Source organism: Schistocerca nitens, chromosome 7, assembly GCF_023898315.1.
Source record: "Schistocerca nitens isolate TAMUIC-IGC-003100 chromosome 7, iqSchNite1.1, whole genome shotgun sequence".
NCBI classification, from domain to species: Eukaryota; Metazoa; Arthropoda; class Insecta; order Orthoptera; family Acrididae; genus Schistocerca; species Schistocerca nitens.
In genome coordinates, this window is record NC_064620.1 from 483278808 (window position 1) to 483350896 (window position 72089).

The following is a 72089-nucleotide window of genomic DNA, read 5'->3' on the forward strand; positions in this document are numbered from 1 at the left end:
ATTCAATGATGGATTCGTTGCAAGGTAATGACGTAAATCCTGGTTCGTACGGATAATTGTTATTGTGGGAAGGGAAGGCCCGATGTAAAATATCCCCCGGTTACGATTACAGCACTTGTGTGAAACACAGCAGCTTCAAACAGTTTCATGTGCACAAATTATAGATCAGCAGCTGTGCGAGTCACAACTGGCCAATCACTACTGCCAGTCGGAAACACATCCGTCCATCAATATCGCAGATTTGAAGTAATGGTGTAAGACTGGCGAACGGCATCCAGTGTCGACGAATTCATTTTAGATGTAGTTCGAAGTGTGGAATGTTGGGGAATGAAACCGTTTGACTCATTTAAAACGCAAGTATGCCGATAACCGTTGTATGTGATCTATGTAAACACGGAGAACCGCAATTAGATTGGCCGACGTGAATTTAACTGAGCACATACTGATATCGCGTAGTGCGCCTTAAGCAACTCGACCCATCACCTGGTTAAAGTTTCTTGTGGAAATACCCTCTTTGTTCAGCTTGTCTCTTACAGCGACATGAAATATCGCCTATTTATCAGACTGGAGAGCTGAACTGCTCCATTGGTTGGCTCAGCAAAGGAAGAGCTTAAGTACCTCTAGCTCCAATTTGATTACGTTTTTAGCTATTTGCTAGCAAGGAAAGAGAAAGTTAGCTACACGGTAACTATAAATCGTAGTGTCATACGGTCGCCCAGCCAGTCCTAAACTGAGCGCAAATACTGGCGCCAGGAGCTATCATATCAAAGAGAAAACCGCCATGTACGTAAAGATATAGGTATAAGTGGTATTAGCCCAGACTGTTAACGGAACTGAACACTACGGTAGTATACACTCGTACGAAACCACAAGCTGCACTCATGAGACAGTAGGGAACTAGTAAAGTACTCGGGATCAATTACATCAATTCGGCCATTTATGCCTGCAAGAAAGTGATGACTCATCTCCCGTACATGGTAGAAGCGAAGTGACTACCTTAACATAGCAGAAAACTTGGTAAGAATTAATGGAAGTTAAGACTTCGGATACATTCCAACTGTATTAATGAAATCCTCAGTGACTGACACAAATGGCATACCGAGAACAACTTAAGTTTCTTAAAACAGACCTGACCCATGAAGAGCATCAGTGCAGTCCTTTCTGGTTTATTATAATTCCATCAACAACTGTTCACGTGATGAGATAAGCGTGAGTTTCCAACTACTTAACTCAGCCAGACTATTTGTGTGAAATAGTAGTAATAACAGTCGGTAGATCACACACGCTACCAATGACACAACTCGCAAAAATGTGTTACTGCCTCCCACTGGAGGGAATCAGAGATGGACCAGGAGCCTTGGTGCAGTTTCTGATAGGATTACTCCGAAGATGAAACCAGATGTCATCCCATCTGTACGTCCACTTCATCTGCGATCAGCATAATAACTGAAGTTTTAGCACGTAAAGATACTAATTAAAAGCATGGACAGTGTACTTCAGATATAAAGCGCTCTAATATGACAGGTGTGAACTAATAAAATTGTGCGGTCTTAATAACGTTACAGCTGATATAGGGACTCTGATGCTATACAGGAACAGCGCAAAATAACGAGTAACGTTTTATCAGGCCAACTGACATACAGGCAATTAATAGCTCCACGTGATTCACTTTTAATTCAAAGTATCACTTTTCTTTGGCACAAGATTCTGAATAATAATGTAAATATAAATTACGTTTTCGTTAGGAAGCTGCCTTTGTGAGGTTACGACGAAGCCATCCACATACCTATGTGGAAGTCAGAAGTATCTATACCGGGTGACCTTACCGATTAACAAATCGCTTCCTATAGGTTCACAGGAGTTTAGTTAAAGGTATTTATTTAACAAATTGTGGTCCTAGTGGCGTTGTAAGCATATAAATAGGGGGTATATGATACTACTGAGTGAAACAGTGGTCACTATAGGGCTGCATATATTATACTTCGCTACAGACGTCATGTTTAACTTAACATAAGCGCACACGAACAGAAAACTATTATGTTCATTAAGTATTAACTTACTTTATACTGTAACTAAAGTACCCATACCTTGGCAAAGATTGGTTGATTAGTTTGGGGAAACAACCATGTTCGCAAAAGTTGCACAGTGCTTCCCGAATATTAATCATATATGAAAGAAGTACAGAAATACCCCTGCCTGTACTCATTGCCTTGACTCAGTACATGTTGTGTTCGACATTGCCAGTAAACTCAACTGTACGGTGGAAGTCGTAATGTCAGTCGGAAATCTTTACGTACACCCTGCAACTCTGTTAGTTGACGCCGCTGTCGCTCACCGTACTTAGCGTTACCTGTTGCCGCGGGCGGCTGCCGTTGTGGCTGCAGCACTCTGTCGTCTGACCTGTACTGAAGACTGCTCTCCCTGAGAGCCGAAACTTTATGTGCCTCTCTCAACTGATGTGTCCGCTGGCGAGTCTCTGATGGAAGTTTGCTCTACGGAGCGCTCCCAATAAGGATCAGAAATTTTATTTACTTTCCGGAGTGTGCGGAGTTTCGGATAATCAATGAATGTTAGCCTCTTGAGTACCAGCCAGCAGATCCCTTGTAACAGTGCAAAAATCTCCCTTCCCTATTTAGTTTAACATAATAAACCAGTCATAGGTTCATTGTGCTGGAGCTGAGAAGCAGGCAACATTTGACTCCCACCATCAGTTCTGTATCACGTTCAGCCAATCTGGCCTTGTACATGCAGACAAATGCGAGATCTATCCTTCCACTCCAAAATTTATTTGTATTATCTTATGTCAGTGCTCGCATGTTTTTTAGCAGAGTCAAAAAATGTTCAGTTAGCTTCTCAGCAGCCTGTCATCTCAGGGAACCGCGCTGTTAAGCACATAAGATCCAGATGGTCTCCAATCTTACCTTTTCACCGTTGTGGTACTAGGAGTTCCGAGAACATGGGAACATGACCTGTAGCTGCTAACTCGCGACGTGCCGCCTCTGCGCCAGTGGACACGCCAAGTTAAAACTTACAAATCAGCTTTCCATCGTTTAGGATACAGACACGGACAGTGCCTCTGCCGTGGAGCTCACTCCACATGCTCTATACTGTGGCCTGACACCGACAGACGCTCCCTTCTTCTGGTGGCCAGTGTTCTACATGCAGTCAGTATGATTTCCCGCTACTCATTTAAACAATCGCCTAGATTCCGGAAATAATATGGAAATCTAGCGGTAGATACAAAAATCACTGACGTCAGTTTCAACAAAAACTATTATTTCTTGCTGGGAATTGATTTTGATTCGTTAGGTTAGTGGAGTTAACGGAGGTAGACTATGGGACCAGACAGGGTTTACGAAAACGTTTGCACAACACCCTGGATTGAGATACATGCTTACTTTGCTGTGTATTTGGCATACATAAGTTTCTGTTGTACTGTGGTAAGTAGTAAAGAAAAATCCTTCACGAGCGTTACCTACAAAACAGGCCACGAAAAATGTCTCATGTGGTTAGATCTATCACTTAACAGGCTGGTTTCATTCTTCTGTGTGAGCTGAACTCATTATGTCGAATGGTTCAAATGGCTCTGAGCACTATGGGACTTATCGTCTGAGGTCATCAGTCCCCTAGAACTTAGAACTACCTAAACCTAACTAACCTAAGGACATCACATCGTCCACGCCCGAGGAAGGATTCGAACCTGTGACCGTAGTGGGTGCACGGTTCCAGACTGAAGCGCCTACAACCGCTCGTCCACGGCGGCTGGCTCTTTATCTCTTCTTGCACATTATGCACTGTTCTGTAGTAAACTGTTTCTTATATTCCAATCTAGGGACATCGTCTCAGCTTTTCCTATCAAGTGCCTGCGCAACTATTCATGGATGAGATAGAAATATTCATGTCAACCTCCCACTAATCATCGACCTTTCATTCTTGTATCCCACAGTTCTCTACCTTATTTAATATCTTAGTTTTTACTGACATCTTCTTATAGCCTAAATTTAGGGGCTGCTAATTTAATATATAATCTGTTTAAGAATGCTAAGTGAAGTATCTAAAGCTTTATCTATTATTGATATACGCCATCCTAGCTTCATAAGTAACTATAACATCAAACCACCCACAGGTCCACGTTATTGGGCGCTTCAAAGTAAATACACTCCTGGAAATGGAAAAAAGAACACATTGACACCGGTGTGTCAGACCCACCATACTTGCTCCGGACACTGCGAGAGGGCTGTACAAGCAATGATCACACGCACGGCACAGCGGACACACCAGGAACCGCGGTGTTGGCCGTCGAATGGCGCTAGCTGCGCAGCATTTGTGCACCGCCGCCGTCAGTGTCAGCCAGTTTGCCGTGGCATACGGAGCTCCATCGCATGGGAGAGTAGCATGCCGCGACAGCGTGGACGTGAACCGTATGTGCAGTTGACGGACTTTGAGCGAGGGCGTATAGTGGGCATGTGGGAGGCCGGGTGGACGTACCGCCGAATTGCTCAACACGTGGGGCGTGAGGTCTCCACAGTACATCGATGTTGTCGCCAGTGGTCGGCGGAAGGTGCACGTGCCCGTCGACCTGGGACCGGACCGCAGCGACGCACGGATGCACGCCAAGACCGTAGGATCTTACGCAGTGCCGTAGGGGACCGCACCGCCACTTCCCAGCAAATTAGGGACACTGTTGCTCCTGGGGTATCGGCGAGGACCATTCGCAACCGTCTCCATGAAGCTGGGCTACGGTCCCGCACACCGTTAGGCCGTCTTCCGCTCACGCCCCAACATCGTGCAGCCCGCCTCCAGTGGTGTCACGACAGGCGTGAATGGAGGGACAAATGGAGACGTGTCGTCTTCAGCGATGAGAGTCGCTTCTGCCTTGGTGCCAATGATGGTCGTATGCGTGTTTGGCGCCGTGCAGGTGAGCGCCACAATCAGGACTGCATACGACCGAGGCACACAGGGCCAACACCCGGCATCATGGTGTGGGGAGCGATCTCCTACACTGGCCGTACACCAGTGGTGATCGTCGAGGGGACACTGAATAGTGCACGGTACATCCAAACCGTCATCGAACCCATCGTTCTACCATTCCTAGACCGGCAATGGAACTTGCTGTTCCAACAGGACAATGCACGTCCGCATGTATCCCGTGCCACCCAACGTGCTCTAGAAGGTGTAAGTCAACTACCCTGGCCAGCAAGATCTCCGGATCTGTCCCCCATTGAGCATGTTTGGGACTGGATGAAGCGTCGTCTCACGCGGTCTGCACGTCCAGCACGAACGCTGGTCCAACTGAGGCGCCAGGTGGAAATGGCATGGCAAGCCGTTCCACAGGACTACATCCAGCATCTCTACGATCGTCTCCATGGGAGAATAGCAGCCTGCATTGCTGCGAAAGGTGGATATACACTGTACTAGTGCCGACATTGTGCATGCTCTGTTGCCTGTGTCTATGTGCCTGTGGTTCTGTCAGTGTGATCATGTGATGTATCTGACCCCAGGAATGTGTCAATAAAGTTTCCCCTTCCTGGGACAATGAATTCACGGTGTTCTTATTTCAATTTCCAGGAGTGTAAGGTCTTTGAAGATAATCCACCGTGTAAGGATCAAGAGAGCGACGTAACTTCACAAAGGGAGATTTGTCCCAAGGAAGGAGATATAATACTGGTCGATGCGTCGCAGGAGGGCCCCGCTGAGGTTAGTCAGCATCATTACTGACACTAGAGCAGGTGTGAGGATATGGTCTGACAGTGTGAGAGCGATGAGTAAACAGCTACATCCCTGATTGTACACAATGCGGAATTAGCCACTTAGGCAGATACATCAGTCGAAAAAAATCTCATGAGTTGCACATATCTCCATGACTGTAAAACCCAATTGACCCTCAAGTTAACGTTAAGTATTAACAGACAGATTCACGATATTGGAATCTAATAATGCCAGCAATCGTTGATTCGAAGTCCATAATGTAAATATAAAGCACTACTCAGGGAATGTAAGATTCCATTGTAAAACTGTCACGGGTTCGGAAATATCACCGGTGTTACAGAAGGCAGCCTATAACGATTTCGTATCCACCAGCTGTAGACCATGTCATGACTAGTCTCAGCAGTCGGAGAGACATCCGTTTATCAGTATTGCACGTCCTGGCAACAGTGTAAGATCAGCAGCTGAATTTCAGTATGCGACAAAGTCGTAATTGACCTAGTGCAACTTATTTCATTTTCTGTGTAATACCATTAATGATTGGCTTGTCTCTTACAGAGATGAAAGACTTTGGCAAAATATCCCACTGAATCACAGCTGAAAAATTATACGGTTGCTAGTCAGTGTAAGAACGTCTGGATACAGTGCGATTGCTGCCGTTGTCATTTGCTATCAAGTATAGCGGAAGTTCTTTAGATGCTGCTGTGTAATGCAAATCTCGACAACAGTACCATACACTGGTCTGGTCGGTCACACTTTAAGCAGTCACATTAGCGCAAAGAAATACCACAATAAAAAGCAAAATTTCGTATGTACATATACACAAATAAGTACAATTAGGCAAACCTCTTAGTGGAGCAGAGCACTTCTGCGTGCTACGCATTTGTCAGTGGATGTGAAACCAGCTGCTTGAAATAATTGACGCCAAGAATACCACCAAAGAGCGTGTGAAACTGTTCTCTCTCGCAGGCATTCGTTCAGTCAGGTGCTGGAAGGTTTCTTGGGGAATGGCAGCCCAATCTTAACGGCCTGTTGCACTGAGGAGAGGTATCGATGTCGTTGGGTGAGGGCTGACACGAAGTCGGCGTTCCAAAACATCCCAAAGGTGTCCTATGGGATTCAGGTTAGGACTCTGTGGAGGCTAGTCCATTACAGGGATTTTACTGTCGTGTAACCACACCGCGATAGGCAGTGCATTATGAACAGTTGCTTGATCGTGTTGAAAGATTCAGTCGCCATCCTCGAATTACTCCTCAACAGTGGGAAGCAAAAAGGTGCTTAAGACATCAATCTAGCCCTGTGCTGTGATGGTGCCACGCAAAACAACAAGGAATGCAAGTCCTCTCCCTGAGAAAAACGACCACACGCTAACACCACCGCCTCCGAATTTTACGCTGGCACATGACGTTTACCGAGCATTCGCCAAACCCACAACCTGCCATCAGATGGCCACATTGTGTACCGCGTTTCGTAACTCCACACAACGCTTTTCCACTATTAAATCGCCCAATGTTTACTCTCCTTACACCAAGAGAGGCGTCGTTTGGCATTTACCGGTGTGATCTGTGGCTTATGAGCAGCCGCTCGACCATGAAATCCAAGTTATCACACCTGCCACCTCTCATAGTACTGACATTGGATCCTGATGCAGTTTGGAATTCTTGTGTGGTGGTGAGGATAGTGCCTGCCTGTTACTCATTACGACCCTCTTCAACTGTCGGTGGTCTCTGTCAAACAGACTAGGCCAGCCTGTATCCTTTTGTGCTGTACGTGTCCCTTCACGTTTCCACTTCCTTGTCACACCGGAAACAGTGGACCTATGAATGTTTAGGAGTGTGGAAACGTCTCGTACAGACGAATGACACAAGTGGCACACAATCACCTGACCAAGTTCAAGTCTGTGACTTTTGCGGAGAGCTCCATTCTACTCTCTCACGATGTCTAATGACTACTGAGGTCGCTGACGTGGAGTGCCCGGCACTAGGTGGCAGCACAATGCACCTAATATGGAAAACGTTTTTTGTTGTTTTTGGGGGTGACGTGATACTTTTGATCCCATAGTGTAGCTGCATTTCTCCCCTCACATGTAGCACAGTCTAATTATTCAAACATATACCAGTTTCTGAACATTTAAAGCCTCTTGCCATTAGTTGTTCCGCTTTTTAAATTTATCATGAATTCCTTCTTCTTCTTTGGTCTTTAACTATCAGGTTGGCTATCAGAAGCTTGCCAAGCATTTCTGTCTCCGGTCTTTGAGTGCAGTGAAGGTAGTGGAACTTGTGACGTCCATGATACGATTTATGTATACTAGACTATGTTTGTCTCTTGTGTTCTTCCTTTCTGCTGTCCTTTCAGCAACACCTATAATGAGACCATATGTCTCAGCATATGGCTGACACATGTGGCGTTCAATAAGCTTTAGGAGACATAGCTGCACCAGTTCATTTAATACGTTCTTTCCACAGAAAATCATAAGCCTTCTGCGATAGAACCACATCTCGAAGGCTAACCGTTTTTTTCCCGCCTCCTCGATTGTCCATATTTCACATCTGTACAACGGCACACTCCACACAAAATCCTTATGAGGTCTTTCCTCAGGTATTGGGGTATGAAACAAGATGTGTAAGGTTCCTGCTCTTGTTGAAAGCAGCTGTTGCCTGGTTTATTTGTCTTGCAATATCCTTTCTTAATCCATCTGAGGGTGGTTTTACTCCATAGGAAGCGAAAGGATTCTACGGTCTCCAGTCCCTCATTGTTATGTGAGCACTGGGTAACGGTATTTTGTCTACTCATCAAGATTTTTGTCTTAACTTTATTAATTTGCATGTTAGGAAGAAATGGGTCTGACTTACGTCTGCATCTTGCTTCTGTAGTCCCGCACATTCACTTAACACTGTAGTATCATCAGAAAATCATAACATGTCTGTTATCTTACCTTCAATTTTAATTCCTCCTACAAGTCATAGTGTGTCCCTAAATTTATCTAGAGTTCTCTGAATGTATCCGCTGAATAAGATAGCAGAATGTGAACAGCCCGGTCGTACACCTTATGTAACAGTGGCTTGGTCTTCATGTTATCGGTTTCTTATTGCAGCCATCTTTTCTCTGCAAAGTTACTGCAGTATTCTTCTCTTCTGATACATTGTGCCATTCCCTCTCTCAGCATCTCAAAAATCTGTCGCTAGAGTACACTGTCTAATACTTTCTGTTTGCCGACGTAGGCAATATACAGTGTCCTGGGACGTACGATTAGTATTCAGAGATGCGATAGGAACCATCATTCGAAGCAAAAGAGACTAGTAAACATAAACTCTAAGACACGTAGCTTAAGATCTGCAAGCACTTGTTTTGTGGAAGGGATGTGTTTCACAACAGTGAATCTGCACTAGTGCCCAAAGGTCGGATGGTGAGCACTTTACAGCCCATATTTACAGGAAATTTTTTTCGTGATTTGGGCCATACTTACACCCCTCAAAATATAGAAGACCAAGACGAGATTTTGTTACAGTATCGAAGATGAAGTGCTCATAGCTGCATTTTAGAGCCCATGTTTATTAGACGTTAAAGTTTCGAATGATCTTTCCTATCATACACCGGAATACTGACCATTCCTCCTACGACATTCTGCTGCATTCTTGGCTCTTGCTTAGTCTTGTCTCAGGTATTAGTTGTAACCCGAGTACTGCTTCTCGTGTGCCTACAGCTCCTCTAAAGTCAAATTGATGTTCCGTATTTAGTACACCTATCCATTCTTCAGTCCGCGATAGAATGATAGAGGTCAAGATCTGGGTGGCATGTGTTATCAAATTGAGGGTGCTGTATTCTTCACATTTGATTGCAGATTCTTTCTTTTGTGTTGGCGCTGTAACTATTCTTCAAAGTAAGTTCGGTGTTCCCTGCTTTCGTATGTAATTTGTGTGAAATGGAACAGTTCTTCATGTAGCTGTTGTCTAGCAGCCTTGATGAGTTCTGCTGGCTTATCACCATCTTCAGTGGCTTTCCCATGTTTTAGCTGCTTGACTACCAGATAAAATTGATCACGCGGGGAACAAACTCCCTTCTCTTCCGGATTGCTTGCCTCAGCGTTCTCCAGTTCCTTATCTTCACTATTTCTTGCATACGGCTTTTCAAGGCATTGTTTCCACCATTCTAGTACATCTTTATTAGCACAGAACAAGAACCACATGAGGGCGCAACAGGTAGCTTGAAATACATTCAAGGGTTACGAAAATGTACACCATTTATTGAAACAGATAAACACGTCCACATAGCGGCAGAGTGAAAATATCCCGGATGTTACGCCAGACATAAAACAAAAAATTACAATAGATGTGTTATCAAATAGCATGGCAATAACAGTGAAGAAAAATCAATTACAGAGGATTAGGAAAATGAAAATGTGCTGAATGTTAGTAAGGTAATGAAGTTATAGAATGTGGAGTTATAGGAACTGCTGTTTTATAACTTACGGTGAGTTAGCCACTGCTACCAGAATGCACCACGACAGAATTTTTTTCGCGTGAAGGTATATCCATGGAGTCTAGGCCTCTCTTCTTCAGTGAATAACATCAATACGGCCATTTCTCCTTGGTAAGTAAGGGCCATGCAACTGTTACAAAATCTTCACGTGGTGGTGTTGTTAATGATGCGGTCTCCCGTTTGATGTATGATGAGACGCAGTTTCCCCCGGTAGTCTATCCTGTGAGAGGCTCTTTGCTTCTCCATAAGTACAGCAGCCGACATTCATTTCAATCTGATTAGTGTGTTCAAGTCTTCCTCTACCTGTAAAAATCTTATAGCCCTTCCATCACCTCTCCCCACGTACCCTCCCGTATCACCCTGTGAACAACATAAGATTGTATGATACCGCACGATGCATACTAGAAACTGAGCCCAGCTTTCAGTCGAACTGTGTGATAAAAGACTTTTTCCTCCATTTTCATTCGTTTCCTCCTCGCAAGCTACACGCTGTACCCAGTTTATCTTCAGTGTCCATCTTCAGCGTTCCTCTCATGTAGCCGGCCGAAGTGGCCATGAGGTTCTAGGCGCTGCAACCTGGAACCGCGAGACCGCTACGGTCGCAGGTTCGAATCCTGCCTCGGGCATGGATGTGTGTGATGTCCTTAGGTTAGTTAGGTTTAACTAGTTCTAAGTTCTAGGGGACTAATGACCTCAGAAGTTGAGTCCCATAGTGCTCAGAGCCATTTGAACCATTTGAACCTCTCATGTACATGGCTACACTATAGACAAATACCTCGAGAGAAGACTACCTAGAACTGAAATTTATATTATAGGTTAACTAATTTCTGCTTTTCAGAAACGTCTTTCTTGCTATTGACATCCAGATGTTTACATGTCCTCTACTTTGCTAACAATCTGTTACTTTTGCATAAACAACAAAGCTCAGTTTACTTCTCTCGGTGTCATTTGTTAATATTTTTCCACCTTCAACTCCTACTTCAATTCTACCGCATTTTCTTTTACTAGTATTAATTGATAATTTCTTTTCAAGACATTACTCATTTCGTTCAACTGCTAATCAAAGGAAATTGGTGTATCTTACTGAACTGTAATGTCGTGAACTCAAAGTTTTATTTTTTCTCCCTGAGCTTCACTCCCCATACCTAATTTTTGTCTTTATAACTGCACTTTGTTTTATGCATAAGTATGGGATAACATCACTCCCTGTATTTTATCCCTGTGACCCTCAGAAATTGAATTCCTACCGATTTACTTTTGTCTTGCAGCAGTCTGTCTTCAGAGTCCTGAGGTCGGAAATGACTTACTCGTCCCCATACCTCAGCGCAACCCAAATTCATCTCCACAGAAATTCTCTGCTACCGATGTCTTCATTAATTCGTATTAGAATTTTCGTGACCATTCCGTTAACTTTGAAACTTGTTAGCATTTGGTCTGTCTGGGAATAGGAATATTACATGTTTTAGAAAGTATGAGTGTATTTGGCCTGCTTAGGATGTTTTACATATCACGTGGAACACCTTATTCAGGTTCCCTACCAGTGATCTTAACAATTTTGAAACACTGTAGTGTACGCCATGAGTCTTTCTCCGAACTGGGTCTTTTACTGCAGTGTCAAACATCTACATCTACATCTACATCCATACTTCGCAAGCCACCTGACGGTGTGTGGTGGAGGGTACCCTGAGTACCTCTATCGGTTCTCCATTCTATTCCAGTCTCGTATTGTTCGTGGAAAGAAGGATTGTCGGTATGCTTCTGTGTGGGCTCTAATCTCTCTGATTTTATCCTCATGCTCTCTTCGCGAGATATACGTAGGAGGAAGCAATATACTGCTTGACTCTTCGGTGAAGGTATGTTCTCGAAACTTTAACAAGAGCCCGTACCGAGCTATTGAGCGTCTCTCCTGCAGTCTTCCACTGGAGTTTATCTATCATCTCCGTAACGCTTTCGCGATTAGTAAATGATCCTGTAACGAAGCGCGCTCCTCTCCGTTGGCTCTCCTCTATCTCTTCAAATCAACCCTATCTGGTACGGATCCCACACTGTTGAGCAGCATTCAAGCAGTGGGCGAACAAGTGTACTGTAACCTACTTCCTTTGTTTCCGGATTGCATTTCCTTAGGATTCTTCCAATGAATCTCAGTCTGGCATCTGCTTTACCGTCGATCAACTTTATATGATCATTCCATTTTAAATCACTCCTAATGCTTGCCCCCAGATAATTTATGGAATTAACTGCTTCCAGTTGCTAACCTGCTATTTTGTAGCTAAATGATAAGGGAACTATCTTTCTATATATTCGCAGCACATTACACTTGTCTACATTGAGATTCAATTGCCATTCTCTGCACCATGCGTCAGTTCGCTGCAGATCCTCCTGCATTTCAGTACAATTTTCCATTGTTACAACCTCTCGAGATACACCACAGCATCATCTGCAAAAAGCCTCAGTGAACTTCCGATCTCATCCACAAGGTCATTTATGTATATAGTGAATAGCAACGGTCCTACGACACTCCCCTGCGGCACACCTGAAATCACTCTTACTTCGGAAGACTTCTCTCCATTGAGAATGACATGCTGCGTTCTGTTATCTAAGAACTCTTCAATCCAATCACACAATTGGTCTGATAGTCCATATGCTCTTACTTTGTTCATTAAACGACTGTGGGGAACTGTATCGAACGCCTTGCGGAAGTCAAATGGTTCAAATGGCTCTGAGCACTATGGGACTTAATATCTATGGTCATCAGTCCCCTAGAACTTAGAACTACTTAAACCTAACTAACCTAAGGACATCACACACATCCATGCCCGAGGCGGGATTCGAACCTGCGACCGTAGCAGTCGCGCGGCTCCGGACTGAGCGCCTAGAACCGCTAGACCACCGCGGCCGGCGGAAGTCAAGAAACACGGCGTCTACCTGTAAAACCGTGTCTATGGCCCTCTGAGTCTCGTGGACGAATAGCGCGATCTGGGTTTCACACGACCGTCTTTTTCGAAACTCATGCTGATTCCTACAGAGTAGATTTCTAGTTCAAATGGTTCAAATGGCTCTGAGCACTATGGGACTCAACTGCTGTGGTTATCAGTCCCCTAGAACTTAGAACTACTTAAACCTAACTAACCTAAGGACATCACACACATCCATGCCCGAGGCAGGATGCGAACCTGCGACCGTAGCAGGCGCTCGGTTCCGGACTGCGCGCCTAGAACCGCGAGACCACCGCGGCCAACAGATTTCTAGTCTCCAGAAAAGTCATTATACTCGAACATAATACGTGTTCCAAAATTCTACAACTGATCGACGTTAGAGATATACGTCTATAGTTCTGCACATCTGTTCGACGTCCCTCCTTGAAAACGGGGATGACCTGTGCCCTTTTCCAATCCTTTGGAACGCTACGCTCTTCTAGAGACCTACGCTACACCGCTGCAAGAAGGGGGGAAGTACTCTGTGTAAAATCGAACTGGTATCCCATCAGGTGCAGCGGCCTTTCCTCTTTTTAGTGTACCATATTTCACTCCGAATCTTCATCCACTTCCTTTCTTAAGTTGGTTTACGTTGTAGGAGCCATTCATACGTTAAATCCATTTTTCAGACCTCCGACCATTAGTTCGTAACTGCTTGACAGGTAAGCGTTTGATATTTATGCATCTGAATCTCTCTCCTCTAACGGTTTCCGTAATTTTCCCATATATGGCATCTAACTTTCCGATTGTTACACAAGCTTCAATTGTTTCGCATTTCTTCTCCATCCATCCTTGTTTCCCGTTTTCAGCTTACTGCAAAACTTATTTTTACGTGTGTATATCCACGTTTGAAACTTCACTTCCTATTTTTCTTTTTTAATTTTCTTCTTTAAATAGTTGAAAGCAGCATGTGGTGAATTAGACAAGAATTCAATTGGAAATAATACTTTTGCCCATTTCATTCTTAACTACCGTCTTTGTTTCATGTGTTCAAGTTTTCCATTCGTCTTCTAATGCAATGATTCCCCTTTGTCACTTGGCTTTAGACTTACCTCGGACCATTTTTCCAGATTTCAATCTTTCTGCAGCACTTCAGTTTCAATTAGGCCGCTATATCCAATAAAGTATGGCTATAGTCCAAACTGCTACTGGAAAGGACAACGTGTTTAAAATCTGCTTTCAAAATCTCTGTCTTGTTAATACACAATTCCAGCGGCTTTGAAACCATAGGGAATAAGAGCCAATGGGGAATTATGCGTCATTTGCGAATCCCCAAACCGCATAACGCTTGTAACTGACACAGTTCTTCGTCGGTTGGTAGCATCACTTTCCGAGTCTATACTAGCACTACACAAGGCGAAAAGAGCGACATACGTAAAATTTATATCCCGTACTTCAGTTGACGTATACAGGTCAGCTGAAGAATAGGATACCAATGCTAACGAAAACGAAGAAATCGACGTACGTTAAATTCGTATCCCATACTGCAGTTAACCTACACACGTAGACTGAATTTCGAGATACAACTCATGTATGTCAACTCAGGTATTCTACGCTAGCACTACGTTTATCCTTTTTTTCCATTATTTTTTACTGCAGCACTAGGACTCTAACAAGCGATATCCTTAACATTACGACGAAATATTACTGGACGTTATATATGTCTACCACCTGTTTTTCTCTCCTGCAATCCTTAGTTTACGAACAATTGTCTCAGCTGTGTAGTAAATCATCTCTGGCAAATTCTGACGTCATTGGTCAGAGCCGACGGGTTGTATCCCGTTCTTCAGTAGACCCGAAACATTTAAGTTACAGATATTCTGCTAGTATGAGGATCACAGCGATACATTATTGGTGATAATGGAAGACCCTCTTTTTCATGCCATACACTAAGCCATCAGCTTCTAATGCCTATGCCGTAATAATATTCCAATATCTTACATGCTAAATGTTAAACATTACCACCACTATTGCGATTTTGAATTTAATTTGAATCTGATATAAATCAGTGATGATCTATGTAAACCTCTTGTTCGCCGTAATGTCTGAAAACACTTAACCACTATTATTTCATACTGCAAGCTCTAGTGTATAATGTTGTTCCTAGTTTAACCAAGCACCTAAAACTATGTTGGTATCCTAGGTGGATGATGCCAAGATGGACCAAGAGGAGGAGAGAATAGCTAATTGTCACGTGGATGCTGCCAAGAAGGAACAAGTCCATCAATATTTACAAGAGAAGACAGTTGAGGGTCGCATGGATGCTGCCAAGGTGGGTGAAGCGTGTGGAAAGATTGAGGAAGGGGCAGATGAGAGTCTCAAGGATGATCCTGAGATTGACAAAGCATGTGCGGCTAAGGGTCTCACGAATACTGCCGACAAGGAAGAAGCGAGTCAAGATTTAGAAGAGGAGGCAGCTGAAAGTCTCATGGATGCTGCCACGATGGGCAAAACAAATGGAGAGATTGATGAAGGAGCAGGTGATGGTGTTGTGGATGCTGCTGAGATTAACAAAATATGTGGAGACGAGGATGAAGGGGCAGCTGAGTGTCTCATGAATGCTGCCAGGATGGAACAAGCTCATCAAGATTTACAGGAGAAGATAGTTGAGAGTCGCATGGGTGCTGCCAAAATAGGCGAAACATGTGGAGAGATTGAGGAAGGGGCAGATGAGAGTCTCGAGGATGATGCTGAGATCGACAAAAATGTGGAAATGAGGAGGCAGGTGCAGCTAAGGGTCTCATGAATGCTGCCGACATGGAAGAAGCGAGTCAAGATTTAGGAGAGGAGGCAGCTATGAGTTTCATGGATGCTGCCACGATGGGCGAAACATGTGGAGCGGTTGATGAAGGGGCAGATGATGGTGTTGTGGATGCTGCTGAGATTGACACAGTATGTGGACACTAGGATGAAGGGGCAGTTGAGTGTCACATGAATGCTGCCAGGATGGAACAAGCCCATCAACATTTACAGGAGAAGACAGTTGAGAGTCGCATGGGTGCTACCAAGATGGGCGAAAGATGTGGAGAGATAGAGGAAGGGCAGATAAGAGTCTCGAGGATGATGCTGAGGTTGACAAATATGTGGAAATGAGGAGGAAGGTGCGGCTGAGGTACACGTGAATGCTGCCGAGATGGAAGAATCGAGTCAAGATTTAGAGGAGGAGGCAGCTGAGAGTCTCATGGGTGCTGCCAAGATGGGCGAAACATGTGGAGAAGGAACAAGTCCATCAAGATTTACAGGAGAAGATAGTTGAGAGTCGCATGGATGCTACCAAGTATGTGGAGATGAGGATAAAGGGGCAGCTGAGTGTCTCATGGATGCTGCTGGTATTGAACAACCGCATCAAGATTTACAGGAGAAGACAGTTGAGGGTCGCATGGGTGCTGCGAAGGTGGGTGAAGCGTGTGGAGATATTGAGGAAGGGGCAGGTGAGCGTCTCAAGGATGATGCTGAGATTGACAAAGGATGTGGAAATGAGGAGGAAGGTGCAGCTAAGAGTCTCATGAATGCTGCCGACATGGAAGAAGCGAGTCAAGATTTAGAAGAGGAGGCAGCTGAAAGTCTCATTGATGCTGCCAAGATGGGCGAAACATGTGGAGAGGTTGATGAAGGGGTAGATGATGGTGTTGTGGATGTTGCTGAGATTGACACAGTATGTGGAGATGAGGATGAAGGGGCAGCTGAGTGTCTCATGGATGCTGGTGGGATTGAACGAGACCATCAAGATTAACGGGAGAAGATAGTTGAGAGTCGCATGGGTGCTACCAAGATGGGCGAAACATGTGGAGAGATTGAGGAAGGGGCAGATGAGGGTCTCGAGGATGATGCTGAGATTGACAAAGCATGTGGAAATGAGGAGGAAGGTGCGGCTAAGGGTCTGTTGAATGCTGCCGACATGGAAGAAGCGAGTCAAGATTTAGAAGAGGAGGCAGCTGAAAGTCTCATGGGTGCAGCCACGATGGACGAAACATGCTGAGAGATTGATGAAGTGGCAGATGATGGTGTTGTGGATGCTGCTGAGACTGACACAGTATGTGGACACGAGGATGAAGGGGTAGCTGAGTGTCTCATGAATGCTGCCAGGATGGAACAAGCCCATCAAGATTTACAGGAGAAGATAGTTGAGAGTCGCATGGATGCTACCAAGATGGGCGAAACATGTGGAGAGATTGAGAAAGGGGCAGATGAGAGTCTCGAGAATGATGCTGTGATTGACAAAACATGTGGAAATGACGAGGAAGGTGCGGCTGAGGTTGTCGTGAATGCTGCCGAGATGGAAGAATCGAGTCCAGATTTAGAGAAGGAGGCAGCTAAGAGTCTCATGGGTGCTGCCAAGATGGGCGAAACATGTGGAGAGATTGATGAAGGGGCAGGTGATGGTCTTGTGGATGCTGCTGAGATTGACACAGTATGTGGAGATGAGGATGAAGGGGCAGCTGAGTGTCTCATGGATGCTGCCAGGATGGAACAAGCCCATCAAGATTTACAGGAGAAGACAGTTGAGGGTCGCATGGGTGCTGCGAAGGTGGGTGAAGCGTGTGGAGATATTGAGGAAGGGGCAGGTGAGAGTCTCAAGGATGATGCTGAGATTGACAAAGGATGTGGAAATGAGGAGGAAGGCGCAGCTAAGAGTCTCATGAATGCTGCCGACATGGAAGAAGCGAGTCAAGATTTAGAAGAGGAGGCAGCTGAAATTCTCATGGGTGCTGCCAAGATGGACGAAACATGTGGAGAGATTGATGAAGTGGCAGATGATGGTGTTGTGGATACTGCTGAGATTGACACAGTATGTGGAGATGAGGATGAAGGGGCAGCTGAGTGTCTCATGGATGCTACCAGGATGGAACAAGCCCATCAAGATTTACAGGAGAAGATAGTTGAGAGTCGCATGGGTGCTACCAAGATGGGCGAAACATGTGGAGAGATTGAGGAAGGGGCAGATGAGGGTCTCGAGGATGATGCTGAGATTGACAAAGCATGTGGAAATGAGGAGGAAGGTGCGGCTAAAGGTCTCGTGAATGCTGCCGAGATGGAAAATCTCATCAAGATTCAGAGGAGGACGTAGCCGAGAGTCTGATGGGTGCTGCCAAGATGGAGGAAGTTCGTGTAGATGTTGAGGAGGGAGCTGCTAAGAGTCTTTGTAGCCAACCCTCGGGTGCCGCTTGCACCCACTGAAAAAATGTTCGTTTGGTCCTAAAGTTCTTCTTTGTGTTCAGATTTCTTTCTATGTGTTTTTCGTTTCGTTTTTGTTCCACGTTTCGTTTTTTGCTGCGTTCATTTAATGTTGTTTGTGTTTAATCATTTTTCAATTTTTATTTACAATCCTTGGTTTATTTAAAGTAAAAAATAAATTTTACGTATTTCACCAGCTGTTCTCTTATTTTTTTAGTGTACATCTGCAACAATGATAGTTGCCGAACTGAATATGTTTCATTTTCAGTTTATTCTATAGTTGACTCTCTCCCTGTCGTTAGAATTGAATCAAAAATATACTAAACCCGGGGCTCAGTCTAAGGCATTTATGAAGCACATTTCAGTATCACTGAAAGGTATGTGATATATACACGATAATAGTCACCAGTAAGTGCTAGACTCACTTCTGTATTGCAAACATCACATAATGCCGATTTACATAGTATGATTTTATAGTTGTTAGAGGGGGTTATGTAACCAGCCGCAGTATCGTGGGCCCCATGTCTCTAATGATTCTGGGTAAGGTCATGGCCTACACAACTGTCCGCACTTATGGCCTATCTGTGTGAGTGTATTTCATGGCTGCAACACGTGTGGGAGTGCGTTGGATGAAAGATGACGAAAGAATATTGCAGACATTACTGTAATCTGTTCTCCCCTATGCAGCTAACTTCTTTGTAGTAGAAGCGTACATCCTTAAATCTGAGAGTTGACAGATTTGGGATATTTTATTTGTGATCCTCCTTGCTTCTCCACTGAGTTTCTTTGTAGCTTGTTTAAAAATACTGTCATGGCGTGCTTAATATACCAACTGTAGTCAAGCTACCGTAGTCTCATTATTTTCTGGTATGATTGTGCGCTAATCATACATGCGGAATAAACTGGGTTGTTTCAGTTTTCCTCTCGTTTTGACTCGGGAAACTCCGTTGAGAGGAGAAATAGAGTAGGAGTGGTGCTGTGGGGAGAAGTCAAATTCGAGCAAGTATCCTTCTCTGACCAGCTTCTCATCTACGTAGCACGGTGCTATGATACACTCTAACGTGAAAGAAATGTATCGTATGCCACTCTGCTTAATTATGTCACTCATTCCTATCCTCTATGAGTATTCTTGCACTATGTGTTCATCAGTAGTATGTAAAAGGACCCAGTTATTTACGGTTAATGGGTTACGAAAGTACGTGCGTGAGCAACAGAGATTCTTTCCGTATGCTACAACAAGGTGCATTATTTGAAAGCAAGTGTGTGGTGGGAAAACAAAGCATACAACTTTGTAAGTACATAAAGTAGGTGTAGGGCGTCATGTACCATCTCAGTATGCTAAATGGTCTCATTATTATTTAAGTTAGTGCAATGGATATGGAAGGTAAGTGTCCTCAGTAACTAATTGGTCGGGTTTATAGCTGGGCCGTAATACAGTCACTTAAAAGTCTAAAGAAATCAACTATGGCACCATACGGCTACCAGAAGTTGTGGGCAATCAGAACGGAGACTGAATACTTACAAACGGTACACAGAGAGTGCACACCTACCCACTGATTGTAGAAGTTAAACAAGTAGCCGTAATAACAAAAAGAAGATGGGCTCATCGGTGTATCAGCGTAACAGAATGCACAACATCGCACAGGCCAAGAAAGAAGAAACCTCATCGTCTATGTAGTTGTGACCACGTGTGAGCGTAGTAGACATCGTCCACGCATCGACTACAACGCACACAAAAGATTTATATCAAATTCACATTAACACTCGAACACTGCCTGATCTGATTGCTATGCACAAGGAGCGGATGCACATTGTCTGTACAGTCATGCGCACATGGCTTTTTTAAAACGATGGTACACACATTACGCACCATTTAATAGATCTTGATTCCGATAGAATTCACACTAATATCTTTTCTCATTGTATGTTTGCACACGCATTGTGCCTTAAAAGAGAGCTATTGATGAACGATGAGAGCTCATTTTCTGTGTAACCATGGCCACGTGCTACTTTGAGAACAGTGGCATACAGTTTACTGACCGCGAGATCGTTCTTCATTGTAAGAACGTTCACACGATAATATTTTTATACAGTACACACGAAAACACGCAACGTATTCTGTATGAAATGTGCGAGTTAAAGTGTAAGCTCATTGTCTGTGCGGCAACAACGATAGCCCATGGAAGGCAATGGCTGGTACCTTTCTCACAAAGAAATCCGCTGTTGATCCTATACAGATTGCTTGAAAAATATGAAAGGAACATCGGTAATTAAATAATGAAAACATCAGCAGTCCCAAAGCTAAAGGCTAAATGCTGATGATTCAATGATTGCACGATGGAAATTCCATCAGACTTTGCTCTTCCTATTGACTTTACCGGAAACATAAAAATTAATGTGTATTATAACACTTCGCTACTATTAACAGACTTACAAGGAAAGTGATTAATCAGTTACATTTGTACGTTAGACAGCAACCTGAAGGTGACGTTATGACAGAGGGACCGTTCACTTTAAAGACTTAGATACGATGCCCATCGTGACCTAGAGATGAGGCAGCATCGACTTTCTGTTCCACGGTAGAATAAAATGAATCATTTCTGTGATGAATCAGGGCACAAAAATTTTCAGACTATTGTATATCTCCGTCATACCTATTTTGACTGCATTTTTTCCCAGAAACATAGGTAGTTAACAACTTGACGTTACACATGCATTTATGGATGCATCAGCAAACATTAATGCTCTTGACTCACTCCACGCTATCTACATGGTAATAAAATGCGGACACATAATGGAAAAAAGGGGGTATGTGCACTAAACAATAACTAAACCTGTTATCCACAATCTTCCTCAAGAGGGTACTGATACACTGGATAGGTAACGTTGTTAAAAATATAGTAGTACTGATAAATTAAAAATGAAGTAGCACTTGTAGAATGTAAGTAATACCAAAAGCCGCAGTAATTTAACGGTATATATTGTAGCCTGTCAGCATTAACGTAATATTGTAACTATCATATTATACAGACCTGAGATGATTGGGTTAATTAATGTTTTGTTTAAATGAACCTCCTCCTTCCACAATCATACCCCAATGGTGATTTTTATCCACTGTATACAAAGTCACTGTTACCGAGATACAGAATTGAGTCAGAGTTCGATACAGACTGATGTATCGAGATATTATGGTTCTGCTAGATGTTAACTATTCGTTGAGTGTACCAACTGTGCTGATCACACCTTGATAATCGTTTGAAATTAGAGAGAGGTTGCTTGCGTACGCCTAACCTGCACTCTTCACCAGTAGGAATGTTAGGGGTTTTAAGGGTCGAGTGTGCACACCATTCCTTCCTCTGTAGATGCTAGTAGAGACTCCAACTGTGGCAGGTGGAGGTCATGTCCCTGCCTAAGTCGTGCCTATATCTGTCATTTCATAATGTCTCAGTGCTCCAGTTTCAAGCAAGTAATTTACCAGCCATGAAAACTGAGACAGCCAGTCAGACTACAGTATTAAACTTGTTTTTAAAACTAAACTGCCAGTCACTCTGCTAGTTCTCTCTACCTTCCACTGGTCAACAGTTCTCCAAATTAAGTATTGTCTTACCTAAATTGAAGGTATTTTTTAATCGACTGTGTTAAGATATTCATAATATTGGTGGATCTTACAATACTTCAGTGTCTAAAATATATTTATTATCTATCGAAATGCACATTTCACCATAACTGATTAAATAGCAAAATTGGTTATTGTACACATCTCCTAATTGTCTGTGATAATTAACAAATAACGAAAGGATATTGGCATTGCTATTTTAGATCTACCTGAGGTAATGGACTCTCTGTACAAACATCGAATGTTCATCACCTGACATATTGTTAAGCACTTTTGTAGAGGGGGAGAGGATGGAAGGTTTACCCTTAAATGTAATCGATGTAACTGAACGCTAATGCTGTTTGTATTACTTTAGAACTTTAACATACATATGGTAACGTGTTTAACCATCAGTGTTATATGTTTATGGTACTTAAACACACACGCTACAATAGGAATGCTACTTTATGACGAGATATGTAATGCCTTGTATCACTTGCACTACATATTATCTTAAAATACAAAGGAAACTTTAACATGTTCCCAATGCAATATGAAAACACCCATCATATCCAAAGGATAAGATGTGTAACTCCCACCTGAAGCCTAAAACCGAAATGCGTATTCTCAAATTAACTGAAACTGTAATAATACATCTACATCTATAACTGTGATATAACATGTGATGTACTAAAATAACTTGCTAAGCTCGCAGCTCATAGCTTTTGTTAGCTATACAAGAGACTAAGGGCAAAAATCAAGCTGATCAAGCATCATTTTAGGGGAGAAGATTACCGTCTCATGACAAAACCTTTAATGCACTTTATCGCTAAAACTACGTATTTGCATAGTACCAAAGAGTAACTTTGCACTGCACTATTATGAATTGTAAAGAAACGAAATTATGAAAGAAAATGATGATGTAATTTACGGATAAATAAAAATTTATAATTGAACATTTTGATCACTGAAGCACTTTTGCATGGCACAATGGATCCTAAAATTCGATATTTCTACGTGTATTTGTCTGTATTATTCCTCACAGTACTTTTGGATCATATGTTGGCATCAGTGATATAACTAATATGTTTATCAACGATTTCATGCCGAGTTTCGTAGCACTGATTAAAGAAAGCAAAAGTTGTATATATTTTTTATCAAAATACGTAGAACCGTTTCCTAGAAGAACACGAAGCACACATGGCACATAATCTGACTCAGAGCTTAAAGTGCACTTGTCACTGAGAATATGTTGATGTTTCTATGCAAGTAAACATTTTATTTGCACAGCTAAATCGTGTACATTACTTGCTAAAACTTATCAACTAAAAACCAATGTCAAAGTCACCTAAATGTGTTAGCAAGCCCCAAACAAAGGAATCAACTGTATCTCCCAATGGACAATTATAACAAATTGCCTCATGTATTACTACGTTTCAGCAAATCTGTAATAGATTACCCAATGTTACAGCAAAATTGTAAGAAATTGCCCCTTTCATCGCCATATTTACAGCAGAGTTGTCACAAAGGGCTCCAAAAGTTATTTCATTGCAGCAGAATTGTAAGATGTTACCACAAAATCCGCTCTGCCACAGAAAAATTGTAACAAAATTATGCTATATTACAACAAGGCTGTAACAAACTGTCCAATATATAAGAAAATTTCTTATCATTCACCGTGTTATAACAAATCTCAACAAGCTACGCCAAATTGTAACTAACTGTTCTAGAAACACACATACTCCACCTAAGTTATAATAACTTGTGGCATACTTCGATGTGCTACTCGAAAACTATCGTAAAATACCCTACAAATCTCCATGTTGTACCAAATTATCAGAAGCTTTTACTATTTATTGTACCATGAAGTCAACACCATTTACGATAGGTTTCTGTAAAACGAAGTATGCAGTGAGAAATGCCTTGTAGTCTCCACTGTGCGATGGCATATGTCAGCATTATCAGCAAAGGATGGCAAATGTTTTGTACTGCAAGATAATGTTGACTCCCCATCTTGGGGCTCACTACAACGTTTGGATGACCTTCATATGGGGATGAGACAAATAACAGTTTTGACAAAGAGTTTTGATGTGGGAATAACGTTGTTTAGTTTAGTACAAAAATCAAAAAAATCTTGTACACTAGTGCACTCTAACAGTAACTTATATCAGTAGTTGTGTCATGTGCGTTTATGTTGCTGCAGAAAAATGTTCTACATACTTCGGCAAATAATACAAACACTCCTTGACTTCTTCAATACATTGTACAACGATCGAACTAAGATCATTCGTAAACATTTAACTTATATTAGCAGTACCAAATGCAAGTCATGTATATGCCACAGCACCCCCTTCTCAGTACGGCTTCAGACACTGCTGTCCCTCCTACATACGCCCAGTGCTCTGCCAGCCCAGCAGTCAGCAGGTTTACTCCTGGGGACTGTGACAGAGAGTGCCGTGTTTACTCGCGAGACCAGCCTGCCGCCTCTGGTGCGCCGCATTCTGCCTCTGTCTTTGTACCGTGTACTTGTTCACGTTTATTATTTCTAAGAACTGTGAAGTGGCAGACTCATTGGTTTCAATCATGTCTGAAATTATACCATTTATGAAACCTCCAGTATGGTTAGTGATGACTGAAGCTTGGGAGTTCGTTTTGCAGTGGAGGGAGGAATCAAACAGGGAAACTGCATCAGTGTAATGCCTAGGTGTTTAATTGAGGTGACTCTACCACTGCTGTACTCGAAATTTACATGACTGTTTTTTCTATTCGGTATTAAATTATATTTTTTTATCTTTACAGAAAGATATCATTCATCAACTTTGACACCCTCCTGTATACTACAACACCATCAGAAAATAGACACACACAGCTTCTATCCAGGACTACCAGACGATTTACAAGTAAATGTATAGACGATATGAGCGTTTCTATCACACTTGACTGGAGCATTAATGACGATAGCCTTGTAGATGATGAACACTGGCCGTTGTCGAGAACGTGCTGGGTTCCGTACTTACGAAGTCTTCGAGCCACTACTGCGCATACTCATACCTTCATTAACAGTCTGCAGTTGTCACCATTTCAAACATATCCCGAAATACTCTGAATATGGAAACTGCATGTTGCCCTTCACCCACGGAACGTAGGACTTCATGCGAGAAAATGGCAGGTATCGCTTTAGCGACGCTTCCGAAATGTGCTTATTTTTGGGCAGAAGCTTTTCCGTCGCAAGGAAATTTACATTTGAACTCAGAATTTGTTCGAGAATTCTCAAGAAAACCGATATTAAAGATGCTAGTGTGTAACTTTGTGGGTAGGTCCTTCTAGCCCTCTTGCATACAGGAGTCACTTGTCTTTTCTTGTAGGCGTTCGGGGCCCCGCACTGGGCGAGCGATTTGCTATAAAGGAGAGCAAAGTAAGAGACTAATACCACAGAGTACTCTCCGTAAAAATAAATTGGTGTCCGTCTGGAACTGTCCACTTACTTTATTGTATTATTTTCTTTTTACAGTACGCCAAAGATGCCTGTTTCTTGCCAGAGGGAAGTCAGTCCAACGGTCGAACTACAGTATTTTTGTACGATTCTCATTGCTCAATGGTTTCTTAAATGCCTATTTGATTTATTTTTCAAAAGTCCCTAAGAAGAGCGTCGTCGATTACTAGAGGTGTAAATGTAGATACATGAGACTGTGGCTGTAGCGGAGGTGGAAGGGGAATTGTAAGAAGAAGAAGAGTGGAAAACATAAATGAACACGCTGATTAATGAACCAAATCTGATTCCCGTAGTAAACGGCAGAAGAATTTAATGGCTGGAACATGAATCAAGGAAAAGAAAAAAATTGTTGAAGGAAGTACAAGAACGGAAATTTGGAAGTAGACCAAAACAGAGGTGGGTCGATGATCAAAGATGACCTGGACACCATGGCAGCCCAGATGTACATGGCCAGCAAAAGACAGCAGTGCAAGACGCTGAGGACTGAGGCAATGGACTGACTTTGCTCTGTGCTACGAAACGAGTAAAATAAAGAAAAACTTTAAACCTAGTCGTTCTGTCTATGTGCACATTTTATTGTGTTAATCGATGAAGTTCGCTGAATATTTATTTGCACTTCATAATAGATAGTAGCGGGAGAAGTATTCGGAATAATTTTAACCATAAGAAACAATCTAAAATTAGCACTGTGTGTATTTTAACGCAGTACGAATGCCCTGGCACTTTGTTCTGACTTTGATACTATACATGTTGTTAGGGAAGGGTGAAACCTTATGTGAGAGTAATTGGTGATATATCTTTGCTATATGGAGCTTTCGAAAGCTCCGTATGTGGGAGGCAAGCCGGCCGGAGTGGCCGAGCGGTTCTAGGCGCTTCAGACTGGAACCGCGCGACTGCTACGGTCGCTGGTTAGAACCCTGTCTCAGGCATGGATGCGTGTGATGTCCTTAGTTTAGTTAGGTTTAAGGTGTTCTAAGTTCTAGGGGACTGATGACCTCAGATGTTAAGTCTCATAGTGCTCAGAGCCATTTGAACCATTTTTGATTTGAGCGTCAACCTCACCACAGGATGTTCTTACCAAGGAAGCAGTGAAGGCAGAGTAAGTTAAATATAATTCATTTTGTACTTTCAAAGAAGAAAGAGTTATCAGCAGCAAGGAAATAGATTTTAGCTGCAAACTGTGCACTGGAAGACAGTTTGGGAACGAATGGAAGAAAGAAGAAATTTAAAAAAACGACCTTGCGATACGAACCTCAGGGAGAAAAGGACATGGGGTAGACAGCTAAGAGTTGCCACTAAAGAAGGAGAAGGAGAAAACAATATGATGCAACTCTACACTCTCAAACGATGATGGATTCAGAAGCATAACTCATATTGTTTTGTTTATTCCTTCAAGACACATTCGACTAATTTCGTCAAGAACAAACTGCAGTCTCGTTAGGAGTGGCGTTCGGTCTCCCGCCAAGTGCGCACGTTCCCATAGTAACGATAAACGTGAAACTTCCATGAACCACTGTCAGGAGCTTTTAACCGTAGCTGCACAGCAAGCGAAATCTGGCAGATTCCATACAGCCTCCTTATTCCGTCACCAATTTCACGTAATAGTTCTAAGGCCACTGCAAAATCAGATTAGATATCCAATAGGAAAAATTTGGTTGCCTAGTGACCAACACATCTGATTTGGAAGCGGATCTGTGGCCCGATAGATACGCTAATGGTGAGTGTGTTACCATACGGCAGACATGCAGGCATGTTGGGCGAGGATGCTAAACCTGATCTCACAATTAGGTCGGTAATTTTGTCACAGCTAGGGAATCATGAAACTTAAGGTACCTTTGTAATCGAACTAGTGTCAACCAAAAGACATTGCTTTCGTCGTTACAGCAGGTTCCCTGTACAGCACATTGCATTGCAACTGTGTTGCGACAATCATTAACGGAAGGTAAGTTCCTTGAAGAGTGTACGCCGTAGATATTTAAATTAATAACAACTTCAACTTGTATCAATGGTTACATTAAAAATCTGGTTGGCGTTAGTCTCTCATGACAGATTTCCGCAGAGTTACTGGTGTTGACATCATAAAGTCGGGTACAAATGCCGTTGGTGACATTAGTACGACATTTAAAAAACTTACCAAATGTGTCTGTTAGAACGCTGAAACACAGAATCCTTCCACCTCAACTTACCTCTCGACGTTTCAGGATGTTACTCACGTCATTCAAAACAACTGTACATGCGACACATCACATTGATTCAGTGAGATACTACGATATGCATGATTATTGGTCTATTTCAGAAATCTCAAAGACAGAACCACAGGAACTACAAGTATAATTCTCGGTAGAATCCTGATTTCTTAATAATATCATCTACTGCTCCCACGGAAGTATGTTAGTATGGCCGTATTTTATATTTTAGGCAGAGAGCGCAGCTGTTAAACAAAGAACTATTCCGCCCTCAAAGGTAAAATAGAGATTTTGGCAACCATCTTGTTGTGAAATTCTTGTGTCCAAAAACTCGAAATCTCAAGACTATAGCGCAGTAAGAAAGTGATAAACTGCATAGTACTGAAAGCATAGTTTGATGCATTAGGAGATGTGAGTCATGTGCCCTGTGGCATTCTAGAGACAGTGCGAGGAAGTATTTTTTCTTTGTGTCCTACTGTTGGTGATAGTGAGCTGTATGAAACTAAACATCTAAAGTCGTCAATGTCTTATTCGCACACAGGAAGGAATATGTGTATTCCAGCTGTTTGTTTGCGTACGGAGTTAGGATTAAGTGGAAGTCAGGAAACGGGTTCTAAATATCGGTGTAACGTGTATATGGGGCGGGACGTGGATACCAGTCCGGTTCTCATTCTAGTGGGATGTGGGAAACCGCCTAAAATCCACACACAGAATGACTGGCGCAACTGCAGCAGTCGTCAAACTGCGAGGCAGATTCGACCAGCGTCAGACTCGCCTCCCAGAGTCCCGAAAGCGACCCGTTTCTTCTTATCTTCCTTTCCCCTTACTTTAACTGTGCATCCTATTCTTTAAGGCGGTATCTCTCTTCTTGCCTATTTTTGTCCTTCCTCCACCCTCTCACTCGATTTCTCTTTTGATTCACTCCTTGCCTCATAGTTCCTATTGTTAACTGTTTGTGCAAAGAGCCACAGATACAAAACGGTGAAGTTTTGTGCTTCGTACAAATAATGTTTAATTTCAGTGAAAGACGTTGATTTCCCCCCATGGGGGCCCCATAGTAAACAAGGAATGGAGATTTTGAAATTGGGCAGATGACGCAGACGATCTTTGGAATGGGAGCAGCATTACGGATGATGTTGTTTCACTCTACTTTGGAAAAGTTTACTGTGAAAATATGGCTCCACCGCAGTTTATTGAAGTAGTGGAGAGTCCGTTGAGATACAGTCTGATAGGCACTTCCTATTGTCCCTATCGGAGCTAGTAATCCCTGAATCAACCGTAGGAAAAGAAAGAAATTTCAGGCGTCTAGACTGATTGTCAACGAGAGTACATCACTAATCAGTTGAAGCACGTTAATCGACTGTTGACGGAACATAACTACTATATGGTAAGATTTGTAATGTAAAAAATGTACTTCGCAGGTATATTTTATATAAACTTTCTCGCCCCACCCAGAACCAATAATAAAGGTACATGATCCTTTATTCATTACTTTGTTCCGGCAGCAGGTAAGTGATTTAGCAACAACTTTTCTCCCTTAAGAGAACACTAATATTACTTTAATAGTGGAACAAGCGAAATAGTGCGTAAACATCAAGAAATTTTTATTAGAAAACGTAGTTATTACATTTCTCCAAAATACTGCCCTCAAATTTCAAGCGAAGTTCCGACCGCCTGAACACTGTAATATACACCTGAACGTCGTAATAAAGCTAACAGTACCAAAACAATTTTTTACACTCTGCATTTTTTTAGCTCTTCTTTATTTCAGTCTGGTATGAACGTAAGGCGTCAAAGGGTTATTACGCTACGACATTTTAAAAAATAGATAGCAGTAGGGGGTCACATGACAATAGTATTTTCTTTTAAGCTAGTTTTTGAAACTTCTTTGGCATTTATTTATGGTTGTTTATAATTTTTCTCAAATGGTACTGCTTAAAACATTCTCCCGGGTGAAGTCCAGGTTTCCCCTTGCGTGGTTCGCTATAGGAAATAGCTTCTCTTCTTCCTCCTTTCTTCTACTATTAGCTTAGTGGGCTTTTTTTAAATTTTGCATTATAAAAGGCATCTTCCCATTTAGTCTCTCCCTAGTGTCAGAAGGTGATGGTCTCCCTCCTTTCCTGGAGTTTTTATTTCTCGCGTGGCTGTTTAGCTGTCTGATTAGGCTGTTTCTGTAGTTGTTCAAAAATGGTTCAAATGGCTCTGAGCACTATGGGACTCAACTGCTGTGGTCATAAGTCCCCTAGAACTAAGAACTAGTTAAACCTAACTAACCTAAGGACAGCACACAACACCCAGCCATCACGAGGCAGAGAAAATCCCTGACCCCGCCGGGAATCGAACCCGGGAACCCGGGCGTGGGAAGCGAGAACGCTACCGCACGACCACGAGATGCGGGCCTGTAGTTGTTCTCCACATTACTTTTTGTAATAACGCAACTGTTGACTACTTCAGCTTCAATGTGCCAGAAGAATAACTACTGCCACTACTTCTATGACAGCTGTGCAATAAGGTAGCAGTCACAGAACTGATCAGCCCTGTCCACTCCTCCCACAAACTTCGCTTATTCCAAAGTAACAGGGGGTTTCATAGACGGAATAGGCTCTTTCTTCCTGTAGCCAGTATTGGAATGAAAGACATTCATCTCAATCCGATCGCGCACAAAACTCGTATTCGATAAGTACTTAAAATTGCATGCGAAATCCTGCCTAAAAGGCATATTTGTATCTGTTGCATGAAATTTTATTTTGAACAATTCTCGAGCAAGTTGAGGGCTCGTGTATAACCTGTCAGTAAAGACGTGATAGCCTGAACCGCTTACGCGAGCTAGCAACTGCTGTGTCAAATGAACCACTATTCGTATTGAAAAAGGTAAATCAGGAAGAATTATAATGTCTGTAGTTGTTTTCCCATTATATTGAATGTGAGAAAAAAGAGAACCATTTTCTAAATGACACAGACAGAAAACTCGTAAATCCTACTTCGTCGGCTTCATTAGAGTGTAGAACGTGAGTTGAATTCTTCCTATGAATCCTTCTGTACTTTCATCAACAGTCATAGTTTTGGTACATAAATTTATTTGCATTTACTGTCAATATTTTCATTAACGTTCTTCACCTTCCTGCCTTTCGTACCATGAAATATCTGAGCTGTGACAGGTGGGACTAAATGCAGCATCCAAAATATTTTAAAGAAAAAAGACGACAAGAGAAAACGTACTTGAAAAGTGGTAAGAGTGGAATTCATTCTAGCCGGTCTTCAAAAATAGTCAATTAAGTGTCATCAAATACAGGGCAATGTTCAGTATTACATCAACAAGCGCCTTCAGTTCTTCTAATGAAGCTTTGATTCACAATGTGACACTAAGTGTTATGTAAGTGGACTGTCTTTCAGCATATTTCATTTTGCATACATATTTTAACATTCACATTTTCAGTAATAAGACTGTCAGTGACGAAGAATGGGATATATTCAAGTTCGGGTACGGGTCGAATACCATGAGGTATGGTGAAACATTGTTGCATAACAGAAAAAAGGAACTTCATGAGATTAGTCTAGCCATCACTACAGAATTTCCAGATATTTGCTACAGGTTGTATCTTTCGTCACTTCCCACTCCATCAGTAGATTCTGATTTACTAAATCTTATATCACAGCTCATGGTTGAAGTTTCTTCCTATTCACTTTCATCACTAAATTGTTCTTCGTCCCTAAATTCCTTCGAGATACCACCTGGCAATATCTTCGTCACTTACACATTTTCTACCGGCCATTATCGTAGTAGAACGTGTGAATGCAATACGCTTTGAATTGTCAGAAATGGTTCCGGATCTCTTATAACTTTATACCTCAAAGTAAATGTACTGTTTCATAAAGGCAATGTACTATATGCAGTGCGTGGTAAGGTTCTTCTTATTGAATACACTACCGCAAAGAAGTCGAGTTCAGTATGAAAAAGTAGTTAAAATATCTGTGTAAACATCTAAATCCCTTCTCTCAATCCGTATGGTATCGCCCACGCTTAACTTGTGGCAGACTAATATGGGTTTCTTGCGTGAAAAGTACACATGTTGATATAATTTTCAGAAATCCTGGAACACACTCGCTCACTCAAACTCACAATTTTACTGAGAATAGCTTAAACTTTGTATTCCAAGAAAGTCTGTGATTAAAACTGAGAGATTATACCTACACAAACCACTCAGGAAATGGCATTACAATCCCACAAGGCTACTGAAAGTAACAAGTACATGATTCAGCTCTAAAACCAACAATAGAAACATGACTCTTCTACCTCATATTCAATAAGTGAAATGTACAGCATTTTCATCGAGGGAGAGGATAAAATTCTTGAATGTACGTATAATATCACAACATGAAAATAGTAATGTACATTGCTGTAATCATCTTCCTTAGAAATAACTATTGGTAATGTATGAGCTCCCATTATACTCTGAAGAGCCAGAAGAACTAGTACACATGCTTAATATCCTTTCGTATACCCCTAGAGCACGCAGAAGCGCCGCAACAAGACGTGTCATGGACTGGACTAATATGTGAAGCAGTGTTTGAGGGAACTGGCACCTAATACCCATAAAACCGTAAGAGTACGAGGAGGTGGAGATTTCTTCTGAACAAGACTCTGCAAGACATCCCGGATTGCTCAATAATGTTGATGTCTTGAGAGTTTGGTCGCCATCGGAAGTGTTTCAACTCAGAGGACTGTTCCTGTAGCCACACTGTAGCAATTATGGACGTGTACGGGGCCGCTGGAACTGCCCAATTCCTTCGGAGTGCACAGTGGACATGAATGGATGCAGGAAAATGGCTCTGAGCACTATGGGACTCAACTGCTGAGGTCATTAGTCCCCTAGAACTTAGAACTAGTTAAACCTAACTAACCTAAGGACATCACAAACATCCATGCCCGAGGCAGGATTCGAACCTGCGACCGTAGCGGTCTTGCGGTTCCAGACTGCAGCGCCTTTAACCGCACGGCCACTTCGGCCGGCCAATGGATGCAGGAGATCAGGTACGATGGTTACATACATGTCACCTGTTAGAGTCGTATCTCGACGTAATAGTGGTCCCACATACTCCAACTGCACACGCCCCACACCTTTTGAGAGCCTCCACAAGCCTGAACAGTCCACTGTTGACATGCAAGGTCCATGGATTCATGAGGTTGTCTCCATACCCGTACACATCCATCCGCTCACTGCAATTTGAAACGAGAGACGTCCGACCAGGCAACATGTTTCCAGTCATCAACAGTCCAATGTCCAGGCGAGGCGTAAAGCTTTGTGTCGGATTGTCGGTCAAGGGTCCACGAGTGGGCCTTCGGCTCCGAAATGCGTTATCGATGATGTTACTTTAAATGGGTCGTACGCTGACCCTTGTTCATGGCCGAATTTCGAAATCTGCTGCAATTTGCAAAAGTATTGCACTTCCGCCATGTTGAACGATTCTCTTCAGTCGTTGTTGGTCCCATTCTTGGACGACCTTTTTCCGGCCTATGCAATGTATGAGATTTGATGTTTTACTGGATTCCTAATACTCACGGTACAATCGTGAAATGATCGTACTGGAAAATCCCCACTTCATCGCAATCTCGGAGATGCTGTGTCCCATCGCTCGTGGGCCGACTATAACGCTATGTTCCAAAACTCACTTAAATCCTGATAACCTGCCATTGTAGCAGCAGTAACCGTTGTAACAACTGCGCCAGACACATGTCGTCTCATATAGGTGTTGTTGACCACAGCGCCGTATTCTCCTGTTTACATAACTCTTTATATGAATACACATGCCTATACCAGTTTCTTTGGCGTTTCAGTGTACTACTCATAAACACACAGTTCGATTCCTCCGTGTGTTGTGATTTTTACCTACTAATTCCAGTCTAATCTCACTCACAATATCTAACTTCACCACAAAAAATAAATTGCAATACCCTCACTCAATACCTCATTCATTTTGGAACCTGCGTGTCAGCAAAGAAAATCGCAATAGAAAAGTTATGCTGCCTCCAGATACAGCAAACTTCAAAGATTGTTGCAAATCTAGAACACCAGAACGCATCGAATGTAAAAGAGAAACGGTGAATTCACTCTCAAACAGACGGATCGAAAGCCATCTGACATAGTAAAGATGTAAATCTGCATCCATGATGTAGTAAAGAGGCGCCTACAGTGCATATATCCAATAATCGACAATGGTTAGGGCAGACCTATATAACCAATGTCAAAGATAAAAGTCGTGATCTTTAAGGTGGCAGCTTGAATGAATATCAATGTCGCACCTTCCATGAGATTTCATACGTCGTAACAAGTAGATGAATATGTCACTACTTAGGCGGTAATGAGCAGACTTGCCTATCAAAATAGCGTGTAATGCAAAGGGGTGACACTCGATTCGACGCTATTAATACACCAAATCCAAATCCTGTATGTCAATGAGAAAAAGGTAAAATAAGCTGCTGTAAGAAACGTTCTGGTTTGGGGGCAAACGCGAGTTGCGCCGTCACGTCCCGCATACAGTGGAAGGCTTCTGAAACTGGCTGGTGACCCATGGCGAGAGGGACAACGAACGCCCCGGGTGATACATCGAGAGGAGCAGGTAGCGGCTCAGCGCTGATTGCTATGGAGAAATTCTTCAGAAAACTGCGTTGGGGAATTTCCAGATGGATACAAACAGACCAGCAACGCAGCTCATCATGTGAAATGCCTGTGATATCCTTATGATGTTCGTTTGTTACTTTCAGGCATCAGGAGCGAGCACAACATGTCCGATTGGCTGAAATAAACTCCGAAGGAGTAAAAAGGTGCGATATTTCGACGCAGTTGAAAGACAGACCCTTTGCGATTGGCAGAGGTAGTTTCCACAACGTGAAAGGAATGCTCCCATTGGGCTGAAAAAGCCGTGACGTGAAGCACGAAACGACACAGGTGGGGGGCAGATAGCTCCGAAAGACACAAGACCAAGAATTAAGGGGACTCTTCTCTGAATCAGCGTCAAGTGTAGAACAAGGGGCATCACGCCCTGTGTGGCACCAAAAGAGGAATTTTGTGTGAACACTGCGTTCACTTTGGCTGACATTCTGCTACAGATAAGCTGAAGAGTCGTTGAGCTCCGACAGCGGAGGAACGAAACAGCCACATAGTTAATTCTTCTTGCAAGAACTGTGACACCGTAGAAGCATACACACTGCTCTGTCTACGCCCGTGTATATCGCCATATATTCCAGAATAGGGATGAGTGCATGTTTTCTTGCCTAAGAAGAAACATAGGACAGTTTCAGCTGATAAAATGATAAAGCTTTTGATCAACTTATTATAGGATTTTCAGAGGGCGAGAGCAGCCATGCAGCCAACAGCATGTCATAGCTAAAGGTAAATGCCGCTGTCAGAGACGTAAACTTGTTTGTTCAACAGCTTGTGTCCATCGTTTACTCGAGCAATCTTGAGTAATCTATAACTCATCTTGTCACAAAAGCTAACCATGCTCCTCAGACTTGATTGTCACCCTAAAACGTATCGAACTTAGAAACGGAATCGGATGATTTGTCGTAATATTGGCTAATTTCACTGTGTATAAGTAATAAAAATCTTGTTGAGAACCTTGTATTTAAATTTGATATTGTGTTCAGTGTTATTTCTGCTAAACAGGACGTAATGTGTTCTACTGATAACTGTACTGAAAGTGTCATGTCACAGTCTATGTCAACTCATGTACTTCTTTAACAACAAAACAGAAATAAACCAATTTTATAGCTAAACACCAATGACCAATGTGATCTGTCATAGAATAGGGGTCCACTCCTAACCCCAGTCGCCGGCCGCTGGTGGCCGAGCGGTTCTGGCGCTACAGTCTGGAACCGCGCGACCGCTACGGTCGCAGGTTCGAATCCTGCCTCGGGCATGGATGTGTGTGTTGTCCTTAGGTTAGTTAGGTTTAAGTAGTTCTAAGTTCTAGGGGACTTATGACCTCAGCAGTTGAGTCCCATACTGCTCAGAGCCATTTGAACCATTTTTTTTAACCCCAGTCACTGATACTACTGATCCGCCGGCCAGAGTGGCCGAGCGCTTCTAGGCGCTACAGTCTGGAACCGCACGACCGCTACGGTCGCAGGTTCGAATCCTGCCTCGGACATGGATGTGTGTAATGTTCTTAGGTTAGTTTGGTTTAAGTAGTTCTAAGTTCTAGGAAAATTAAAGAGACCTTTGGAGAAAAGAGAACCACTTGTATGAAGAGCGCAGATGGCAACCCAGTTCTAAGCAAGGAAGGGAAGGCAGAAAGGTGGAAGGAGTATATAGAGGGTTTATACAAGGGCGATGTACTTGAGGACAATATTATGGAAATGGAAGAGGATGTAGATGAAGATGAAATGGGAGATAATATACTGCGTGAAGAGTTTGACAGAGCTCCGAAAGACCTGAGTCGAAACAAGGCCCCGGGAGTAGACAACATTCCATTAGAACTACTGATGGCCTTGGGAGAGCCAGTCATGACAAAGCTCTACCATCTGGTGAGCAAGATGTATGAGACAGGCGAAATACCCATAGAGTTCAAGAAGAATATAATAATTCCAATCCCAAAGAAAGCAGGTGTTGACAGATGTCAAAATTACCGAACTATCAGTTTAATAAGTCACAGCTGCAAAATACTAACGCGAATTCTTTACAGACGAATGGAAAAACTGGTAGAAGCGGACCTCGGGGTAGATCAGTTTGGATTCCGTAGAAATGTTGGAACACGTGAGGCAATACTAACCTTACGACTTATCTTAGAAGAAAGATTAAGAAAAGGCAAACCTACGTTTCTAGCATTTGTAGACTTAGAGAAAGCTTTTGACAACGTTAACTGGAATACTCTCTTTCAAGTTATGATGGTGGCAGTGGTAAAATACAAGGAGCGAAAGGCTATTTACAATTTGTACAGAAACCAGATGGCAGTTATAAGAGTCGAGGGGCATGAAAGGGAAGCAGTGGTTGGGAAAGGAGTGAGACAGGGTTGTAGCCTCTTCCCGATGTTATTCAATCTGTATATTGAGCAAGCAGTAAAGAAAACAACGGTCTGAGATGGAGGGAAAGACGTACATCATCTCGTATAGGGTAAACTGAAGATCTTGATTGGAGAGAAAATGATGTATAGAATGCAAGTGAAGAAACCGAGCCAAGTGCCATTGAAGAGGGAATGGTGGCAGTCTCGCGATCGGTATCTCAGGTTGCGATCTCACAGCACCGAATATATGACTGATCTAGTGGTTCAGAAGCAAAACCAGAGGATGCGAAACTTCGGTACTTTGAATCAAATGTTATAATTCTGAAACTAACGGGACAGTTTCCCACCGAAGAATGTGTGTAAGTGCGTCAGCACTGTGCGCAGAAGTCTGTGAGACGGCAAAATTTGCACCAAATGGTGACAGATATCAAAGTCGAAGAGTCTGATAGTGTGGTCGCCGCAGTGTTGAAGCGACCCAATATTGTTGTCAAGCAAACTAGTGAACCTATGAGAGCAGGGATAGCAGACTCAAAAACCGACTCGGCGAGTTTAATAACCGAAACGGCGAATTACAAAACAGAAGCAAATGTAGGGTTAGCGACCACAAATGCTGGTTTGAATGATCTCAAATTTGAAACCAATGCAGGGTTCAAAAATGTCCGCAAAGGTCAGCAAAAGATGAGAACCGAAGATAATGAACAGTTTATTGAAATCCGGAAGGAGGCGAGAGACTAGCGCCAATTAATTCAATCGCTTATGGCCGATCAGAAAAATATGCGTACTAACTTTGACCTGGTGCAGGTTACAGTGTCTAATATCAAACAAAGAGTTCATAATTTAGCACGTAAGGCTTCTGGTAAGGCGCAACCCATCGTGGAAGAACTGAATGTCAGAAAACGTGTCACGCGAGCCGCTTTATAAGATTCGATACGCGCGTTGTACACATCTTCTCGAACAATAACAACAGTATGAACAACTTACAGTATTGAAGCAGTATATTGAGAACCGTACAGATAGCAGTAGTGAGGCGACGGAATTGGTAGTATCATGTATTATAGTGGTGGAAAAAAATCCAGAGGTAACCAATTCCGTTATGCAGTCTTCCGTGTCAGTTGCGGAAACACAAAAATGTCATGAGATTCCACTCGTATGTCGACAAGATATTGCGTAGTGCAGCAGAAAAATTAGACAACGATTATTTTTTGACAGTTAGAAAATTCCAGCATTATAAGGAAAACGGGAACGGCTTACACCCCCGGACCCCCGGACGTTTATACATAAGTTCCAAATCGCTCTACCAGAACATTGGCCACTTATACATAAACTTCATTTCATTTGTGGTCGTATGAACAATTGGAGTCTGTATTCTTAGAGCGATACCGAACTGCGGAAACTCAAAATAGGATACAATATGAATTGTTACAGAAGACGTCATTTGAAAATTCGGGAGAAAACAAGCCAGTTAGATTATTTGAAGAAATGATGAAAAAGAATCAGTGTATAGACAATCCATGCAGTGATGGGGAAGCGATACTTATGTGCACAATGAAGTTACCAGTTACCTCTGCGTTATCAGCAATCGTTTTTGTAAAAGCTGGAGATAACAAACAGGCATTTAAATGGGTTTTAAGAGAAGTCGAATTCATCTTTACTGAAGATCATGCGAAGGAACAACGTTAGTGAGAGAACCAATGGTAGGAGGAATAATAGCAACCAGCTGGCCTTTAATAATCCTTACAATGGCAGTAGTAATGTTGGAAAAGGTAATTGTTTTGGGAAGAATAGTAATCGCCCATGGGATAATAATAACTGTGGTTCTGGCAACTCACAGAGGTCAAACAATAGTTATGGGTTTGATGAGCCTTGTAATTACAATAATGGCTTTGGTTCCAGAAATTAAGGTGGTAACTATAATTCTCGATATGATCACCATGGAAGAAACAGGAAGATTTAGATGTTATCACCCCAAAACCCAGATTATTCGGATGGAACTAGAATGCATAGAATGCAAAAAGCTTGGGAGATTCATTTTTCAGCAGGACAACACACGTGAGATGAACCGGTACAGGAAGTCGAGTTGAGGCCACCAAACCCTGGTAAAAGACAGGGTTGACGAGATGAACGACATGAAGACCAGTCACAAGAGATTCAATCGCCAAATGAAATTGATGTTATATTTAAATATGTAAATAGACATAGCTTTGATCAACAAGTAGGTTTAGGGGGTGATCAGATACAAATACCAGCATACCAGGAGACAATTGCTGGGGAATCGTCCGAAGATGAGGAATTAGAGTTGTCAACAGTTGATGCAGGCAGCTGCACAAAAACTGATGATGACCAGATTGTCGAGGATGTAGTCCACTTATACGAAACATAGAGAGAAATGGTATGTGAAGACAATAATGCACCATTGGCAATACCAGTATTTATACACATCTTAGATGATATATATAGGACAGGGACATTTCCAGAAAATAATTAAATTACTACCAGTATCCAGAGTACAATATCTACATCTAGTAAAATTGGCACTGAGCAACTTGAGAGCTGTAGCGTTAAATAGAAAGAACACAGCGGACAAAACGGCAACCTCACGAATATTTTCACTAGGACAAAACGTACGTGTGAAAACCAACCACCTCTCTAGCAAGAAAAAACAATAAAATCAAAAATTCTCTTCGATATATAAAGGCCATATGGAAGTAAGTAAAGTGGTTCATGATAATGCAGTCAAATTGTTTAACCTCAAAACAGGAAAATCATTGGGCTTGCACCATGTGAGTCACTTGAAATTCTATAAAGCATAAATCAGCAAATATTCACTCCACAAGAAAAATGAAATGTATCAAATGTCCAGATTCCAATAAGAGCAAAATCTAGAAATCAACGAGCAAGGAAGCGAAGAAAATGCATACAAATGAAAATGTATAATTTGTACTTATCTGAACTGGTTTGATCACCGGCATGTGTCGAATGTGAACTCGAGCAACCTCGATTGATCAATTGCTCATCTTTTCACAAAAACCAAACATCGTCTGTAGACTTGACTGCCATCCTAAATAGTACCAAACTTCGAACTGTAATCGTATGATTTGTTGTAATATTGACCAACTTCACTGTGTATAATTAAGACAAATCTCGTAGAGAATCTTCTATTTAAATTTGACATTGTTTTGTTCAGTGTTATTTCTGATAAATAGGGCGTATGCATTATATTGACAAATGTCTGGAAATTGTCATGTCACAGTCTATGTAACCTCGTGTGTTTTTGTAACAACAAAATAAGAATAAATCATTTTTATGGCTAAACTCCAATGTGCTGTGTCCTAGAACGAGGACCAACTCCTAACCCCCGTCACTGATTCTGCTGACGCTAATGCACTTACAGGATGCTTTTGCTGATGTCTGAAAAATGTGCAAAGGAGCGGAGGGTCAGAGATCTACTACAAAGTATTTGTGTTGGCTAGGAATGAAACTGCTGAGTGAACAGGAAACTTTCATTATCCCTTCCTTTGTAAATTGAACAGATTTTTTTGGTGTTCTGGAAGAGGCCTGCAGAGAATATTACAAATTTTCTTGTCACATTCCAATACATTTGCAAAAACGGACAAAAAGCGTTAAATAAAAACAATAAAGAAAGGAACTATTGACACTTGATAAAATAAGTGGGGTCATCTCATGTCATTACCTCTAGGCATATTTTACACAAATTCAGGTCATAGTTCGAAAATTTAAGTTTAATGATCCTAATTTAAGTCGTAATAACCAAGATTTGTACAGTTGTAAATTGTAAAGAAGTAAGTTCCAGCTAAATAGCGTGTAAGAGATTACATAATATAAAAAAATGTGAAGTCTTTAAGTTGCAATAATTTGATTTGTAGTGGGAAAACATTGACATATTACACTTCCTAAGGTATAAAAATATGTATAGTACTTAAGTCACCCTGAAAAAGGTGTTAAAAACCAAACATTCAAAACAAGGTTGTTGGATACCTATTAAAAGAGAGAGAAAGCATGGGAACTGATTCTTAAGGTATTTTTAAATTACTCAGTTCAAAGAATGGGGAGGGAGAAATTTTCTTCGAACACCCTGAAACTACAACTGACAGTCATAATCTTGTGTCCTCTGATAGAGAAGGCCTGACTACTTTAGTCACTAGAGGTGAACTGAGAAGAGCGTGGAGAGCTGCTGAATGTTTCCTAGTAGATAGTAGAGAAGAATTTTCGTAGATGAATATAGTGAAGCCCCACAGTACACAAGTTTACACAGCATAGACACCCATCCACCAACTAGAGTAATCGCTTGGCATGAATGAAGTCCATGTCACAAATCCTATTGGTCTGTCTGCAAGTAACACTCTAGGATTGCGCACCGGTTCCTGTTCCCCAGAAGGAAGTCAGATTCCATGCGTAAATTTAGATGTCGTCCCACAGGTCAGGAAATTTCCGTTAACTGTGCGGATAGCTGCTTGTCGTTAGTGTCAGGTGCCTTAGTCTGATTCAGCTGTGCATTTGGTCACACTCAGTGTGGACCCAATCGATCGTCCATGAGACCTGACACCCCTAGATCTGCCAATAAGGTGCCCATCGGTTTCTCTCTGTACGTCAAACCATTGTGAGCTACATGGTACAGGAATTCTCTGACGAAATTGTACACACACAAAAATTACTTCAGTTGTTCTACTGAATTAACACTCCAAATTATATGTTGAACATTTATGCATCAAAAGAAAAACTAATAGTGTGTGTGTGTGTAGAATACTGGGCAGGTGAGACACCCAGTGCTTCTCAACAATGAAGAAGGTGAGCAAGACTCATTTCTGTCCAGCCACAGGGAGGTCGGCACTAGAGGGCGTTGGTTGACCCAGATGGGGCGATTGCTACCTTCAGACACATGGGGCCATGGAAATTTAGTAATGTACAAGCAGGTAATTAACTACACAATCTTCGATGCCAAGAAATCTTCAACCATAGGTAGGTTTGCTAGAGACATTTCCAGGCAGGAATAGCCAGCTGTGCATCTAGCACATATACGAGATAACTAAGGTCATGTATAATGTCACACAATAACCAATGCCCTTCGATGAAGCGCATAGCAATAGACATGTTCCATGGGCACACATCATTTGTAAGAATCAGTTAAATACACATTACCACAAATTAGTAATGCATTGAGAGAAGAACTTCATGAAAGTTGTGTAGTCTTTTCTGCCTGGGTAAGCTGGTGTTACCCAAACGGTTGTTAATGAACATCAGTTGTGAGAAGAAATGAGTGAGGTAGCCATTCAGTCATTAGGAATGCACAAAAATATTCCTTCATACTCTATCATGTCCTAGTGAGTTACATTGGAAGAAATGGCATGTACATCTTCATCTGTATTCTGAAAGCCACTATGAAGTGTATGGTGGAGGGTACGTTGTAATATATTGGTAGCATATGTATGTTGGTTCTGGAGCAGAGCCTTTTTTTTTTTAATTTTTCGATTTACAAGCAAGATTATAGTTTCGTTGTTCCCCACTTATAAAAACCTGTCGATATGAAACAAGATTTTAGTTTTCTCATTTTACCCATATCAAAATATGTATTTCTGTGAAGATAAATTTGATTTAATTTAAAAAAATCTATTCAAATGAAATTTAGCATTCAAAAATCAATATGTAAAATACAAAAATTCGAAAATTGATCCAAAGTCAATAACATGTGTCCAACGACCTTTTTTTGCCTTTTACCTCAATAATTAAATTTTAATCCCACAATTTTTTCTAATTCATCATCATCTTGTAATGGTACCTGAATTACGTAACCATTACGGCACCTCAACTCAGCCTCTCGATACCAGCCATACTACTGTGTTTCTGTAAAGTAGTTTACATATTTTTGAGACAACATTCAGATTTGATTTCATTAATGTAGAGGTACTTTGATAAATCGATATGTTTATATTGCAATGATATTATTCTTATGTGTAATTTTTCTTTTCTCACTATGATCTGTGACGTACTTATAACTCTGATTTTAGGGCGCGTAAGTGGTTATCAGTTTTGTTAGAGAGTAGGACCTTGAAAAGGTCAAGTCTTCGATGTTATGTTGGAAAGACTCAAATTGTAGACAGTTTATAAAATGTGAACTTAAACAGTGAGGAAGATGATTTCAAGTATGTTTTGTATTGTGAAGTAATGTTTTGTGTGTGTACATGATATTGGAACAAAAGCAATAAACAAGAAGTATAACTTAAATTCATAGTGTTGATTATTATTTTACATCACCAGTGTGCTAAACTTTTGAATATAGCAGAATAAAACCTAGGCCTCTTTGCATCTGAGTGTGGAATCATCACCACCTAGATTTTTAACGATTGAGCCATGATTTTACAACGAGACCAGCGTGGGAAACACGAAAAGATGACTGCCTAGTTTATTCATTACTACATGAAATGATTTTATTAACTGTGCTCTAATGACACCTGCCACATAATAACTTTGTTGTTGCCCAAAAATGCGGTATTTAGCAGTGTGAGCAACACCACAGTCATCATTAAATTTTGACCTTTGTTGTGGTAGGGTTTTTAGAATCTTCTAAAAAGATAATACCATAACGAACTAGAAGAGTAAATTTATATTTGATACCTAAAAGTAATAAAATATTTTTCCCATATTTATCTATCAAAATTTGAGCTCTTGAAATTTTATACGGCTTAGTTTTTTTTTAGCTCTGATAGTTTCAGACCCTGTGGTTACAATTATGTACATTAATTTTGACGACGTCTTAACTGCAATAGAAATATTTTTCCTCAATTGGGAGCTGACGTACACATTTGTGAATGTTGATTCTTTTCACCATGCACAAGTGCTGCCATCTGTTCTGCAGCGCTATAAACATATCAACAGATTAATGTAGCAGTGCAGAGCAGTTTGTAACCTTTAAAGTACCTGGTAGTCTTTGGTAAGCTATAACCCACACTATAGTTGAGTATCAGTATTGTTGTTTTACATGAACATTGTAGAACGTTCGATTTATTTATTACAACAATCAATATTTCAAAATCGTTGGTTTAGTCAGAAAAAAGAAGCGCTGTTTTCCTGTGTGCACAGCTGTAGCCATGAGGTCTCAAGAACAATGTTTTAAATAACATTGAGTATCTTGTGTTTCCTTCACATGAAGTGCTTGTTGGAACAATTTCTTTTTATCCTGACGATTGTATGAGTTTTGACTGGGATTTATTCAAATTATTTGAGGCATGTTGTGTTACTAGGTATTGTTATGAGCAACATTTAGGAAAATAGACATAGCATTGAAGCTCCAGTTGAAGACAATGTCATTAGGTCTACTGTAAATTATTATTTTAGGGAAATACCACTACAGATATTATTATTTGTGAATATTTCAGTTCTGTTCATGTTGAAGAAACAGTATTTCAACATTGAGCGAGATGCAGATGCCATTTTAGAGATGCTGCTGAATGGAGAGGTGTCAGATTTCGATTTATCATCAGATGAAGAATCAGGTCCTCATGTAGAATCCTACTGTACTTCAAGAGCGAAGGTAGTGAGAGTGGGGGCTAACAAAATAAACAGGGGAGAAACCAATGATAGGTCAACTGCAAATAACGAAAGTGGTGTGTGTGGTGACAATGATAACAACGATTCTGATATTCAAGACAGTGATCCACTTATCAACAATGAATGCAGTGATGTAATTTACATTTTGTCAGAAAAAAAGGACATCAAGTGGCATCATCGCCCTCTCTCTATACTGGATTCTTATTACGAATGGGAACAATGTATTGAAAAACAGGAAATACTTTCTCCTTCAATTTATTTCAGCAACTACATTACCAATGATCCGTTCAGTACTATGGCTGATATGACAAACCTATATGCCTTGCAGAGTGGAACAATTAGCAATTTCAAACAAACTACACCAGCTGAATTCCAATTCTTGTTTGGGCTTCATATAATTATGGGAACTCTAAAGTTTCCAAGAGTCCAAATGTATTGGGACACAACATTGAAAATGCAATTATTCTTGGACAGTATGCCCAGAAATAGATTCTTCCAACTCAGAACAAATTTACATCTTGTTAACAACATGGCTATACCAGTAGACAATAAAGACAAGTTCTATAAAGTTCTGCCTGTATATACTGCCATCCATAACAGATGTCTGGAGTTATCTGTGGAGGAAGAGCCTGCTGTTTATGAGACAATGATCCCATTCACTGGGCAGCTGTCAGTAAAACAGTGTTTGAAGGGAAAGCCTTCTCCGTGGGGTATCAAAATGTACATGTCATGTGGTAAGAGTGGACAAGCCTATGATTTTTATTCTTTATCAGGGAGCATCGACTGAATTTCAGACATCTTTGTTGAAGGAATTTGGCCAAGCTCAAACAGTAGTTTTACAATTAGCCCAGAGAATAAAAAACCAAATGGGGCATAAGATATATTTTGACAATTTCTTTTCTTCATACAAGCTTTTCCAAGTATTGAAACAAGAAAAAAATTTGTGCTGCTGGAGCTGTGAGTTAATCGTTATGTAAATTCTCCTCTAATACCAGATGAGGAGGCAATGAAGAAGAAAAGAAGATTTTCAGAAGAAATTTGTAGCACAGATGACATAACACTGATAAAATGGGTTGACAACAAAACAGTTGTTCTAGGCTCTAATTTTATTGGAAAATGAGAAATTGACAAAGTTGAATGCTAGGACAAAAGAGAAAGTAAATATGTTATTATTGATCGACCAGCGATTGCAAAATGCTACAACCATGGCATGGGCGGAGTTGATCTTTTTGATCAATTGATGTCATATTACAGTCGAAGAAATGGACCCCCAGAGCTATTTTCCATGCTATTGATTTTGCTGTGGTACAGAGCTGGCTCGAATACAGGGAGAAAGAAAATGGTTCAAATGGTTCTGAGTACTATGCGACTTAACTTCTGAGGTCATCAGTTGCCTAGAACTTTGAACTAATTAAACCTAACTAACCTAAGGACAACACACACATCCATACCCGAGGCAGGATTCGAACCTGCGACCGTAGCGGTCACGCAGCTCCAGACTGAATCCCCTAGAACCGCATGGCCACAACGGCCAGCTAATACAAGAAAAATGCCAATGCAGTTGGTCTACCAATGATGAAAATAATGGATCTCCTACACTTCTGTATGAAGCTGGCAGATCTTCTAGTGTTAAGTGGGATGGATACCTCGAATATAAAATGAGGCCCACCACCTGCCACACCTCCAGATACACCTGTTGAAAGACAACGAGGAGAAACTAGGCCTTCTGAAAAGATTCAGTATCATGGAACACAACACTTCCCTCTTCATGAAAGTGGTGCAATGTCTACCAGGTGCAAATTTCCGGGATGCAAGGGACGTTCACGAATAAAATGAGAAAAATGTAATGTACATCTTTGTTTGTCAATGGAAAAAAATTGTTTCAGTTCATTTCATGTCAATTAAAATCACATAATGAACATAATTCCCGACTCATTTCATTTTTAATTAAATCTATGGTGAATTTTGCATGTATTGTACATGCAAATGATATCAAATTTATGTGTAATGTTTAAATAAATTAGTTTTGTCTGCTATGATTTCAGTGTTGATTGAGACCCAGTGTACACAAATGCGTACAAAGTTTTTTTCGAAAATGGTAACAAATCTTCTTATAAATGTTGCTTCTAAAATCATTAAAAATTGTCCATCACAGTATTTAAAAAAATTTTCTTCCTCCAGAAAAAATTCGGGACTGAAAGGGTTAATAGTTTCAGGCTTTTAAAATCTGTATATTCATTGTAAGCTTTTAAATATATTTAATTGTTTTTAAATTTTTTACATAAATATTTTGTACTTCAAAATTATTGAATAAAGAAGAAGGTTTTAACTGATTAATTTTTTCGATTAGTTTGGAAAACATCGAAAATATATTAAAGCATATAAAACTGAGCAGAATTATAATAATTAGTAATATGTAGTTCAAATTTTTCCTATTTGATAGTATTTCAAAAATTTTACTTTTTGGATTTTTCAGTCTTTCTTGTTCAACTTCAGATGAATATTCTGCTTCATATTTAACAACAGGAACACGTATTTCCAATCTTTTTGCAACAATTTTGCCATCTTTTGGAATTGTGCTGTTATTATTATTACTAGTGCATCGAAGAATGGAATCTTCTTGATCTTATGAACTGTAAGTAAAAATTACTGCTAAATCTCCTTCACAAATTTTTCCTTAAATACCCTCAATATTCCACTAAATAATTGTAATGATGAAGTACATTATTTTGTTTGTTTTTAATTCTATCATTGTTAAGAATATGTCCTTTGATAGCTATTATATTTCATAAAGGTGAAGTTAAATGAATAATATGTGATGAAGAAATAAATGGACATTCTATTCTGTATAAAATATTATTTCCTTTTAAATGTAATAACATTGAACAATTTTAACACATGATTATAAATTAGTTTAATATTCTATTTACCATCGTATGGTGACAAATTCATTCCATTTGTGTGAATAACTTCAAAGGTCATATAAAGTGGTCATTTATTAGGATAAATCCAACCATCATCAACATTAATATTAATTTCTATCTCCCTCATAGGAGGAAATAAATTATTATTTTTTTCTCAGTAACAGGAAATAAGTAAAACATATGTCTAAACTTTTTCATGATTTATTACATAAAATTTTAATAAATTCATTTTTAAATTTACTGTTACTCAAGTACCATGAAATCAAACAAATTCTCACTTTCAACAGTTACATGAATTATTAAATTTTGAATAGAAATAAAAGTTAGAATATTTAGAGAAGCATTTATTTCATAAATTGCTTGACCTACAAACTCAGCTTTTTGATTAAACAAAGCAATAATATTAGTTTGTCTATAAAATGATCATTATGTTTGACAGGCATTTCATCAGCCAGAATTAAATTAATATTCATAAACTGGAATAGAATAATTTTAGGAACATCATTAGCAATTGTTTTTTCATTAGCTTCAATAAACTGATAATTAAATATTAAAATTTGAAGCATACAATCTTTATCCATAAATAATTTAATATGACTTTCTTCAACAGCTCTTTTTAAAATTTAATCTTCTTTAATGTGAACATTAGGTTTTTTCAGTTAAATAATTTTTTCACATTTTTCCACTGACATTAACCACCAGGCAATTCTATCGATCGTTTGTTAGTATAAATATTTTTTCCTTGTAAATTTTGGAGTTATCTAAGTTGAATAAAAACCAGATAATGGAATATTTTATAAATTTCTTTGATTAGAGCAGTTAATCTTTTTTCAGAACAAATGAATTATAACTGTATTGAAACTAACAGATCATTTACATTAAAAATAGTGTAAATAATTGATGGATTGAGAAAAAGTAGAATTCCTGAAAATAAATCATTTGTATGTTTATTCTAAATATTAGATTAATCAAAATATAAAAAATTTATGAAAAGATGTGTAACATTTAAGATTAAGTTAATTTATGAAAAGATGTGAAATATTTAAGATTTACTTTTATTGAAAATATTGATGAAATTATTGCTTTAGATGAATTTAAAGGCAATTCAGTTGTCGTTTTTCATGACATCATTCAAGAAAATAAAGATGTAGTTAGAGTATATTTTACTAAAGGTAGACCTAAAGGAATAAATTGTATTTACTTAGCTCAACTTATTCAAAAATACTAAAGCAATTACTTAGAAATAATCTTAACTTCTGATATATATTCAGCTGACATGATACAAATGTAAATCGTATTTACCATGAATTTGGTGGTGGTGATTTAAAAACATCATCCAAAACTGTTCTAAACGCATTCTCTGAAAATTATTTCGAGCAGTTTGTTCATGAGCCCAAGTGAATAGTAAACAGTTGTCAAAACACACTTGAACTCTTAGCAACAAATAATCCTTAGTTAATAAAAGCATCAAAACGGTTACGGGGATTAGTGAACACAGGATTGTCGTAGGGAGATTGAATACTGTAACCCACAAATCCTCAACAAATAAATCAAAAATATACCTTCTCAAAAAGCAGATAAAAAGTCCCCTGACACCTTCCAGAGAGACATTCTCCACTCCTTCCAAATTAATAATACCAGTGCAAACCAGATGTTGCTTGAATTCGAAGAAATAGTTTCAGTAGCAGTTGAGATATTTATACCAAATAGATTAACAAACGGTGAAGCTGATCCTCCTTCATACACAAAAAATGCTTCAGAACACTATCGCAGAATCAATAAAAAAAAAACATGCCAAGTTTCATACAGATGCAAAATCCCCAAGATTTGCCATCTTTTACACAAGCTCGAAACTTTGCGCTAACTTCGGTGCGAGATGCTTATAACAGTTTCCACAAAGAAACTTTGTCCCAAAACCTGGAAGAAAATACAAAGAGTTTCTGGTTGTTTTTGAAGTATGTTAGCGGCAAGAAATAATCAATGCCTTCTCTGCGCGATGGCAACCGAGATACTATCAAAGACAGTGTTGTAAAGGCAGAGTTACTAATTACAGCCTTCCGAAATGCCTTCACAAAAGAAGGTGAAGTAAATATTCCAAAGTTAGAATCGAGAACAGCTACCAACATGAGTAACGAAGAAGTAAATATCCCTGAAGTTGTGAAGCTACTTAAATCACTTAATAAAGCAAGTCTCTGGTCTAGTCTGTATACCAATTAGGTTACTTTCAGAGTGATGCTGTTGCATTAGCTCCACACTTAACAATCATATATAAGCGTTCGCTCGACAAACGATCCGTACCCAAAGACAGGAAAGTTGGACAGGTCAAACCAATATTCAAGAAAGGTAATATGAGTAATCCATTACATTACAGACGCGTATCATTAACGTCGATATGCAGCAGAATTTTCGAGCATATGTTGTGTTTGAACATTACGAATTATCTAAAAGAGATACGCAACAGGATTGTAGAAGATATTTTCTGTTCAAACATTATGAATTACCTCGATGAGAGCGGTTTGTTGACACACAATCAACATGGGTTTAGAAAGCATCGTTCTTGTGAAACACAACTCTTAATTCGCATAAGTGTTAAGTGCTATTGACAAGGGATTTCAGTTCTATTCTGTATTTATGGATTTTCAGAAGGCTTTTTACATTGTACCATACAAGTGACTTATAGTGAAACTGCGTGCTTACGGAATATCGTCTCAGTTATGTGACTGTGACCTCTCAGAGGCTTTCCCCAAGGTAGTGTTATAGGCCCTTTGCGGTTCCTCATCTCTACACGATTTGGGAGTCAATCTGAACAGCCGTTTTAGGTTATTCCCAGATGATGCTGTCGTTTATCGACTAATAAAGTGATCAGAAGATCAAAACAAATCGCAAAACGGTTTAGAAAAGATATGAGAATGGTGCGAAAATTAGCAGTTGACCGAAAATAATGAAAAGTGTGAGGTCTTCCACATGAGAGCTAAAAGGAATTCGTTAAACTTCAGTTACGCGATAAATCAATAAAATCTAATAGCTGTAAATTCAACTAAATACTTAGGAATTATGATTACAATCATCTTAAATTGGAAGGAACATGTAGAAAATGTTGTGGCGAAGGTTGACCATAGACAGAGTTTTATTGACAGGACACTTAGAAAACATAACACATCTACTAAGGAGACATCCAACAGTGTACAAAATTGTTAAGGCTTTCGTGGCCACTTGTTGACAAACTGCCTATTGGTTTCTGTCTCGGGTTCTTCGGCCGACGTTCATCTAATGATTTTTCTGACGTTTCGCCAGCACGAGTGGCTGGCATTGTCAAAGCTTCACCCTCCATTGCCGGTGGTGAACTGGAGCCGAGCTCGCGGGCGCAGACTATATGTACCCGGCGCGCCAACGTCCGAGAGCTTCTCCGCGGTCATTTCCGGTGCGGTTCTCCTCTTGCTACCTGCGACGGTCGTTCGCTGCAGTACGGGAAGCCAGGATCCGTTTACCTTAAGGCTTTCCTCTTTCTTGTTCAAACTGTTCGCGTGTTTTTGTATTTCTACAGCTTCTCTGAACAAGCGCGTGTGATAGTGCTTCTCTACAGCCAGAACTTCCGTGTCGGCGAATTTTGTTACGTGGTCGGCCTCATTCAGTGCGTGCTCTGCCACGGCCGATTTCTCCACCTGCCCCAACCTGCAATGTCGCTTATGCTCTTTGATCCTGGTGTTGATGGATCGTCCAGTCATTCCGAATGTGCATGGTATACGGTATATTCCCGACATTGCAAGTGGGTCTCTTTTCTCCTTCGCCGAACTAAGACACTCTTTGATCTTCCTTGTCGGTTTGCAAATCGTCTTTACGCCTTGTTTGCGCAATATACGGCCGATTCTGTCCGTCACTCTGGGAATGTATGGCAGAAAGGCCATACCCGACATTTCTTTTTCTGGTTCCTTACTTCGCCGAGTGTTTGGCTCTGTTACACTTCTAATATAATTTGTGGAGTACCCATTGCTCCTCAGGACAGTTTCCAGGTGTTGCATTTCTCGATTGAGGTGTTGCGGCTCACATATTCGTCCTGCTCTCGTTACGAGCGTACTAATCATGCCTCTTTTCTGGTTCGGGTGGTGGTTTGACAGTTTGTGCAGGTATCGGTCCGTGTGTGTCGGTTTTCGATACACACTGTGTCCCAGGTTTTCGCCGTCCCTTGTGACCAGCACATCTAGAAATGGCAGTTGCTTGTCAAAAAAATGGTTCAAATGGCTCTGAGCACTATGGGACTCAACATCTTAGGTCATAAGTCCCCTAGAACTTAGAACTACTTAAACCTAACTAACCTAAGGTCATCACACACACCCATGCCCGAGGCAGGATTCGAACCTGCGACCGTAGCAGTCCCGCGGTTCCGGACTGCAGCGCCAGAACCGCTAGACCACCGCGGCCGGCGCAGTTTCCTGTCCTTTTCTACTTCCATGGTAAATGTTATGTTGGCATGGAGGCTGTTCAAGTGTCTTAGGAAGTCACCGAGCTGTTCTTCACCATGGCTCCACACCACGAGAGTATCATCGACGTACCTGTACCACACCTTAGGTTTGCAAGTCGCCGAGTCCAGTGCCCGTGCTTTGAATTGTTCCATGAAGAAGTTGGCCACCACTGGACTGAGAGGACTACCCATGGCGACGCCTTCCAGCTGTTCGTAGAAATCGCCATTCCACGTGAAATAGCTCGTGGTGAGACATGCATGGAAGAGCTTTCTGATGTCTAGCGGGAAAATGGAACCGATGTGCTCCAGAGCGTCAGTGAGTGGCACTTTAGTAAATAACGTAACAACATCAAAGCTGAAAAAGATGTCGTTTGGTGCAAGTTTAAGTTTCTTAGGCATCTCAATGAAATGTCCTGAGTCCTTAATGTATGTGTCGGTCTTCCCCACGTGTGGCTGAAGCAGAGAGGCCAAGTGTTTTGCCAGTTTATATGTCGGTGATCCAGGAACGCTAACGATCTGTCTCAGTGGAACGTTGTTCTTATGGATCTTGGGTATTCCATACAGCCGAGGTGGCAGGGCTTCTGTGTTGCGCAGGATTCTCTGTATGTCCGCCGGCAGAGAAAACGCCTTGATTAATCGATTCATATTCCGTGTGATACACTGCGTCGGATCTGCGCTTAGTTTTCGGTACGTCGTCGGATCTAATAGGTCTCGGATCTTTTGCTCATAATCTTCGGTCTTCATTACGACGGTCGCATTCCCCTTATCGGCAGGCAGTACCAATGTACTCTTGTCGGCGTTGAGCTTCTTAATGGCTTGTACCTCTTCTTTCTTCAGGTTGCAAGCTGGTGGTTTTGCTCGGCGCAGTATCCTAGCTGTTTCCGTGCGTATATAGTCTGGCCACTTGTTGACAAACTGCCTATTAGCTTCTGTCTCGGGTTCTTCGGCCGACGTTCATCTAATGATTTTTCTGACGTTTCGCCAGCACGAGTGGCTGGCATTGTCAAAGCTTCACACTCCATTGCCGGTGGTGAACTGGAGCCGAGCTCGCGGGCGCAAACAGACAAGGAAGATCAAAGGGTTTGAAAGATGCCGGAAGCAGACCGACAAGGCGATTCCCGACATGTCACACACAGTGGTCAACCTCACTGAACGACAATTGACCAAAGAGGATGTGTCTGTTCTTCAAAAAGGAGGGAATTTCGCTATCATGCCGAGAACTATACCTGTGGAGGGTATCATTGCCAACACCGAAGCAGCCATTCGGACTCTTCGTTGTGAAAGGGCAGAGGAAATACGCACGGAAACAGCCAGGATACTGCGCCGAGCAAAACCACCAGCTTGCAACCTGAAGAAAGAAGAGGTACAAGCCATTAAGAATCTCAACGCCGACAAGAGTACATTGGTACTGCCTGCCGATAAGGGTATGCGACCGTCGTAATGAAGACCGAAGATTATGAGCAAAAGATCCGAGACCTATTAGATCCGACGACGTACCGAAAAGTAAGCGCATATCCGACACAGCGTATCACACGGAATACGAATCGATTAATTAAGGTGTCTTCTCTGCCGGCGGACATACAGAGAAACCTGCGCAACACAGAAACCTTGCCACCTCGGCTGTATGGATTACCCAAGATCCATAAGAACAACGTTCCGCTGAGAGAGATCGTTAGCGCTCCTGGATCACCGACATATAAACTGGCAAAACACTTGGCCTCTCTGCTCCAGCCACACGTGGGGAAGACCGACACATACATTAAGGACTCAGGACATTTCATTGAGAAGCCTAAGAAACTTAAACTTGCACCAAACGACATCTTTCTCAGCTTTGATGTTGCTTCGTTATTTACTAAAGTGCCACTCACTGACGCTCTGGAGCACATCGGTTCCATTTTCCCGCAGGACATCAGAGAGCTCCTCCATGCATGTCTCACCACGAGCTATTTCACGTGGAATGGCGATTTCTACGAACAGCTGGAAGGCGTCGCCATGGGTAGTCCTCTCAGTCCAGTGGTGGCCAACTTCTTCATGGAACAATTCGAAGCACAGGCACTGGACTCGGCGACTTGCAAACCTAAGGTGTGGTACAGGTACGTCGATGATACTTTCGTGGTGTGGAGCCATGGTGAAGAACAGCTCGGTAACTTCCTAAGACACTTGAACAGCCTCCATGCCAACATAACATTTACCATGGAAGTAGAAAAGGGCAAGAAACTGCCATTTCTAGATGTGCTGGTCACAAGGGACGGCGAAAACCTGGGACACAGTGTGTATCGAAAACCGACACACACGGACCGATACCTGCACAAACTGTCAAACCACCACCCGAGCCAGAAAAGAGGCATGATTAGTACGCTCGTAACGAGAGCAGGACGAATATGTGAGCCGCAACACCTCAATCGAGAAATGCAACACCTGGAAACTGTCCTGAGGAGCAATGGGTACTCCACAAATTATATTAGAAGTGTAACAGAGCCAAACACTCGGCGAAGTAAGGAACCAGAAAAAGAAATGTCGGGTATGGCCTTTCTGCCATACATTCCCAGAGTGACGGACAGAATCGGCCGTATATTGCGCAAACAAGGCGTAAAGACGATTTTCAAACCGACAAGGAAGATCAAAGAGTGTCTTAGATCGGCGAAGGAGAAAAGAGACCCACTTGCAATGTCGGGAATATACCGTATACCATGCACATTCGGAATGACTGGACGATCCATCAACACCAGGATCAAAGAGCATAAGCGACATTGCAGGTTGGGGCAGGTGGAGAAATCGGCCGTGGCAGAGCACGCACTGAATGAGGCCGACCACGTAACAAAATTCGCCGACACGGAAGTTCTGGCTGTAGAGAAGCACTATCACACGCGCTTGTTCAGAGAAGCTGTAGAAATACAAAAACACGCGAACAGTTTGAACAAGAAAGAGGAAAGCCTTAAGGTAAACGGATCCTGGCTTCCCGTACTGCAGCGAACGACCGTCGCAGGTAGCAAGAGGAGAACCGCACCGGAAATGACCGCGGAGAAGCTCTCGGACGTTGGCGCGCCGGGTACATATAGTCTGCGCCCGCGAGCTCGGCTCCAGTTCACCACCGGCAATGGAGGGTGAAGCTTTGACAATGCCAGCCACTCGTGCTGGCGAAACGTCAGAAAAATCATTAGATGAACGTCGGCCGAAGAACCCGAGAGAGAAACCAATAGGCAGTTTCATATAGTGTGCTTGTCCGTCCTCTTTTCGAATCATGCTGGGTGGTGTGGGATACTCACCAGATAGGACTGACAGAGCACATCGAAAAATTTCAAAGAAGGGCAGCACGTTTTGTAATAATCCGAAGTATGGAAGACAGTGTCATTGAAAATATAGCGGACATGGGCTGGGCATTATTAGAAGAAAGGCGTTTTTCCTTGTGATGGACTCTTCTCACGAAATTTCAATTACCAACTTTCTCCTCCGAATTCGAATATGTTTTGTTGACACCAATTTACATATGGTGAAACAGTCACCACGATAAAATAACGGAAATCAGTGCTCGTACAGGAAGCTGTAAGTGTTCCTTCTTTCCTTGAGCTTTACGAGATTGGAGTAATAGAGAATTATGACGGTGGTTCGATGCACCCTCTGCAAGGCACTTAAATGTGGTTTGCAGAGTATTCATATAGAAGTAGATGTAGATGATGTCATCAAATGTGAATATGCTGCTTGGTTTCATTTCTTCAGGCTGTGGAATACCACGTGTTTGGTGACCGTTTGCTACGTCCCTCCCACTGTTCTGTACAAAAGCTTCTGCAATACCTGATATTTGGACTGAAACAGGGGATTTGGAAAAATATATACATACTCTAAGTACACTCCCTCAGGATGTGTTACAGCGTTAGAGCAAAATTAGTTTCCTCTCAAAAAGTCAATATAATCAAAGCGTGTATGTTATCAGGAAATAATGATCCATTCATCTCGTACTTCTGATTTCGAGCAACATCACTGCACGCCCTTTAACTTTCTGTAAAACCCTTGTTTTTTTTCGTTTAGTCAGTCGTAGTGGTAACTATTCAGTTATATTAGGATGCAGGATGTTGTATAGAACCCTACTTATAACCAGTTATATACAGGGTGGTCGATCTGAAGTTTTGGATGAGATTATCTCGAAAACTATACATCGGGTAAAAATAGTAAGCTCAAAGGGGGCCATCAAATGATACTACACGTGACCTCCAGCCCCAGCCCCCTTGGGTGGGGCCAGGGGCCACTTTTAAATCTTAAATGGGAACACACATTTTTATCGCAGATTCGGATTCTCCATAAAAAGGTAATCAAGTTTTGACTGAAACATTTTTTAAACCATTGATAGATGGTACTGAAATCGTGAGTAAAGTAATATTGGGGAAGAAGTCTGATTCATTAGGAATTATCTAAGAAAAACGCATCAAATCGATAAAAAATGTGCACGAATTCTTTCGTTACGCCAAATTAATCTATTTTTGTACAAAATGTACTGTATCCTACTTTTAGCGTTACCCAAGAACAACGACATGGAAATAGTAGAATAATTTCCCATGGGGTCTTCCATTAGTGTGAGTTCCCTTGTCTCTCACATGTTCATTAGTGGGAGTACCCTTGCCTCTCACATGTTGGGGTGCTTCATTAGTGTGAGTCCCCTAGCCTCTCACAATTTGGGGTGCTTAATTAATGAAATTATCCACAAAGAAATTGCTCAAAATTATTCCTAATTGCTTCAATGCATAAAGTCAATCGCCTGCGAAAGGTGTGCACAGTTTTGAGCAGCACATCCGGTGGTAAGGCTGCACACGCTTTTCGAATGTGTTGCTCCATATCGTTTCGGGTTGTGTGCTGTCTTTCATAAACAATATTTTTTTAATTGTTGTTGTTGTTGTGCTCTTCAGTCCTGAGACTGGTTTGATGCAGCTCTCCATGCTACTCTATCCTGTGCAAGCTTCTTCATCTCCCAGTACCTACTGCAACCTACATCCTTCTGAATATGCTTAGTGTATTCATATTTTGGTCTACCCCTACGATTTTTACCCTCCACGCTGCCCTCCAATACTAAATTGGTGATCCCTTGATGCCTCAGAATATGTCCTACCAACCGATACCTTCTTCTGGTCAAGTTGTGCCACAAACTCCTCTTCTCCCCAATCCTATTCAGTACCTCCTCATTAGTTATGTGATCTACCAATCTAATCTTCAGCATTCTTCTGTAGCACCACATTTCGAAATCTTCTAATCTCTCTTGTACAAACTATTTACCGTCCATGTTTCACTTCCATACATGGCTACACCCCATACAAATACTTTCAGAAATGACTTCCTGACACTTAAATCTATACTCGATGTTAACAAATTTCTCTTCTTCAGAAACGCTTTCCTTGCCATTGCCAGTCTACATTTTATATCCTCTCTACTTCGACCATCATCAGTTATTTTGCTCCCCAAATAGCAAAACTCCTTTACTACTTTAAGTGTCTCATTTCCTCATCAAATACCCTCAACATCACCCAACTTAATTCGACTACATTCCATTATCTTCGTTTTGCTTTTGTTGATGTTCAACTTATATCCTCCCTTCAAGACACCATCCATTCCGTTCAACTGCTCTTCCAAGTCCTTTGCTGTCTCTGACGGAATTACAATGTCATCGGCGAACCTCAAAGTTTTTATTTCTTCTCCATGGATTTTAATACCTACTCCGAATTTTTCTTTTGTTTCCTGTACTGCTTGCTCAATATGCAGATTGAATAACATCGGGGAGAGGCTACAGCCCTGTGTTACTCCCTTTCCAACCACTGCTTCCCTTTCATGTCCCTCGACTCTTATAACTGCCATCTGGTTTCTGTACAAATTGTAAATAGCCTTTCGCTCCCTGTATTTTACCCCTGCCACCTTTAGTATTTGAAAGAGAGTATTCCAGTCAACATTGTCAAAAGCTTTCTCTAAGTCTACAAATGCTAGAAACGTAGGTTTGCCTTTCCTTAATCTTTCTTCTTAGATAAGTCGTAAGGTCAGTATTGCCTCACGTGTTCCAGTATTTCTACGGAATCCAAACTGATCTTCCCCGAGGTCGGCTTCTACTAGTTTTTCCATTCGTCTGTAAAGAATTCGTGTTAGTATTTTGCAGCTGTGGCTTATTAAACTGATTGTTCGGTACTTCTCACATCTGTCAACACCTGCTTTCTTTGGGATTGGAATTATTATATTCTTCTTGAAGTCTGAGGGTATTTCGCCTGTCTCGTACATCTTGCTCACCAGATGGTAGAGTTTTGTTAGGACTGGCTCTCCCAAGGCCGTCAGTAGTTCCAATGGAATGTTGTCTACTCCGGGGCCTTGTTTTGACTCAGGTCTTTCAGTGCTCTGTCAAACTCTTCACGCAGTATCGTATCTCCCATTTCATCTTCATCTACATCCTCTTCCATTTCCATAATATTGTCCTCAACTACATCGCCCTTGTATAGACCCTCTATATACTCCTTCCACCTTTCTGCTTTCCCTTCCTTGCTTAGAACTGGGTTTCCATCTGAGCTCTTCATGTTCCTACAAGTGGTTCTCTTATCTCCAAAGGTGTCTTTAATTTTCCTGTAGGCAGTATCTATCTTACCCCTCGTGAGATAAGCCTCTACATCCTTACATTTGTCCTCTAGCCATCCCTGCTTAGCCATTTTGCACTTCCTGTCGATCTCATTTTTGAGACGTTTGTATTCCGTTTTGCCTGCTTCATTTACAGCATTTTTATATTTTCTCCTTTCATCAATTAAATTCAATATTTCTTCTGTTACCCAAGGATTTCTAATAGCCCTCGTCTTTTTACCTACTTGATCCTCTGCTGCCTCACTACTTCATCCCTCAAAGCTACCCATTCTTCTTCTACTGTATTTCTTTCCCCCATTCCTGTCAATTGTTCCCTTATGCTCTCCCTGAAACTCTGTACAACCTCTGGTTCTTTCAGTTTATCCAGGTCCCATCTCCTTAAATTCCCACCTTTTTGCAGTTTCTTCAGTTTTAATCTACAGGTCATAACCAATAGATTGTGGTCAGGGTCCACATCTGCCCGGGAAATGTCTTACAATTTAAAACCTGGTTCCTAAATCCCTGTCTTACCATTATATAATCTATCTGATACCTTTTAGTATCTCCAGGGTTCTTCCATGTATACAACCTTCTATCATGATTCTTAAACCAAGTGTTAGCTATGATTAAGTTGTGCTCTGTGCAAAATTCTACCAGGCGGCTTCCTCTTTCATTTCTTAGCCCCAATCCAGATTCACCTACTACGTTTCCTTCTCTCCCTTTTCCTACACTCGAATTCCAGTCACCCATGACTATTAAATTTTCGTCTCCCTTCACTATCTGAATAATTTCTTTTATTTCATCATACATTTCTTCAATTTCTTCGTCATCTGCAAAGCTAGTTGGCATATAAACTTGTACTACTGTAGTAGGTGTGGGCTTCGTATCTGTCTTGGCCACAATAATGCGTTCACTAAGCTGTTTGTAGTAGCTTACCTGCGTTCCTATTTTCCTATTCATTATTAAACCTACTCCTGCAATACACCACAAGAAATAATCTGGAGATGTTAGGACTGGTGAATGTGGAGGCCACTGAATTGGTCCGCTACGTCCTATCCACAGAACAGGGTACCATAAATGTAAAATGTTCTGCACATTTTTAGCATAATGGGGAGCTGCTCCGTCCTGTAGGAACCACATTCGTTGCTTAGTTTCTAAGTCAACATCTTTCATTAGCTCCAACGAATCATTGTGGAGAAGTTGTAAATAAAATTCCACAGAAACGTTTTGGTCACAAATATACGATCCTGTTAAGTAACCATTTGAAATTCCACACCAGACCTTTAACGACCATTTTTGTTGATTGTCAATAGGCCTGCGTCAGCCTGGATTGACAGGGGACCAATAATGACAATCATGACGATTTTATTCGGCATTGTTTTTGAATGTGGCTTCATCGGTGAAAATAAAATATCTAAAAAGTCATTGTCACCGCTTATCATTTCCAAGGCTCATTGGCAGAAATTCAAGCGTATCTGAATATTTTTCAGCGTTAATCCCTGTGTCAGTGTGAAACGTATGATACGCAAGATATTTATGTGCCTTCAAAATCCCCAAAACAGTTGACTTCGGTATTCCAGTTTGTCTCTGAATTACACGACTACTCATTTCATGATCAATTTGAACATAGGTGAGAACAGTAACGGTACGAGCATAATTTTCATTGTATTCGCGATGACGAGGTGGATGGTACACGTATCCATTTCGAGCTCATCAGGTGCAATTTAGGATAATGTTTGGGAAACAAACCGCTTACATTTGCACAGCTGCAGCGTAATTGTTATGGCATGCACCTAGAATGATAGTGAGACAAGTTTCTCTAAAGAATAATTTACTTTCGTCAGTTGATGTATACAGTTCACAACCTGAAAGTGAAGTGACGTCTGATAGCACTGCATCGTCCTTTATACTGAGCAATAGTTCGCAGTTTGGGTGCGGTAGCGCCACAGTCGAGTGAGTAATGCAATGTAAAGAGTTTCCTAATGAGATTTTAATACCATTCCGCCTCCCTCCATCAAAAACTGTGGCGGGTAGGATACATTTTGTAGAGAAATTAGCTTAATTTGGCCTAATGAAAGAACTGGGGAACATTTTGTGTCGATTTGATGCATCCTTCTCGGATCATTCTAAATACATTGGTGTTCTTCCCCAACTCTAATTTTTCTCGATTTCAGCAGCATGTACCTATGGTTTTAAAAAAGATGTTTCACACAAAACTTGATTACTTTTTATGGATAATCCAAATCTGCAATAAAAAATTGGGGTTTCCATATAAGATTTAAGAATTGTCTCCAAACCCCACCCCAGGTGGCGGGGACTGGGGGTCACGTGTAGTGCCATTTGATGCCCCCCTTCGAGCTTACGAACTTGTCTTACCCATTATTTTTACCCACCGTATAGGTTTAGAGATAATCTCATCCGAAATCTCGGATGGACCACCCTGTATATGTCAATGAGAGAATAAAAGAACTTAATATAAAGCTAACGAATATGCGAGGAGATATCAAGGTGATTACTATTCCACCTGTTTCTTGCCATCGACAATATGTTAATCTCAAAGCACACACATCAAAAAAGTTTTGCATCACCCCAGTTCCCAGAACAGCTGAAGATAGATGTTGACTGTGGATACTGTATCACAAACACAGTCCGTTTGACTGTTTTGAGATGTCACTAACCCCACACAATGATGTAAATAACAATGCATGAGCAGCACGTATTAGTCAGAGTGGTTCCGACAGCTGATCAATTACAGTCATTCCATCAGGAAGCAGGTACATGGTTCGTGTTGTCTGTAGTTCAACCTTGCTCAGACAGTCAGTACCAAAGTTAGATCTCGTCCGAATTGTTACTTTGTGCCAGGAAGGGTTCTCAACAAGGGAAAGGTCCAGGTGTCTCGCAGTCCTTCGTCTCAATATTCGTTTTCCATAGATTATTCCTGTAACTGCAGTTGCACATAATTTTTCATCAACTGAAGCATCTGAGAGATACATTCTTACTTTTGCAGCTAAGTCAAGTGCTTTATCAATCTACATCTAGATGTTAATCAACAATCACAATATGTAATGTTATGTTGTTTGCATGATTCATCTAATTTATTTATTCTTGGATGACCAAATACTTTCATATACCATGGTCCCAGGGTCACACCATTTGTAACCATATACATGTTTTTCAAATGAAAAATTATTAATTGTCTCATTGACTAATCCTTTCCTCTATGCATTTTACTACAATATATGTGGTAGATTATCGTAATTCTAAAAAAATGTGTGTTTTCTTTTGGAATGTTAATTATAAAATCTATAAATTGAATAGTAAACATTTTGTTATTCCACTTCTTCATTAAAATAATTTTCAATTCCCATTAATTCTTCTCCTTTGATAACTGATAAACTATAAAGTAATTGATGAACATCATTCATCCACATGTTTTCAACTGCTTTTTCTGATTATTTTTCAACTAAACCTTCACAAGATTTTGAAATAACTCACTGAGATCTTTATCTGAAAAACGAGAAAAATACCTTTATCAAATGTTTTCATCAAATCATTATATTTATTTCCTTTACTTGCTGTAATGTTATTTGAATTATTATCGGAATATATAGCATGTATGTCAAAAAGTTTGTAGCATTATTTTGTAAATCAAGAGGAAAAACTTGTTTACGAAACTCAACTACACTAACTTGTTTTATGGCTAAATGACTCATTACACCAACAGTACATTCATATTTCTTTCATCAAATTTTATTTTTTCATGATTGAATCAACTTGATATTTACCAATATATATAAAAGGACCAACAGGTATTCATCCAAAAACAGGACTTTCAGTATGATTATTAATTTCAACATTCTTTCAAATCTACCTAATTTTTTAATCGTTAAATTCTTCTAAATAATGTATATTATAAGGTAACTGTTGTTTCAACTGCTCTGTTTTCTTCACTTGCTTTTAACAGATTATAGCCTAAAGTTTCCATTCCTTGTTTAGCTTATTCAACTACAACTAAAACTGGTTTATCATTTTCATAAATTTTTCAGGCTTTGTTATTGTTTTTTTCCACTTTTGAAACACTTGTTTTGATTGTTCTTTTACTCTTCTATTTTGTTTACGTTTTTAACCACTTCTGTGTCATACTTTGATAGCTATTATTGATGATAATATATGATAATTATTTTTATTTTTATTCATTTTTCCACATTCAGCATAATTTTCAACTGTTACATTCAATGTTTTTGTATTTAACATTTTTTTATATTTAGTGTTTACTAAAGTCTTAATCTTTTCTCGTTATGTACCATTATTAATTTTCATGTCATGACAATTATTATAAAACCAGTCTTCTTAACTGTAACATTTACTTAAAAATTCTTTAAAATACTCCAATTTTAATCACCACCAACAGATTAATGATAAATATGATATAATTTGTGTCATGACAGCAGAAAATATTTAAAAAGTTAAAATTATTTCTAACTAATTGTTTTGAAATTTTTGAATAGGTTTGAGGTATGTAAAAACAATTTATTCGTTTTGGTCTACCTTTAATGAAATATGCACTAACTACATCTTGATTTTCATGAATGAAGTCATCAAAACGACAACTGAATTACCTTTAAAATCGAAGAAAGCAATAATATCATCAATATTTTCAATAAAACTTTATCTTAAATTTTTTATGTCTTTTCATACATTAATGAAGAAACTAATATTATTTGTTTGTTTATACAAAATGCTGAGTTTGGAGATCAAGCAATTTATGCACCAAATGAGTCTATAAATATTCTATGTTATGCTTCTATTAAAAAATTTAACTATTCATATAACTGATGAAAGTGAGAATTTTTTTGATTTCGATGGTACTTGTGTAACAGTAATTTTAAAAATGATTTTAATAAATCTTTTATGTAATAAATCATGAAAAAAATTTTGACATCTATATTACTTACTTTCCTGTTAGTAAGAAAACAAATAATAATTTAATTCATCGTATGATGCACAGCTGGCTATTCCTGCCTGGAAATGTCTCTAGCAAACCTACCTATGGTTGAAGATTTCTTGGCATCGAAGATTGTGTAGTTAATTACCTGCTTGTACATTACTAAATTTCCATGGCCCCATGTGTCTGATGGTACCAATCTCCCCATGTGGGTCAACCAACGCCCTCTAGTGTCAACCTCCCTGTGGCTGGACAGAAATGAGTCTTGCTCGCCTTCTTCATTGTTGAAAAGCACTGGGTGTCTCACCTGCCAGTATTCTACACACACTATTAGTTTTTCTTTTGATGCATAAATGTTCAACATATAATTTGGAGTGTTAATTCAGTAGAACAACTGAAGTAATTTTTGTGTGTGTACAATTTCGTCAGAGAATTCCTGTACCATGTAGCTCACAATGGTTTGACGTACAGAGAGAAACCGATGGGCACCTTATTGGCAGATCTAGGGGTGTCAGGTCTCATGGACGATCGATTGGGTCCACACTGAGTGTGACCAAATGCACAGCTGAATCAGACTAAGGCACCTGACACTAACGACAAGCAGCTATCCGCACAGTTAGCGGAAATTTCCTGACCTGTGGGACGACATCTAAATTTACGCATGGAATCTGACTTCCTTCTGGTGAACAGGGACCAGTGCGCAATCCTAGAGTGTTACTTGCAGACAGACCAATAGGATTTGTGACATGGACTTCATTCATGCCAAGCAATTACTCTAGTTGGTGGATGGGTGTCTATGCTGTGTAAACTTGTGTACTGTGGGGCTTCACTATATTCATCTACGAAAATTCTTCTCTACTATCTACTAGGAAACATTCAGCAGCTCCCCACGCTCTTCTCAGTTCATCTCTAGTGACTAAAGTAGTCAGGCCTTCTCTATCAGAGGACACAAGATTATGACTGTCAGTTGTAGTTTCAGGGTGTTCGAAGAAAATTTCTCCCTCCCCATTCTTTGAACTGATTAATTTAAAAATACCTTAAGAATCAGTTCCCATGCTTTCTCTTTCTTTTAAAAGGTATCCAACAACATTGTTTTGAATGTTTGGTTTTTAACATCTTTTTAAGGGTGACTTAAGTACTATACATATTTTTATACCTTAGGAAGTGTAATATGTCATGTTTTCCCATTGCACATCAAATTATTGCAACTTAAAGACTTCATATTTTTTATATATTATGTAATCTCTTACATGCTATTTTCCTGGAACTTACTTCTTTACAATTTATAACTCTACAAATCTTGGTTATTACGACTTAAATTAGGATCATTAAACTTAAATTTTCGAACTATGACCTGAATTTGTGTAAAATATGCCTAGAGGTAATGACATGAGATTACCCCACTTATTTTATCAAGTGTCAATACTTCCTTTCTTTATTGTTTTCATTTAACACTTTTTGTCCGTTTTTGCAAATGTATTGGAAAGTGACAAGAAAATTTGTAATATTCTCTGCAGGTCTCTTCCAGAACACAACAAAAATCTGTTCAATTTACAAAGGAAGGGATAATGAAAGTTTCCTGTTCACTCAGCAGTTTCATGCCTAGCCAACACAAATACTTTGTAGTAGATCTCTGACCCTCCACTCCTTTGCACGATTTTCAGACATCAGAAAAAGCATCAGTGACAGGGGTTTGGAGTTGGCCCCTGTTCTAAGACACAACACATTGGAGTTTAGCCGTAAAAATGATTTATTCCTATTTTGGTGTTAAAAAAACACATGAGATAACATAGACTGACATGACAATTTCCGGACAGTTGTCAATATAATGCATACGCCCTATTTAGCAGAAATAACAATGTACAAAACAATGTCAAATTTAAATAGAAGTTTCTCTACGAGATTTGTCTTACTTATGCACAGTGAAGTTGGCCAATATTATAACAAATCATACGATTACAGTTAGAAGTTTGGTACTACTTGGGATGGCAGTCAAGTCTACAGAGGATCTTTGGTTTTTGTGACAAGATGAGCAATAGGTTAATCAAGGTTGCTCAAGCTAACAGTGGACTCAGATAAGTAAAAATTAATTTTTTTTATTTGTATGCATTTTCTTAGCTTCCTTGCTCTTTGACTTCTAGATTTTGCTCTTATTGGAATCTGGATAACTGCTACATCTAATTTTTCTAGTGGAGTGAATATTTGCTGTATTATGCTTCATACAATTTCAAGTTACTCACATGGTGCAAGCCCAATGATTTTCTTGTTTTCGGGTTAAACAATTTGACTGCATTATCATGAACCACTACTTACTTCCATATGGCCTTTATATATAGAAAATAATTTATGATTTTATTGTTTTTTACTGCTAGAGAGGTGGTTGGTTTTCACATGTACTTTTTGTCGTATTTCTAATATTTGTAAGGTTGTAAGTAGGCTGTTTAGGTTTTTATGTTGGTAACCCCACGTAGCGCTCAATATGAAAATCACTGACTGTGCTGTGTGAAGGCTGTGGTTGGTTTGCATTGTTGGAGTATATGCTATTGTAGTGTCGGGCAGTTGGCTGTTAACAGCGTGTAGTGTTGCGCAGTTTGAGATGAGCCGCTAGCAGTGGCGGGTGTCGGAAGAGAGATGGTGGAATTTTGAGAGCGAATGATCTGGATGTGTGTCCATCAGAGACAGTATATTTGTAAGACTGGATGTCATGAACTGCTACATATATTATGACTTTTGAACACTATTAAGGTAAATCCATTGTTTGTTCTCTATCAAAATCTTTCATTTGCTAACTATGCCTATCAGTAGTTAGTGCCTTCAGTAGTTTGAATCTTTTATTTAGCTGGCAGTAGTGACGCTCGCTGTATTGCAGTAGTTTGAGTAACAAAGATTTTTGTGAGGTAAGTGATTCATGAAAGGTACAGGTTATCGTTAGTCAGAGCCATTCCTTTGTAGGGATTATTGAAAGTCAGATTGCGTTGCGCTAAAAGTACTGTGTGTCAGTTTAAGCACAGTCATGTATAATTTTTCTAAGGGGACGTTTCAAGATTGCTGTTTTTCCGCTCGGTTCTTTCTATTTAACGCCACGGTTTTCAAGTTGCTTAGTGCCAATTTTACTAGATGTGGATGTAGTACTCTGGATACTGTTAGGAATTTAATTATTTTCTGGATATGTCCGTGTCCTATATACATAATCTGACATGTGTATCAATAGTGGTATTGCCAATGGTGCATTATCCTCTTCACATACCATTTCTCCCTTTGTTTCATATGAGTGGACTACATCCTCCACAATCTGGTCATCACCAGTTTTTGTGCAGCTGCCTACATCAACTGTTGACAACTCTTGTTCAACATTTTTGGACGATTCCTCATCAATTTTCTCCCAGCATGCTGGTATCTGTGTCTGATCACCCCCTAAACCTACTTGTTGTTCAAAGCTAAGTCTATTTACATGTTGTTTCTTGTTGTTGTTGTGGTCTACAGTCGTGAGACTGTTTTGATGCAGCTCTCCATGCTACTCTATCCTGTGCAAGCTTCTTCATCTCCCAGTACCTACTGCAACCTGCATCCTCCTGAATCTGCTTAGTGTGTTCATCTGTAGGTCTCCCTCTACGATTTTTACCCTCCACGCTGCCCTCTAATACTAAATTGGTGATGCCTTGATGCCTCAGCACGTGTCCTACCAACCGATCCCTTCTTCAAGTAAAGTAGTGCCACAAACACCTCTTCTCCCCAATTCTATTCAATTCCACCTCATTAGATATGTGATCTACCCATCTAATCTTCAACATTCTTCTGTAGCACCACATTTCGAAAGCTTCTAATCTCTCTTGTCCAAACTATTTATCGTCCACGTTTCACTTCCATACATGGCTACACTCCACACAAATACTTTTAGAAACGACTTCCTGACACTTAAATCTATACTCGAAGCTAACAAATTTCTCTTCTTCAGAAACGCTTTCTTTGCCTTTGCCAGTCTACATTTTATATCCTCTCTACTTCGACCATCATCAGTTATTTTGCTCCCAAAATAGCAAAACTACTTTACTAATTTAAGTGTCTCATTTCCTAATCTAATTCCATCAACACCACCCGATTTAATTCGACTACATTCCGTTATCCTCGTTTTGATTTTGTTGATGTTTATCTTATACCCTCTTTTCAAGACACTGTCCACTCCGTTCAACTGCTCTTCCAAGTACTTTTCTGTCTCTGACAGAATTACAATGTCATCGGCGAACCTCTAACTTTTAATTTCTTCTCCATGGATTTGAATACCTACTCCGAATTTTTCTTTTGTTTCCTTTACTGCATGCTCAATATGCAGATTGAATAACATTGGGGAGAGGCTACAAACCCGTCTCACTCCCTTCCCAACCTCTGCTTCCCTTTCATGACCCTCGACTCTTATAACTGCCATTTGGTTTCTATACAAATTGTAAATAGCCTTTCACTCCCTGTATTTTACCCCTGCCACCTTTAGAATGTGAAAGAGAGTATTCGACTCAACATTATCAAAAGCTTTGTCTAAGTCTACAAATGCTAGAAACGTAGGTTTGCCTTTCCTTAATCTATTTTCTAAGATAAGTCGTGGGGTCCGTATTACCTTACGTGTTCCAATATTTCTATGGAATCCAAAGTGTTCTTCCCCCTAGGTTGGCTTCTACCAGTTTTTCCATTCGTTTGTAAAAAATTCGTGTTAGTATTTTTCAGCCGTGTCTTATTAAACTCATAGTTCGGTTATTTTCACATCTGTCAACACCTGCTTTCTTTGGGATTGGAATTATTATATTCTTCTTGAAGTCTGAGGGTATTTCACCTGTCTCATACATCTTGCTCACCAGATGGTAGAGTTTTGTCAGGACTGGCTCTCCAAAGGCTGTCAGTAGTTCTAATGGAATCTTGTCTACTCCCAGGGCCTTTTTTCGAATTAGGTCTTTCAATGCTCTGTCAAAATCTTCACGCAGTATCATATCTCCCATTTCATCTTTATCTATATCCTCTTCCATTTCCATAATATTGACCTGAAGTACATCGCCCTTGTATAGACCCTCTATATACTCCTTCCACCTTTGTGCTTTCCCTTCTTTGGTTAGAACTGGGTTTCCATCTGAACTCTTGATATTCATGCAAATGGTTCTCTTTTCTTCAAAGGTCTCTTTAATTTTCCTGTAGGCAGTATCTATCTTACCACTAGTGGATAAGCCTCTACATCCTTACATTTGTCCTCTAGCCATTCCTCAAAGCTACCCATTCTTCTTCTACTGTATTTTTTCCCCCATTCCTGTCAATTGTTCCCTTATGCTCTCCCTGAAACTCTGTACAGCCTCTGGTTTAGTCAGCTTATCCAGGTCACATCTCCTTAAATTCCCACCTTTTTGCAGTTTCTTCAGTTTTAAGCTACAGTTCATAACCAACAGATTGTGGTGAGAGTCCACATGTGCCCCTGGAAATGTCTTGCAATTTATAACCTGGATCCTAAACCTCTGTCTTACCATTATATAATCTATCTAAAACTTGTCAGTATCTCCAGGCTTCTTCCATGTATAAAACCTTCTTTTATGATTCTTGAACCAAGTGTTAGCTATTTACATATTTAATTAAAAAATCAATTTCATTAAGCGATTGAATCTCTTGTGACTGTTCTTCATGACGTTCATCTCGTCAACTCTGTCTTTTACCAGGGTTTGGTGGCCTCAACTCGACTTCCTGTACCGGTTCGTCTCACGTGTGTTGTCCTGCTGAAGACTGATTCTCCCAAGCTTTTTGCATTCTAGGCATTCTAGTTCCACCCGAATAATCTGGATTTTGGGGTGAACACCTCTAAATCTTGCTGCTTTCTTTTTATGATATTCATATCGAGAATTGTGGTTACCACCATAATTTCTGGGACCAAAGCCATTATTGGAATTTCGAGGCTCACCAACACCATATTTATTGTTGGACCTCTGTGAGTTGCCAGAACCATAGTTATTATTATCCCATCGGCGATTACTATTCTTCTCAAAACGATTAACTTTTCCAACATCATTATTGCCATTGTAAGGATTATTAAAGGTCAGGTGGTTGCTATTATTCCCCCTACCATTGGTTCTCTCACTGCACGTTGTTCCTTCGCATCATCTTCACTAAAGATGAATTCGAGTTCTCTTAACACCCGTTTAAATGCCTGTTTATTATCTCCAGCTCTGTCAAAATCGATTGCTGATAACGCAGGGGTAACTTGTAACTTAATTGTACACATAAGTATCGCTTCCCCAACACTGCATGGATTGTCTATACACTGATTCGTTTTCATCATTTCTTAAAATAATCTAATTGGCTTGTTTTCTCCCGAATTTTCAAATGACGTCTTCTGTAACAATTTATATTGTATCCTATTTTGAGTTTCCACAGATCGGTATCGCTCTAAGAATGCAGACTCCAATTGTTCATAAGACTGACAGTTTTCAGCGACTCTCTGCATCGTTTCCTCTGTTGCGCCTTTCATATGACCACATATGAAATGAAGTTTATGTCTAAGTGGCCAACGTTCTGGTAAAACATTTGGAACTTATGTATAAACGTCCGGGGGTGTAAGCCGTTCCCGTTTCCCTTATAATGCTTGAATTTTCTAACTGTCAAAAAATAATTGTTGTCTAATTTTTCTGCTGCACTACGCAATATCTTGTCGACATACAAGTGGAATCTGATGACATCTTTGTGTTTCCGCAACTGACATGGAATATCGTATAACGGAATTGGTTATCTCTGGATTTTTTTCCACCACTATAATACATGATACTACCAATTCCGTCGCCTCACTACTGCTATCTGTACGGTTCTCAACATACTGCTTCAATTCTGTACGAAGATGTTCATACTGCTGTTATTGTTTGAGAAGAAGTGTACAATGCGTGTATCGAATCTTTTAAAGCGGCTCACGTAACTCGTTTTCTGACATTGGTTGCGCCTTGAAAGAAGCCTTACGTGCTAAATTATCAAGTCTTTGTTTGATATTAGACACTGCAACCTGCACCAGGTCAAAGTCAGTACGCATATTTTTCTGATCGGAGATAAGCGATTGAATTAATTCGCGCTAGTCTCTCGCCTCCTTCCGGATTTCAATAAATTGTTCATTAATTTCCGTTCTCATCTTTTGCTGATCCTTGCGGACATTTTTGAACCCAGCATTGGTCTCAAATTTGAGATCATTTAAAGCAGCATATGTGGCAGCTAACCTTACATTTGTTTCTGTTTTTAAATTCGCCGTTTCGGTTTTTAAACATGCCGTTTCGATTTTTAACTCTGTATCCCTGCTCTCATCGTTTCACTTGTTTGCTTGACAACAATAATGCGTTGCTTCAACATTGCGACTACACTATCAGACTCTTCGTCTTTGACATCTGTCATCATTTTGTGCAAATTTTGCCGTTCGCGTCCTTCATGTGACGCCTTACAGGCTTATGTACATAGTGCTAACTCACTTACACACATTCTTCCGTAGCAAACTGTCCCGTTTGTTTCAGAATTACAACATTTGATTCAAAGTACCGAAGTTTCGCGTCCTCTGATTTTGCTTCTGAACCACTAGATCCGTCATCTGGTCGGTTCTGTGCGGTCCCAACCTGAGATAGCGATCGCGAGACTGCCACCATTCAATCTTCAATATCACTTGGCTCGGTTTCGTCATTTTCATTCGATACATTTTGTTGTACATCATTATCAAGATCTTCAGTTTACCCTATATGAGATGATCTACGTCTTTCACACCATCTCAGACTGTCTAACTAACCTCTGTCTTTCACGATTTGCGCGAGCCTGAGCTCTAGTCAACATGAATTTATATGACTTTACACATATCCAAAATATCACAGAAAGTCTATTATATCATTAACACATCATTATCAACGCCGTTCACAGTTTTTGGGTATCCAAACCAACTCAACGTGGCCATTAATAACTTCACACGCACCAGAAAGTTCATGCACATGCTACGTTTACCCCAAATACAAATATTTTCCATTTTTTTTTAACTCGTTAATATAAACTTTTTTACTCTGTGGATCACACATTTACAGTAATATGACCACTACGCAAACACATACTTTGAGTAACCTAATCACTTTTTGTTTTTCAAAAAAAATTTTTTACCCAATTTTAATTACACTTTCTAATTTGACTAATTTCCGTCATGGCAGACCAACTGCCACCCTGGCAGAGTCGCCATTATGTGGCACGTCACTCCTTTTCAAATTCGTACAGACATCAGCAGAAACGCCCTGTGAGTGCGTTAGGATCAGTAGTATCAGTGACTGGGGTTAGGAGTGGACCCTTATTCTATGACAGATCACATTGGTGTTTAGCTATAAAATTGGTTTATTTCTGTTTTGTTGTTAAAGAAACACATGAATTGACATAGACTGTGACATGTCAATTTCAGTACAGTTACCAGTAGAACGCATTACGTCCTCTTTAGCAGAAATAACACTGAACACAATGTCAAATTTAAATACAAGGTTCTCAACAAGATTTTTATTACTTATACACAGCGAAATTAGCAAATATTACGACAAATCATCCGATTCCGATTCTAAATTCGATACGTTTTAGGATGACAATCAAGTCTGAGCAGCATGGTTAGCTTTAGTGACAGGATTGCTCGAGTTAACAATGGACACAAGCTGTTGCACAAACAAGTTTACGTCTCTGACAGCGGCATTTACCTTTGGCTATGACATGCTGTTGGCTGCATGGCTGCTCTCGCCCTCTAAAAATCCTATAATAAGTAGATCAAAATCTTTATCATTTTATCAGCTGAAACTGTCCTATGTTTCTTCTTAGGCAAGAAAACATGCACTCATCCCTATTCTGGAATATATGGCGATACACACGGGCGTAGACAGAGCAGTGTGTATGCTTCAACGGTGTCACAGTTCTTGCAAGAAGAATTAACTATGTGGCTGTTTCGTTCCTCCGCTGTCGGAGCTCAACGACTCTTCAGCTTATCTGTAGCAGAATGTCAGCC